The sequence below is a fragment of the Myxocyprinus asiaticus genome, unplaced genomic scaffold, assembly GCF_019703515.2.
Source record: "Myxocyprinus asiaticus isolate MX2 ecotype Aquarium Trade unplaced genomic scaffold, UBuf_Myxa_2 HiC_scaffold_53, whole genome shotgun sequence".
Taxonomy (NCBI): Eukaryota; Metazoa; Chordata; class Actinopteri; order Cypriniformes; family Catostomidae; genus Myxocyprinus; species Myxocyprinus asiaticus.
In genome coordinates this window covers 371-71,716 of record NW_026249803.1, presented here as the reverse complement: position 1 = coordinate 71,716, position 71,346 = coordinate 371, and the positions used below count along the sequence as shown (strand labels likewise).

The 71,346-nt window shown below is 40.0% G+C and overlaps 3 protein-coding genes and 1 pseudogene across 3 annotated transcripts; 2 read left to right on the top strand and 2 right to left on the bottom strand.

Annotated features, from left to right (window-relative positions):
- Nucleotides 1-6,839: 6,839 nt before the first annotated feature.
- Nucleotides 6,840-15,336, bottom strand: LOC127439460 (G-protein-signaling modulator 2-like; annotated as a pseudogene).
- A 1,972-nt stretch (nt 15,337-17,308) lies between these two features.
- On the top strand, nt 17,309-27,588 carry LOC127439458 (alpha-2-macroglobulin-like protein 1). Its single transcript, XM_051695670.1, has 34 exons — nt 17,309-17,388; nt 18,540-18,720; nt 18,817-18,973; nt 19,079-19,131; nt 19,254-19,274; nt 19,378-19,543; nt 19,624-19,708; nt 19,785-19,899; nt 20,742-20,862; nt 20,972-21,081; nt 21,155-21,325; nt 21,409-21,642; nt 21,726-21,938; nt 22,051-22,200; nt 22,480-22,659; nt 22,777-22,840; nt 23,634-23,769; nt 23,861-24,086; nt 24,172-24,295; nt 24,370-24,491; nt 24,569-24,620; nt 24,739-24,822; nt 24,917-25,093; nt 25,220-25,295; nt 25,366-25,522; nt 25,600-25,674; nt 25,754-25,916; nt 25,992-26,185; nt 26,288-26,497; nt 26,586-26,698; nt 27,019-27,113; nt 27,209-27,279; nt 27,350-27,455; nt 27,548-27,588. The coding sequence occupies exons 1-34, from the start codon at nt 17,309-17,311 to the stop codon at nt 27,586-27,588; spliced, it is 4,323 nt and encodes a 1,440-aa protein (XP_051551630.1).
- A 15,703-nt stretch (nt 27,589-43,291) lies between these two features.
- Nucleotides 43,292-51,776, bottom strand: LOC127439457 (G-protein-signaling modulator 2-like). Its single transcript, XM_051695669.1, has 9 exons — nt 51,526-51,776; nt 51,038-51,193; nt 50,529-50,639; nt 48,136-48,263; nt 47,876-47,952; nt 46,589-46,762; nt 44,662-44,833; nt 44,088-44,326; nt 43,292-43,909 (listed from the first exon to the last, which is right to left on the bottom strand). The coding sequence occupies exons 1-9, from the start codon at nt 51,774-51,776 to the stop codon at nt 43,760-43,762; spliced, it is 1,458 nt and encodes a 485-aa protein (XP_051551629.1). The 3' UTR covers nt 43,292-43,759.
- A 1,972-nt stretch (nt 51,777-53,748) lies between these two features.
- LOC127439456 (alpha-2-macroglobulin-like protein 1) lies at nt 53,749-64,027 on the top strand. The gene is made up of 34 exons (XM_051695668.1): nt 53,749-53,828; nt 54,977-55,157; nt 55,254-55,410; nt 55,516-55,568; nt 55,691-55,711; nt 55,815-55,980; nt 56,061-56,145; nt 56,221-56,335; nt 57,179-57,299; nt 57,409-57,518; nt 57,592-57,762; nt 57,846-58,079; nt 58,163-58,375; nt 58,488-58,637; nt 58,917-59,096; nt 59,214-59,277; nt 60,071-60,206; nt 60,298-60,523; nt 60,609-60,732; nt 60,807-60,928; nt 61,006-61,057; nt 61,176-61,259; nt 61,354-61,530; nt 61,657-61,732; nt 61,803-61,959; nt 62,037-62,111; nt 62,191-62,353; nt 62,429-62,622; nt 62,725-62,934; nt 63,023-63,135; nt 63,458-63,552; nt 63,648-63,718; nt 63,789-63,894; nt 63,987-64,027. The coding sequence occupies exons 1-34, from the start codon at nt 53,749-53,751 to the stop codon at nt 64,025-64,027; spliced, it is 4,323 nt and encodes a 1,440-aa protein (XP_051551628.1).
- The last annotated feature ends 7,319 nt before the right edge of the window (nt 64,028-71,346 follow it).

Genomic DNA, 71,346 nt, shown 5'->3' with positions numbered 1-71,346 from the left:
GTTTAGAATGGTGAGGGGGGTCAGTGTTGGGGTGTTCCTCCTAAATTCCACAATCATCTCCTCCGTTTTGAGCGTGTTCAGCTCAAAGTTGTTTTGACTGCACCAGAGAGCCAGCTGTTCAACCTCCCTTCTGTATGCAGACTCATGGTCATCTCGGATGAGGCCGATGACAGTGGTGTCGTCTGCAAACTTCAGGAGCTTGACAGAGGGGTCCTTGGCGATGCAGTCATTGGTGTAGAGGGAGAAGAGTAGTGGGGAGAGCACACGTCCCTGAGGGGCACCAGTGCTGATTGTACAGGTGCTGGAAGTGAGTTTCCCCTGTCTCACAAGCTGCTGCCTGTCCATCAGAAAGCTGGTAATCCACTGACAGATAGAAATGGGAGAGTTGGTGTAGTTTAGTCCGGAGAATAGCTGGGATGATGGTGTTGAAAGCTGAACTGAAGTCCACAAAAAGGATCCTTGCATATGTCCCTGGTCTGTCCAGATGTTGCAGGATATGATGCAATCCGATGTTGACTTCATCCACAGACCTGTTTGCTTGATAAGCAAATTGAAGGGGATCTAGAAAGGGTCCAGTGATGTTCTTCAGGTGGGCTAACACCAGTCTCTCAAATGATTTCATGACCACAGACGTCAGGGCGACAGGTCTGTAGTCATTAAGTCCTGTGGTTTTTGGTTTCTTTGGGACAGGAATAATGATTGAGTGTTTGAAGCAGCATGGGACTTCACACTGCTCCAGTGATCTATTGAAGATCTGTGTGAAGATGGGGGCCAGCTGGTTAGCACAGAATTGAAGACACGCTGGTGAGATGCCATCTGGGCCTGAAGCTTTCCTCGTCTTTTGTTTCCGAAAGTCGCGGCTCACATCATCTTCACAGATCTTAAGTGCAGGTTGAGTAGCAGGAGGGGGAGGAAGGGGGTTGCAGGAGGTGTTGGTGTTTGTGTGAAGTGAAGGTCAGAGTGGGTGTGGGGTGTGAGATTGGGCCTTTAAAATTTGCAGTAGAACACATTCAGGTCATCAGCCAGTTGTTGGTCCACCACAGGGTTGGGGGTAGGAGTCCTGTAATTTGTGAGTTGTTTCATGCCACTCCACACTGATGCAGGGTCGTTAGCTGAAAACTTATTTTTCAGCTTCTCAGAGTATCTTCTTTTAGCCACTCTGATTTCCTTGTTCATTGTGTTCCTGGCCTGATTGTACAAGACTTTATCCCCACCCCTGTAAGCATCCTCTTTGGTCTGACGAAGCTGCCTGAGTTCTGCTGTAAACCACGGTTTGTCGTTTTTGAACTTTAAATAAGTCCTAGTAGGAATGCACATATCCTCACAGAAACTGATATATGATGTAACAGTATCTGTGAGCTCGTCCAGGTCTGTGGCTGCAGCCTCAAAAACACTCCAATCTGTGCAATTGAAGCAGGCTTGTAGTTCCCGCTCTGCTTCATCGGTCCATCTCTTTACAGTCCTTACTACTGGCTTGGTTGATTTTAATTTCTGCCTGTAGGTTGAAAGAAGATGAACCAGACAGTGATCAGAGAGTCCCAAAGCTGCTCTAGGGACAGAGCGATATGCATCCTTAATTGTTGTGTAGCAATGATCCAGTATGTTCTTGTCTCTGGTGGGGCACGTAATATGCTGTTTGTATTTGGGCAGTTCACATGTGAGATTTGCTTTGTTAAAATCCCCAAGAATAATAATAACTGAGTCTGGGTATTGTTGTTCCATGTCTGTGATTTGATCAGCCAGCTGTTGCAGTGCCACATTCAAACACGCGTTTGGCGCGATATACACACTCACCAGAAAAAACGAGGAAAACTCCCGCGGTGAGTAGAGAGGCTTACAGTTAATAAAGAACACTTCCAAATTAGGACAGCACATCCTCTTTAACATTGTTACATCTGTACACCAACTTTCATTGATGTAAAAGCATGTTCCACCACCTCTTATTTTCCCCGTTAACTCCGCGATGCGATCGGCTCTGAACAGCTGAAAGCCCAAAACAGTTGATTTCTGCAATGATGTTACCTAAAAGATTGGCTATCATTAAATGTCAAGCCCACAAAAAGGGCAATTATTTTGTCACCAAGGGAAATAATGCAGCAGATTTAGAAGCCAAAAAGGCTTCTGGCTGTCAAGTAGCAGTATTAGCACCAATGGTTCTTATTGAACCATAACCACAATTGGATGATATAATTAAAATTCAACAGGAAGCAGGCCCATACAAGCACACTACGTGGGAACATAGGGGTGCCAAGAAAGATTCACAAGGCATATGGCCTTCAAATGAATGACAGATTGTTGCATCAACTTTGCTTCTCAATGTTCTTATTTCAGATGCACATGGTTTTGACCATTGCGCAAGGGGGGAAGTGATAAGGAAAATTAAATAACAGAGATATTGGTCTCCATTTTTGGAAGCGAAGATTAATGAGTTTCTGTCCACATGTGAAGTCTATGCTCAAAACAATGTCAGAAAAGAAATAACAACACCCATAGGTCACATACCAGTACCAGAAGGCCCATTCAAACATTTGGTTATTGATTATGTGGACATGATAAAGAGAGTGCAAGGAAAGCGCTATATGCTTGTGGTAGTATGCAGATTCAGCAGATGGCTGGAAGTAGTACCATCAGCAGATCAGGGATCAGGAACAGTAATCAAATTTCTAACAAGAGAAGTAATACCTACATTCAGAATACTGTCAGAAATTAGTTCAGACAATGGATCAGTGTTTATACAACAAACTGTAAAGAAGTTACAAGTTTGACAACAACTAAGAACAAAACAGAGACTAGGATGTGTTTATCATTCACAATCACAGGGAATGGTAGAAAGGGTAAATGGTACCCTCAAGGCAAAACTTAACAAAATATGTGAGAGCACTATGCTCAGTTGGATTGGTGCTTTGCCTCTTGCTTTAATGAGCTATCATATGCAAAATATGCATCTAACCACGCATGAAATGCTTACAGGTTGACCCATGCCTGTGCCAAACTGGAGAGGTCCTTATAAAGGACCCACGCTTGAGCAATTGCAAATGGAACTGAAAGCGGATATGCAACAACTAACTGCAATACACAACGCTATCTATCTGCATGAAAAAAGGAAGGAGCCTAGTGAAGCAGAAGTACCCTGTTCAACTGTTCCAGGTGGTCAGTTGTATCTGAGAGTATTCAGCAGAAAGTCCAGGAGAGAGGGACCCTTTAAAGTCGAGAGAGCAACACCAACAGCAGTCCAAGTGGAAGGTAGCATCACATGGTACCATCTGCATCATTGCACCAGGGTACCCAGAGTGAGAGAATGGCCTGAAGAGGAATCTGAAGGAAGCGATACTGAAGATCCAGAAACACCAGGAGAAGGGTCACATGATGCTGAAAGAAATATACAAGGTGAAGAAGGCCAAGAAGAAACTACACGTGGAGAGGGAAGTAGACTGACAGACCATCAGGAGATGGAAGATGAGTGTGATAATGTGCCTGATACTGCGGACAACATACATGCTGCAACAGACACCGAAGGTCCAAGCCACACCAACCCCAAGAACCATGAGAAGAACCAGAATTCCCAACAATCAACTTCGCAGACCTGGAATGGTTTCAAGAATGATCTCAAAGTAACACAAACCAAACAGTTGAAAAAAGTTGACAAATTATCTAGATCTAAAAGAGTCATTAGTCTGTATAATGATGAGGGAGAAATAAATCAAGAAGAAAAAGAGATGTGAAAATTTGGGATTGGTTCGACTTATCATTAGGAAAATGGGGTGCATGGTTGGCTAAAATTAGCATAATGATTGGAACAACAATCCTTGTGGGAGGAATTATATTCTTTTGTGTGTTACCATTGATCAAATCATTCTTGATCCGAGCAGCAGCGAAGCAGATGACATTGATCAATGTGAATGGTCCAATGCAATACAATGACAACTATCCTGGATGGACAGAAAGACAATTGGGAGGAAACTGATTCCTCCAATGAAGATATATATGAGGAGATGAATGATGAGCCATGCCCTGGGATGTAAGTGCTAGTCTATCCTCTCACCAGTGGTTGCCCTCTACGTTATGCATAGTAACTGGGTCGAAGATCTTTTGTCAACGGGATCTTTGCAAGAGAAGAACTTTTTAGTGTTGGGTTACTTCTACTATTTTTGACAACTTTGATATATTTACTGATTTTGATCTTTATGCTGTTATATCCAATGTACTGTTATGCTACTCTAATCAAAATGTTATGATTTTGAATGGTGTTTTCTGTTATATTCTACATAACATGAAACCACGGGCAAGTGTTGAACCATTTACATGCTCATGCTTATAACACAATATTCTCTCTCTTGAGTGTAGGGTTGAGGGAGACAGGATCTTTTACTCCTCTCTTGTTAAGCGTTGGGTGAGACGTTTGGTCCAGATGCTCCACAGGAGTGCTGTTCCATGATCTGGTCATTGATAAGAGAGATGCGTAACCTATAATTGGTCAATAGAAAGTGAAGGGACTGGATTGTGAAGTAGCACTCTTGAAATAGGCTAAGTTAGTGGGACTTTGTAGAAGTCCCAAAGGGGGAATATATGGAAGAGTTTCATTTAATCATTCAGTTAATTAATTTTTGAAAATTGAATTAATATGTATGCAATATGCAATGATCTAAAAATGACAATGTGTAATCAGTGTACAATGAATAACTGCATTATGAATGTTATTCAGTATGTTAGATATTTAATCATTCATTTATTGATTTAATTATCATTTGCTCAGTTTAATCATCAAAGTGCAAATCAATGGAAAAATACAACTTAACTTCTCTAGTTAATTGAGAAGAATTGCAGAGATGTGTGTGTCGATACTAAAAGGATGATCAAATGTTTTAATTAGAGCAGAGTCTGGCACTACCTGGTGCCTGAAAGATGCAGATAATATATGTGCATTAATTAGTGCTAGAAATGAGATGAAATGAATGTATGTGTGTAGTAACACTGGAGAGATGGGTGTGTTGAAGATCAAACAGCGCACACATTTCTCCATCTTACAGGGATGTTGTGTAACCAACGACTGTAATAAGGGAAAAATATACTAATCAAATTAATGCAGAAAGTAATGATTGTTAGTCAATATAAAATATGTAACCATATGAAGTGATTACAGTGTGTTTTATGCATATAAAATGAAATAGTCATGCTTTTGACAAGGTCAGTATGTTTGTTTTGAGAGAAATAGCTCTTTTTAAAATACAATTATTCTTTTTCTACCCATTTTACTCTCTGTGTACTTCTGCTTGCAAGTGGTTATTATATTCATCATGTATTTGTTACGAGGTTGACGGTGGACCACCTGTCAGATGTTACAGATTTGATCAAGAAGCTTGATGAATCAAAAATATTTGGAGAACTGAAGTAATTTTCTCAGCCAATATTTACATTTATGCATTTGGCAGACGCTTTTATCCAAAGCGACTTACAGTGTACTTATTACAGGGACAATACACCTGGAGCAACCTGGAGTTAAGTGCCTTGCTCTAGGACACAATGGCAGTGGCTGTGGGGATTGAACCAGCAACCTTCTGTTAAGTGCTTTAGCCCACTACACCACCACCACTCTACCTCCAAAGAGTTAAGAAATATCTAACCAGTTATGGGCATTTTGAAGTGAATGAATGCTGGTTGACATATTTTGCCGTAAATGTTACGGCTACATAATTTTGGTTAAGCAGTATTCTGATTTCTGAGGTTCCGAACAGTGAACATGTCGAGAGAGGTGATGTTTTGTGTCTTTGTTCTGATTGGTAGAGTTCAGGGACCGGTTACACAAGCAAGTTTTTAACAGTAAGTTAAAACTTAGCCTAGTTGTGGCGTAAATGGGCATTAAGTCACAATTTACGCACTACTAAATATTTGAGCGTTGCACCATTAAACTTAGGTAGGAAGTTTATATTTACTGAAGACCCCGACCAGGAGTAACGGATGGAATAAAAAAGCAGACTCATTTAATGACATCAATGAGCTCATGTTTTGGCTGACAGGCATCAATCCTTTCAACATATATAATGGTGTTGGCATTTACACTCGTTTACATTTATGAGAGAGAGAGAAAAAAACATACTTTTAAACAGCTCTTCAGCATGAAACCGATCTAACGGGTGTCAAGTGTCAACATATACGAAATATATAAGATATTAAAATGAATAAATGTTTATTTTTCCAGCCTGTTGTAGTAGTATTTATTTATCACCCCTCATTCATTTTAGATACAGTTCCTATATATTGTTATTTACACAGAGCAGATATGCTATTTATTCAATCTACTTTCATTACGTATGGTATTTTAATGGGGATTTAATTTATCACAGCTGACAGTTACGTTAACAAACAAGGTTTGAACATCAACCGTAACAAGATCAAATTGAAGTTCATGGATTTTTAACACTTCTGTGTACAAATTTTAAGGCTGCTTATTGGATAAATACAGGTAAACGTCATATTATGTGACCACGCATTACTTTACGGAGAGCTTATGACCTACTAGTTAAGTCTTGCCTTAAGAACAGGTGGTGCAGCCAAATTAAGCACTGACTAAGTTACAAACTAACTAGTTGTTACTAAGCCCTTAGTGTGAACTTTACGTCCCAACTTACATGAGACCTTACGCACAGCTGGTGCAACCCTACCCTGGAGAACTACTGATATCACAGCTTTGGAGAAAAATGTTTTTGTAAAGGAGAAGATTTTTTATGAAATCATTTTAGTTAAATAGTCTGTAAAAATCTGAGACAAATGTACAGACTCAAAACGTTTGCAATATATTTTCATGTCTGATAAGATCACTGAATAAAGTGAGCATAGTCTCATTAAATGTTTCTATAGAGGTTTTTATTTCTATAGTCATGTCAAATTCATTTTTGTTGTATTTTGACATATTGTAGTTATATTTCTTTTCTAGTTTAACCACTTCCTTGCTACCTTAATTCTGTTATTTTACAAAAATACAGTGCTCTTTGTCTCTTAAATACACATCTCGCACTAAATAAAGGGCAAACAGTGATAGCAAAAATGTTAAATAACAACTTGTAACAAAAGACTTGGTGTAATTCTTTGCAATAATCATAAAAACAAAGCAATACATCCTAAACTAAAACAACCTTAAAAAGCACAAAATGTACAAAGAGCTTAAATCTGATTAAAAAGTTAAAATGCGTTATTTACAGAACATAGAATCACTCATTATTGCTGTACATGAAATGGTATTTAAGGATAATTGTTCATTATCATTACTGAGCAGACAGAACACAGTTCTGATTCATGGTCCATGTGTACGTTTAGTGGCAGGTGGGCAGCGTGACTCTCTGCTCGTCCATCCTCTTGGCCTGTGAGCGTATGATGAGACTGAAGAAGTCTTCATCCGGGACGGTGGGTCCACGTGAGGAGGGAGGAGGAGGGGCACATCTCTGATCATCCAGACGAGACCCCTGACAGAGATGACAAAAGGGCAAAAAATGATTCAAAATTAAAGTATCACTACCTTCATGTTTTATTCTGGTCTAGCAACTACAAATTAAAACAGCCTATCCCACCCTAATACTGATTTTATAGCAAATAAATCAATATGAGGGAGGAAACTGAAAGTGCAAATTCAATGTCTCTCACCTGACACTTGACAAGCATGTCGAAGAACTGGTCATCAGGCTCGGTGGCGTCCATGCTGGCCATGACCTGACTTAAAATCATGTGTCTGCTGTTAGTGTTACTGTGTTCAGACAGGGTGCGCAGTCCGGGCAGACTGTTTCCTGTTCCCGCCCTCTGTTCGTCCAGCCTCCTGCCCTGAGCACTCGCCAACAGTCTGAAAAACGGCTCCTGCCCCGGAGACGCAGCAGACTCTGAGAATGCTGGAGAGAGTGTGAAATGTTTAAGTGAGAGTTCACCCCAAAATGTAAATTCTGTCATCATTTGATTACCCTCGTGTTGTCCCAAACCCATATGACTTTCTTCAAATAGAACACATGTGAAGATGCTTGGCAGAATGACAGCCTCGGTCACCATTCACTTTCTTTGTGTGGGATAAAGGCAATTTTGTGATCCAAGGAAGAAAAAGTCATACAGGTTTGGAACAGGACTGTGAGTAAATGACAGAAGTGTCATTTTTGGATGTTATTTTAAATGCAATGAATTAAATACAAATTAAATGAAAACATAATAATGTGACAGAAGAATAGTGGCTAACATTTCCTGATGGTTCTGGGTGGTGTGGTGGATGGGGAGGAGGAGTTAGAATTGACAGACAGATGGCTCCTCCCATCCTGTACTGCACACCGCTGGTCATCCATTCTGTTGCTCTGGAAACGACTCAGCAGGTCAAAAAGTCCTCATCTCCTAACATGTCTGTACTCCCATGCTGAGGACATGAAGGTCAAAGGTTAATTATTAAACACATTACAGACAATAGTGTGGCAGGCCAGGCGGGGCGGAGCGAGGACAGAGAGGAGCGAGGCCGAGGTGTGCAGCTGGGGCGAATGATCGCGCCCAGCTGTGAGTGATGACAGCGTGATTAGGTGGGGTACAAAGCCGGGAGCAGAGCTGCAGTCGGGAGAGAGACGCCGAGAGTGAGACAATGAAGCTGTGTGTTCATGTTGCTGTGTTTTAAGTTTAATGTGGTGTTTGGATTAAAGTTCGTTGAATGTCCATTCAGCTCCAAGCTTCCTCCTTTCCCCTCCGAACAGAGGTCCTTCACATTTATGCTGGACACTCTGACTTTATATATACTGTATATATACACTATATTGCCAAAAGTATTCGCTCACCCATCCAAATAATTGAATTCAGGTGTTCCAATCACTTCCATGGCCACAGGTGTATAAAATGAAGCACCTAGGCATGCAGACTGCTTCTACAAACATTTGTGAAAGAATGGGCCGCTCTCAGGAGCTCAGTGAATTCCAGCGTGGTACTGTGATAGGATGCCACCTGTGCAACAAGTCCAGTCATGAAATTTCCTCGCTACTAAATATTCCACAGTCAACTGTCAGTGGTATTATAACAAAGTGGAAGCGATTGGGAATGACAGCAACTCAGCCACGAAGTGGTAGGCCACGTAAAATGACAGAGCGGGGTCAGCAGATGCTGAGGCGCATAGTGCGCAGAGGTCGCCAACTTTCTGCAGAGTCAATCGCTACAGACCTCCAAAGTTCACGTGGCCTTCAGATTAGCTCAAGAACAGTGCGTAGAGAGCTTCATGGAATGGGTTTCCATGGCCGAGCAGCTGTATCCAAGCCATACATCACCAAGTGCAATGCAAACCGTCGGATGCAGTGGTGTAAAGCACGCCGCCACTGGACTCTAGAGCAGTGGAGACGCGTTCTCTGGAGTGACGAATCACACTTCTCCATCTGGCAATCTGATGGACGAGTCTGGGTTTGGCGGTTGCCAGGAGAACGGTACTTGTCTGACTGCATTGTGCCAACTGTGAAGTTTGGTGGAGGGGGGATTATGGTGTGGGGTTGTTTTTCAGGAGCTGGGCTTGGCCCCTTAGTTCCAGTGAAAGTAACCCTGCATGCTTCAGCCTACCAAGAGATTTTGGACAATTCCATGCTCCCAACTTTGTGGGAACAGTTTGGGGATGGCCCCTTCCTGTTCCAACATGACTGCGCACCAGTGCACAAAGCAAGGTCCATAAAGACATGGATGAGCGAGTTTGGTGTGGAAGAACTTGACTGGCCTGCACAGAGTCCTGACCTCAACCCGATAGAGCACCTTTGGGATGAATTAGAGCGAAGACTGCGAGCCAGGCCTTCTCGTCCAACATCAGTGTCTGACCTCACAAATGCGCTTCTGGAAGAATGGTCAAAAATTCCCATAAACACACTCCTAAACCTTGTGGAAAGCCTTCCCAGAAGAGGTGAAGCTGTTATAGCTGCAAAAGGTGGGCCGACGTCATATTAAACCATATGGATTAAGAATAGGATGTCACTTAAGTTCATACGCTTCTAAAGGCAGATGAGCGAATACTTTTGGCAATATAGTGTATATATATATATATTATACAGTATATATAAATATATATACTGGTCATATAATATCTGTTACTTATGGAGGGCCAAAAAAATCAGAATCTAGTTGTAACGTAACCATGCTGTGTTCTTTTGTGTTTGAGTAGTGGTTTCTGTGTGTGGTTTTATTACTTTGTTCTGAGGAGTTTCTTGTGTGTTGCTGGTATCCTGGAGGATTTTACTGGAGCTGCTCTGCAGTTTGTGTTTCTTGCCTCGGAAACGTTTGACAAAGGAGAGTTTGGAGGACGATTTAGCCAGTGTGGATTTGGATGGCTTGAAGAGGATGTCACTGGTCCACTTCTGGCCCTGCAGTACAGGGATTAAATGATTCCTTATGAATCCCGACACTGAGATTTACGAACATACACTTTTTCTTTATTGTCTAAAGAGGTGTTGATGATCTTTCAGAAATTTCAGGACTTTTCCCCCTTGATCTTTCCAGTCATTTGTGAGAACTGGAAACAGATTTATTTGAAAAAGTAAATTCCATCCAGGAACCGTTTGATTCATGTGAACCGTTTTGACCTAAAAGGTGATTCAGACAAATCAGAAATCAATGTGGCTTGCAAGTTTTACTCTACTCAAGAGCAGTAGCTGATACAATATTTTTAGTCTCAGGGAAAACTAGAAAATTACTTTTCAATGACTGAAAATCACAATTTTAAAATTCCCTGATATTTCCAAGTTTTCCATGACTGTGGGAACCATGACTTTGCTTTGTTCCAAAACCTAGTGAGATACCATTTAGGCAACACTTTTGGAAATAAAAAAAGAAAAGATATTGAACATATAGCTCCTTTCACACATGAAACTTGGTAGATTGCAGTAAAATTGTTGGATTGTCTTTACTAGTAAATGTATAAACTCTGCTATTCACACATGCAATGGTTTCAATCTTTTTTCCGTTCCGCGACATTCACGCAGAAGCACCAAAATGCCATTAAACTCTGAGATATAGTTAGTTATTTTATCAGTCAACAAATTTCTTCATCCGCATTGGATGTAGAGAAGTGCTTTAAGGCTGGATTACACTAGACCACTTCTAAAATATGAATAGAATCTAAAAATACTTGACGTACATCAGCACGTCCTGAACTTGTGCGTACTCAAATCGTTAATCTTACAACTCTGTTCACACACAGTATCAAAACTGAACTTTTCAGGTAATGTTACAACTTCTCATGCAGGGATATAGCCAATGCAAAATGTCCCGGCATTTTTGAAAGGGTCGTGTTTACATTTCTGGAAAAGATTGTATGTGTGAAAGCGATGTATGATACAATACCAACAGTGAGGCAGCCCTAGGTTTCAGCACAGATCTTTTAAATACTGTATAGCTTGTCAATCAGATAGATGGGTACACTTTTGATAAAAAACAAAAAGCACCGGCAGGAGCTCAATATATGCGCCCACACTCACATTGATCTTGTCTGGTGTAAGTTTTAGCAGCTCCAGATTCTCCATACTGTGCCGCCGGCTCATGCTGGGCCTGGCACCTGGAAAGCAACAATTTCTATTTTGATACCGACACAGCCAATCAGTTGAAAAGCTTAAACAAACGCAATGGCCACACACTGTCCCCAACACTTTATTCTTTTGATTAACCCTCCAGAAGAGCCTGAGGTAGTATGGCATAATGGCTAAAAGGAGTTCGTGCTGTACAGCTTTGAGTGCTATACCGTGCAGTTTGTAGTTGATCTCCTTGTTCTCAGAAAGGACAGAATTGTTTGTGCTATAACTGAGGCCAAGCACCATCTGAAGGTCTGAGACATTCATGCGAGCAGGGAGCTCACCGCTACGATCTCCTGTCTGTATACAAGATGTTTCAGAGCAGAGATTAGGACACTTACAAAAAACACATCAATACACCACTTTGCCTTTTATTGTATTTGCTTACAGTTAACTACACAAATCAATAAACACAAAATTTACAAAACATTAGTTATTATATTCTAAAACACATTCCCTTACAGATTGCATCAGTCAGGTTCCGGAAGTAAAAAATAAACATTAATTTTTTTCCATAGATGAATTGATTTTCAATGATAACTTTAAAAGACAGACCTACCATGAGCTCAGAGGTTTTCACTGACCACGTTTACATGCACTTAAGAAAGCGGTTATTCCTGGATTTTTGCGTTCTGAAATGTCACGTGAACGAGAATGCCGATTTATTTACGCCGTTTAAGGAATTATGAGAAAGCGGTTTAACACACCTAGGTTTCTACTGGAGAAAGCTGCTTATGCGGCCATGTAAACACATAAGTGGCATTCTAACAGGTTTTTGAAGTGTGTGCATGTGCGTGGAAAAGACAGAATAACACACGTCATAGGATAGAGCCCAACAATAAGTCAACAAAACATTTCTGGGAGTACAGTGGGAAAAGCACATACATTATACGATACCGATTTATAAACACCACTGTAAAATATCGACGGTCCCTTACGTTCACGTATATACGCTGGTACATTGAGGGAATCCCAGAGTTTCACATGAAAGGGAAACCTCACTATTGAAGCGCAATTCCGCTGCAGGTCACCATAGAAAGGTAAGGAAACAAACACAGCAACAAAGAATAAAATAGTGAAGTCTTCCTCGGTTACCATGTTTGTTATTTACACAAGCGTCACAGGGAAATTACGTTGCTCTGGAAAAAGCTGCTTACTGACCATGCCACATGTATATGGGAGTAAAGCGTACACCGCTTATATACCGCATATACAGTGCTTATACAGGAACGCTACTTTCTCGCGATACCGTTGTCGTAAGTAAACATAGTAAACGTAGTCACTGATGGTACAGTATGCTTCTGTTGAAGCCATCCACCTGCATTATTTCATTATTTTGTTTATAGCAGAAGTCCTGTGGAACAACTACAATACCCATGGTCCAGCAGAGAAATCTTCACCAATCAGAGAACCGTGGCCAACATAGCCCAGGAAATTAGCCCAGGAGCCACCACCCACTCCCATGATGCCATGTGAATGATGCAATTTCGGTCTCCCTTTACCCTTAAACTACTTATAGATTTGTACATATCACAATATTTTGCAATAAACTTAAAATATATTGTTTCTATACTTATAATCAACAACCTAAAATCAACAGTTTTATATACAGTGACAAGAAAAAGTATGTGAACCCTTTGGTCTTGGCTGGATGGCCACTTCTAGGGAGAGTATCCATAGTACTAAACTGTCTTCATTTATAGACAATTTGTCTATCTGTGGACAGATGAATATCTATGCTCTCCTAGATAAATTTGTAACATTTTCCAGCTTTATGCAAAGCAAGAATTCTTGATGGTAGGTCTTCTGAGATCTCTTTTTTGTGAGACATGGTCCATGGCAGCAGATGCATCTTGTGAATAACAAACTCAAAATGTTTGAGTGCTTTTTATAAGTCAAAGCTCTAACCAATACCTCCAATCTCGTTTTATTAATTGGATGCCAGGTTTGCCAACTCCTGACTCTAATTAGCTTTTGTTGATGTCATTAGCCTAGGGGTTACACTGTGATTGTTTGATATATTCAATATGTACAAGAACAATACAGTAGTTTTATTAGTTAAAACTAATAGTTAACTTAGATTATTTATACATAAAGTAATTCCAAAGGGTTCACATACTTTTTCTTGCCACTGTATTTCCATAATTTTTTTATTTAATTACATAATTTACAATGCTTAACAGGACTGTAGTTCCTGCCCTCATGACAGACAGTGAGTACACAGTCTTGTACCTTTGTCTTTTTGTCAATTACATTTTGCCTCAAAACAAATTTTGTAAGGTTGTGATTTACCTCTGAGCTGGTTGGTTTGGTTTATGGCTTACAACTCTTCTATGGAGGATTTTATGAAAAGCCTATGCAAAAAAATGAATTGGAAAAATACTTCCAGAACCAAGATGGCTGAAAAAGTGATGTTCTATTTCAGTTACAAAGAATTTACAGCAGTTTTACCACATAATGACTTTGATATTCTGAATTAGCGAAAATACTTTAATTTCCAAAGTAACAAAAGTACAAGGTACTTCCAAGTGTCTAATAAATGTGTTAATCTGTAGGTGGTCATTCCTCTTTTGAGATTTCCAAATGCTTCTCAGCAAAGTGCATAGCCAGGTCATGATTCCCTAGTGCTGTATGTGCATTTTTAAAACTCCAGCAGGCCCTGCCTTTACCAATCCTACAGTAAACATAAACTCCATAAATTAATATGAAATTACTACACCTAATGTGTTTTTGTGTAGTCACACATAATGTTACTACTTATAGTAGTAGTAGTAGTAGTAGTAGTAGTAGTAGTGAGAAGCTGATATATAGGCCTGGCTGATTAATTGAACAATAACTGGCAATTTTGAGATTATTGACATTGGCAACTGTGCCTGATTGTCCATTTGATATAATCTTATTAAAGATTATTCAGTTGTATTTTACATACAGTATATCTGCAATATATTGGCCACCGGCCACCCTGCTCTCTAGATTTCTGTATCAGACCTTAATAAAACCATATCGGTCAACCACTAACTTACTACTACCGCTACATGATTCCCTGTGACAGCACACCTGTCATTGAGATTCTGAGCGATGATGAGATGTTTGAGATGGTAGTCGATGGCTCTCTCATAGTCCTGCAGCAATGTGTATGTGTTACCCAGACTGTAGCAGGCCTGAGCCTCCACCGCCAAATCCTTTAGCTGCCGCGCCAACAGCAGAGCGTTCCTGCACCCATTATACATCAAAACCACTGTCAGAGCTAAGCCAGAAACAAAACAAAACCCATAATAACAAATACTGGTTGATGAAAAAAAGACATTCGGGTTGGAGTAAAATGTAATTTTCTAGTCTCTAATGGCCCATTAGAGGAAGGTGCCCCGTTCTGTGCCTGACAAGCTGATGAGGTCTTAAACCACTGCCCCCCTAACCAACCCTCATGAGCTGAAGATTAAAGGTTGCTAAATATTACTAAATACAGTTCAGAACATTATAAAGTGTTGCTTATTTTACTGTAGATTATTAACCATTACTAAGAATGAGTTTGAACAGGTGGTCACCTGTAATGTTCTGTAGCCTTCTCAAACTCTCCAAGGAATATGCAGGCGTTTCCAAGATTGCAGTAGGCTCTCCTCTCTGCCGCGCGGTCACCGAACTCTTTAGCGATAAGCAGACGATGGAAGTAAAATTGTTCATCAATTGTTGATGTCAATTGTTTGATCAGTGCTCTACCAGGTTTGGCTGTGTTGTAAAGCTTTAAGGCATGGTCGCATTCACCACAGCGAAAGTCCGCCCAGCGAAATACAGTCATCTCAAAAGTAACAGTCAGTATCTGGTGTGGTCACCAGCTGCATTAAGTACTGCAGTGCATTTCCTCCTCATGCACTGCGCCAGATTTGCCAGTTCTTGCTGAGATGTTACCCCACACTTCCACCAAGGCACTTGCAAGTTCCCGGACACTTCTGGGGGGAATGGCCCTAGCCTTCACCCTCCGATTCAATAGGTCCCAGACGTGCTCAATGGGATTGAGATCTGGGCTCTTCGCTGGCCATGGCAGAACACTGACATTCCTGTCTTGCAGGAAATCACACACAGAACGAGCAGTATGGCTGGTGGCTTTGTCATGCTGGAGGGTCATGTCAGGATGAGTCTGCAGGAAGGATACCACAAGTTGAACTCAGAAACTGAAAGCAGGTTCATCACAGTAGAGATGCATTCAAGTCATTTTCTAATAACTTTATAGATTGGACAAAATAAAATAAAATAAAATAAAAATTGTGGCACATCATTAACCCTGACCCATTTCTATGTTACTGTATACTTCCCTACAAAGCCAAATCTGCAGCAATTGTAAACCGAGTTAAATGGCTTTCAGATTTCCCTTCCCAATATGGCTGGCGAGTGGACTGACCTTTTTTGAAAGGGACTTTTGACAATGTGTAGTTACTGAATTTTCCTTGTGAGTGTGTGTGTGTGTGTATAAAACACCTATACTCTGAAATAAACCAATCTGAAAAATCGAAAATTGGAGAGCACAGCAAAGCAAACTTGCTGTATTTTTTTCTCAGAATACACTTTTTATAGTTCTGTTTAATCAAAAGCTACGTAAATATTTTGTTCTTAACACTTGACAGCCCCCTGCATCCAGAAAAATAAGATGCCACCTGCACCCAAGAACAGAAGAAGACTTTAGCCCCCCTGTTGCAGGGGCTAAAGGCCCTCATAAAACACATTGTGTGTCAGTTTCTACAAGCCAGATAAGACCCTTTCAATGAGCATTTATCTGGTTAATGAGGACCTGAATACGGCGCTGTTTGAGATGAAAGCTAGGACGGGATTTCATCGCTGCTTTAACTTCCAGGTCCATCATCAGAACAGCCACAATTAATATTTGCTTTTCTCTCTATGCTTTGCGACAGTTGTAATCTGTCACAATATTTGGAGTGTAGAAAATATTTAGCCTACATTTCTTGTCAAGCCTGTCATATTTGTAACTTTGTTCTCGTTTTGCAGTGGTCTTCAGATTTGTAACCATGGATGACAATTCTGTGACTCTTGATCAAAGGTTGGTTCCTACTCTTCACTCTCTCTTCCTTCATCTCTTTTATACCAACACAACTGGTAAAAGTAGGATTACTGGCAATGTTTATGTTTCTGAAATGTTTAATGGTGGTAAATGTTTCCTCAACAAAGAGGATATTGCAGCTTTCTCATGAATTAAACCCAGAAGCTCAACTAGGCATGTACACGCTGATGGCTTTTATTGGAGACCAGATTTTTAAATGGGCTTTTGAGGTGAAAAAGTATGGTAAGTCATTGTACGATGTACAGCAACATTTTAAAGATTGTTTTTCAGCAGGAGTTGAGTTTAGATTTTTCTAACCCAGTTTTACCCAAGTTTCACATCACTGTGAAAGTGCCGCAGACACAGTGTTGGCAAAAGGAACAACATCTATACTAAAAATACATTTCGTATAGGTTCTATAGATTCAGAAGGGGCAAACCTCTGATGTCATTGAGCCCAGCTGTTACCTGTTATTGTAAATTAATTAAGTCGCTGGCTAGATCTCTTCTTTAAATGACGCAGTTTCGCTTGTTCGGAGAAGGCAGTTTGTTGTTGATGTGTTTTAACAGTAAGTGAATTTAGCCGAGTGATTATTCGAATTACAAATTCAGTTGCATTAGTTGAGCAGACGAATAATTGGTGTTGCAGGTCCTTCTCATCATCTCATTGTGACGTTGAACGGGTTTGGTAAATTTCCTGTGGATGATTGACATTCATCATGGCTGTCAAGGAGATTTGTGTTTGGAAATGGCTCATTTTAGGCCTTTTCTTCTGTGTAAATGGCGCAACAGCAGGACCGTAAGTCATCTTAAAGGTTTAAATGTTTTTTTGGAGAGTCTGGATTTATTCCAGTGAATCGGTTCGTTCGGCCATGTAAATGAACAATGAAGTGAGTCACTTGAACTGACGAGCTCGGGGTTTTAAACGGCAATAGAAGCGCTGTTATTTATGGTTTTGGTAACATGTATTTTACTAGTATATATTTTTTTTTTTTTTGCCAGTTTTGTTGCCTGAATTGAGACATTTGGCTACGTGATGGCACAATGAAGCTTTCTGAAAGAACTGGGCTTGAGAGTTCGTTACTTGAAGCTTCTGTTCAATTAAAAAAAAAAAAAGCCTAATAACTAAAGTCTCCCTGTGCCGTTACATTTTGTTCTACAATTTTTATACAATATCTTCAAATGGTGCAAATATTTTGGCCTAGTAAGACTACTGCATTTCAATTTGATAACAAATTTCCATCAGAATTAATTTGAGGGAACAAAAGGGGGCACTATTGTATCCGTTTTTCTTTGTGTTCTTGGCTGGGAGTCTATGGCAGCCCAATAAACTGTTTGGAAAATGGATAACATTTAGCACACAGAGGTGGGCTTAAATGGCCCCCAGACAATCTGGGGCTTGGCACCACCAGCTCAAATGCACTTGTCTCTAGGCCAAACGGTTCAAAAGAGACTATTCTTTTTTTTTTTTTTTTTTCTAATTACAGTGATTCAAATGGACTACTCGTATTAATGCGTCACCTTGTGCCTGCATCTTGGATTGGTTTTTGTTTCCTCTAACAACTGCTCATTTAAACTTTGCCTGATTTGCACAAAATGGCTCTAATCAAGACTGAGCCACACAGAATGAACAATTTCAAATTCTGATTTGACTTGAGAAGTTCTAAAACATTTAATGAGGTGGCCATGAAAAAATGCTACACTACAAATGTGGAAGTCTTAAATGGGGCTAAATTGAGAAATATCGTGTGTATGGGCTTCTGTTCACCTAAGCAATATTACTGTGCTTAATACTGTATGAATCAAAAGAACGATTTAAAACTCTTAGCCTATGTTGGAAGTGAATTCTTTGTGCACACTTTGCAATCTTGTGGAGTTTTTGCACTGCAGCCTCAACTTGTGTGGTTTTCATATTGTTTCTGAAACTTATCTCTCATTGTCTCCCAACAGATTTTTCATAGTAACGTTTCCTGTAGTGATTGAGTCCGGCTCTCAGCCCAAACTTTGTGTTAGTCTTTACAAGCCAAATGAGACCCTTTCAATGAGGATTTATCTGGTTAATGAGGACCTGAATACGGTGCTGTTTGAGATTAAAACTAAGATTGGATTTCATCACTGCCTTAACTTCCAGGTCCGTCATCAATGGCCACAACTAATATTTGCTTGTCTCTCGAGCTATGCTTTGTGACGGTTGTAATTACACCCCCCACCCCTTTATTTCTCTAAGGCTCCACTGGTTGTGGGAGAATCAGTGCAAAAAATAAAGACCATAATTCAGGGGAGGTCTTTTAACGTGGCTGAGGAGAGAAAAGTCCTTTTGAAAAGTTTCGGCAATTTGACGTTCATCCAAACGGATAAACCCATCTATAATCCAGGACAGACAGGTGAGCTGTGAATGATTGACGCTTCAATATTTGGAGTGTAGAAAATATTTAGCCTGCATTTCTTGTCAAGCCTGTCATATTTGTAACTTTGTTCTCATTTTGCAGTGTTCTTCAGAGTTGTAACCATGGATGACAATTTTGTGCCTCTTGATCAAATGGTTGGTTCTTACTTCTCTCTCTTATACCAACACACCACACATGCAATACTTCTGGAGCACATGTGTACAGAGTTGAATTGTGATGCTAAAATGTTTAATGGTGGTACTCTTCTTCTTTACAGTACAGTATGGTTGTGGTGGAGGTAAGGTTCACCTGTACATGGTTTGGACAAAACACTGTGCTTCTGATAAAATTTTGGGTGCTTTTATCAAGCATTTTGTTGAGCTTTTTCTGATTTTTAATAGGACAGTAAGAATAACAGGATTGGTCAGTGGACAAATGTTTCTTCCTCAAAGTGGATATTGCAGCTTTCTCATGAATTAAACCCAGAAGCTCAACTAGGCATGTACACGCTGATGGCTTTTATTGGAGACCAGATTTTTAAATGGCCTTTTGAGGTGAAAAAGTATGGTAAGTCATTGTACGATGTACAGCAACATTTTTATAGATTGTTTTTCAGCAGGAGTTGAGTTTAGATTTTTCTAACCCAGTTTTACCCAAGTTTGACATCACTGTGAAAGTGCCACAGACACAGAGTGTTGGTGAAGTTGAGCTTAAGATTGAGGTTTGTGGAAGGTAAGTTGACCCCCCGCCCCCCCATTTGGAATGACTAGGCTAATTGTTTTAATTTGTTGCTTGTATAATTTCCCAGGTACACATATGAACAACCTGTTCCTGGTAAAGCATGGGTTCAGGTGTGCCGTAATCCTTTTCAGCTCAGAACAGAAATTGGGATGATTCCTCTGTGCTCTGATAAAACTGGTTTGGTGAGTCCCTACCCTTGATATTTAGGGGCCCAAGCACTGAAAGTGCTGGAACCTTATTGTGTTTGTACTGATCTTCATATTTCTAAAAGTGTCTTGGCGTCAGAGACCGTTGTAGAGATCCCCAAACTTGGCAGGATGGTCCCAAATCCAAACCCCCAACTTAAGCGTGCACACTCCCATCTGACTTGCCTGGTTAGCGCTATAGGCTTTTACATTGCAGAGATATTAGCAACAACCGTAAGGGCTATAACCTACTTTTTCAAACCCCTCCTAGGCTGTTTGCCTGTTCCCACAATTTTAATTTACATCTACAGACCCTCCTGACAAAGTTATCAAAAATTAGTCTCTAAACCCTTCAAAGTGTTCCCTTTACTCTGCTGTGTGTAGTGTCGTCATTTATGCGCACACTGACACATAATATCTAGCCTAAGCCATTCATTGAGAATCAGAAATGTACAAACGACCAATTTGCCAGATGTATTCCAATAGTTGGATGCACAACATTCTGATGACCTAATAGCCTGTGTTGGCTGTAGACCTTATTCACAGTAGTGGTATATTAGATTTTTGATGAGAATGAACAAGGCTGAGAGACTTGCAGTCTCTTCAACTGCATGCGTTGTATGAAGCCATATAAAGGTTTTAGATCGCATCTAATATTCACAACTCGAGGAGGGAATCAAGGCAAAAAAAACACACAACCCATTGAATATACCAAGTCTGTCCCATGTTTTCATTTTGTCAAAAACAAGATGAAAAGCTACTGTGAACAAGGTCCATGTGTGCTTGGCCCCTGATTGCCACTTGCGGTGGCTATATTTTTGACTTCCCACTGTTCTTAGATGAATGAGACCGGTTGTGCCTCCATTATCTTCAGTACATCTGCCTTCCTGAGCTCCAGATTTGAGAGCTCTCTGCAAGATTCACTCCTAGTAAATGCAAGTGTAACTGAAGAAGGAACGGGTAAGCTTTTGACAAATTTCTAAAGTACAGTCTGCCTTGTATGTTGTATAGTGTCATGTATGGTTTTTAATGTTAACCAGCAGATCATGATTGTGTTCCAACTCTCTAGATATAGTCCAGACAAAATCTGAAACTATATTCTTAACGTATGAAATTGGAAGGGTCATATTTATGGAGATCCCTAATATCTTTACACGTGGATCAGTTCTAGAGGGAAAGGCAAGTACAAATTTCATACTAGCTCAGTGTATTGAATGGAAGTTTCTTAAATATTTAAATTCCAACTACACAGGTCAGAGTTACCAGTTTCAGTGGGATGCCAATTCCAGGCAAAGCTGTATATATCTTGGGACATTGGAGCTGGCCCCCAATAGAGCTCAAGAGCCTCAAAACGGACCGCAATGGACTGGCATCCTTCTCCATCAGTACTACCAGTTTTCCCAACAATGATGTTTTTCTGACGGTAGAATTTGAGTTTGTCTGTGTATTGAATTCTTGAAGTGGGGTGGTTTTTATTTTTTTAATAAGTGCTGATTGTTCTTTCAGGCTAGCGTTACTCCAGATAATGTTAATGGCTACAAAGAGGCATACTTCACTTCAGCAGAGAAAACTGTTCAGCTTTTTCAAAATTCTGCTTCCACTGCTCCAACAATGAGTACACTTACTATAGTGGAGCTGAAGCAACCATTGAAGTGTGGTGTGTCATTTCCAGTCACCTTAAAATATTCTTTTGTTGGAGAGACCTTTGACGGTGTCTACAGCACAGACATTGTCTACATGGTTTGTATAAAGACCACAGTCCTCGGAGTAGTTCTATTATTGGCTGTGCTGTTTGGTTATTGGCAATGTTGTCTTTGTCACAGGTCTTGTCCAAAGGAGTGATTGTTAAACATGGATACGAGACTATTCAAGTGACTGCTTCTAATGCAGTGTTGAGTGGCACGGTGTCTTTCATGCTCTCTGTAGGACCAAATCTCGCTCCAGTAGTGCAAATTCTGGCATACTGCGTTCTACCTAGTGAAAGTGTAGTTGCTGATGGCAAACATGTTGACACCGAAAACTGTTTAAGAACCCAGGTATGGTGGGTAAAGCTTGTTTGGGGTCTTTTGGCACCTTTACAGTATATCGCCATCCTCTAAAATGGAGCTTGCAGCAAGATCTGTCACTTAAACCCTGGTTTTGTTGCAGGTGTCTGTGCTGTTCTCCCCTGATAAAGCGGTTCCAGGAGAGAAGAACACCATAAAACTCTCTGCTGAACCTGGTTCGGTTTGTTGCCTTAGTGCTGTGGATCAGAGTGTATTAATTTTGGAGCCAGGGAGACGTTTGACTGCTGAAGCGGTGTGTGCTCTATATTCAATTACACTTACTGTTGTGGTCCCCTACCTTTTCTACACCATGGTAAAATGCACCTTCTCTTTAAATGACTTGTTTGCATTTCTGGGAACTAACTGGACTTGTCTCTAAATTTGTGATCCAATCCAGTGTGTTGTACAGAGTTTATGGTCTTTTGATTTGCATATCAGTTGTAAACGGTCTACACACTTCCATTGTGTAGTTGATGCTTCTGCCAAAAACATTGACAGCAACTGGAATGCCCACTTTGTATCCCAATCGTAGATCTTCAATTTGCTGCCAGTCCAGACACTCTCTGGTTACCCTTTTGACGTAGAGGATGAACCAGAATGTCCGCCTATTGTACCCTGGCTGCCTATTATACCTGTTCTTGCTTCTGCACGCCGGAGCATTTTGCCTATTCCAAGACCCCAGGGCAATACCCAGGCTTATTACACCTTAAAGGTAACCAAGTACTTGGCCAGTTTAATAGTATATTGAAAGCTTTCATTACTCATTTGGTGCCAGTAACCTTTACTTTCTAGTGTGCTTTAATTGTACTGTGTTTTTACTGTTTGACAGAATATGGGGCTGAAGATTGTAACCAATTTGGCTGCTCTAAAACCACAGTGCAACCTTGAGGAAGGTATGATTTAAGCACTAATAAAGCTAAATCGGCCACTGCCAGTTTGAAGTGTCACTGAGCCTTTTGAAGTGTAGACTGGATGTTTAGCTGCAGTCTAAGTTTTGGCCTTTTCATTGGCCTTTGGGATGTGTAAGAATCAATCCCATTTTGGGTGACTGTCACTGCCCCCCTCACCACAGGCAACGGTGTGGCTGCACTGCCTGTAGTTGTGCAACTGTCAACGTCTTTTAGTAGTTGCCATACAAGGGTGTAGATTTCTTTGACATTTGGGGGGTTGCAGTGTGAATTCTTTTCATCATGGTATAAATGTTGGGGGGGGGGGGGTGGCACACACACGTTAGCATCCATTGATCGTGCCTAGCTACGACTAATTTAAGTATGCATTATTACCATAGTCCAGGATAGAGGAAGCATTATGTATAGGCAGATTTTCAGTAGGTCGCTTGTGGTTTTACAGCTCAAATGCTAGGCTACACAAGTTTTTATTTTGACACTAAACCTCATCTGATGTGGCCCTGGAGTCTTTTGCGGTTTACTCATGACTGTCTATTGCAGTGAATCTGAATCCTTGTCCTGAGGTACCCCCAGAACTGCAATTTTTGGATGTCCGTTAACGCATTGCTTCAGCTGTTAAGTAGAGCCAGTCTCTATGGGAGACCCCCAAAATGTTGTGCAGAGGCACTCCAGGTCCACGATTGAGAACCACTGTTGCATGGCATCAAATGTGCATTTGGGTTTGCAAAAATGTATGTAGAAGGTTTTAATGGCTTGGCTTTTTGTTCCTTGCTTTTAGTGACGTTTCGTCCTGGTGTCATGGCAATTGCTGCTGCTGAACCACCAAGACGGACTGTAGGCTCAGCTAATTCACCTAAAGTGACCATACGGAAAGTGTTTCCACAGACGTGGCTATGGCAACTTAATGATGTGGGGTTAGTGAAGTGTCCTGTAACTTCAGTAATCTGTCTGCTGTTGATTGGTTTGGCTTGGTGCCTTCATTTTATCTCTTCTCCCCCTACAAAGGGCTTCTGGAACAGCTCTGGTTAATGTCAAGGTTCCTGACACCATTACCACTTGGGTGATGGAGGTTTTCTGCCTGTCCCCCAAAGGTCTGGGTCTGGCTCTCCCTGCTCAGCTGACTGTTTTCCAGCCCTTCTTCCTGGAGCTCTCTCTACCTTACTCGATCATCCGTGGTGAGAGCTTTGAGCTGAAGGCCACTGTCTTCAACTATTTGTCCAAGTGCATCATGGTGAGATCTCCAAGAAAATGTCTAATAATTTGACTTATTAATTTTTTTTTGTTCAAATATGAAACTCCATTTCCTTCCATGACAGGTCACAGCAACTCCAGCAGCTTCCTCAAACTACACTCTTCAAGCCAACTCTCCTCTATATTCCTCCTGTCTCTGTGCGAATGGGCGGAAGACCTTTAAATGGACACTTGTTCCCCTTGTTGTTGGTTTGTTTCAACTCCACTTGCATGAGGTGTTGTGTATGAGAAGTGGCATTTCTTTTAAATGTATTCTATTGCAGGAGTGCTGAATGTGACTATTAGCGCACAGGCCGTGAAGTCTCCAGCTCGGTGTGGCAATGAGCCTGTGACTGTGCCACAGAGAGGACGCATTGATGTAGTCACTCGAAGTCTACTTGTACAGGTCGGCACATTTAGTAAAGCTTCTGGAATGTCTTCAATATTTATCAACTTGTATTACATGTATGTATTTTCTTGTAGGCTGAAGGTGTTGAAAGGACAAAAACCTACAGTTGGTTGCTGTGTCCACAGGGTTTGTCTGCACCCCCACCTCCCCATTAATTGATTTGCCAATTTCCTGTTGCTGTCACTTTAGATTTTAAGGTTGCCTTGATCCTCCTGAGATGGGTCTCTAATTCTGTGTTTGATAGAAAGCAGTGTCTTGGAACAGGTGACTCTGACTGTACCTGCAAATGTAATAAGTGGATCCACCAGATGTTCGGTTTCAGTTGTTGGTAAAGTTTTTCAAAGAGCGGCTGTGTAACTGTTGGAATAAAGGACTTTCCACTGGATGCAGAGCTTTCAGGTTGACTTGCATCTCTCTTGTAGGGGACATATTGGGCCGTGCATTAAAGAATCTTGATGGACTGGTACAGCAGCCATCTGGCTGTGGAGAACAGAACGCTGCTATATTTTGTCCCATTATTTATGTTCTTGGCTACCTGGCGTCTATGGAACAGCTTACCACTGTCAGCAGAGAGACGGCCCTTAACTTCCTAAGGATTGGTAAGTGGAGTGTGATTGGAAGACCACCTTAAATTCAAATTCTGAGAATATTGTGGTTCCTGTAAGAACATCTGTTCGATTTTGGGGTTTATATAATTTCCCCATGTTAATTGTCAAACAAAACAGGATACCAGAGAGAACTGAACTACAAACATCCCGATGGTTCATACAGTGCATTCGGTACTGGACTAGGGAATACATGGTATGTAGAATCCTTTTGCAGATGCCTCTGGTAAATTTTAGGAAAACTAATTTCTTAAAATCCCTTCCAGGTTGACGTCATTTGTTCTGAGGTGTTTTGGCAAAGCACAGATGTACATATATATTGATCCAGATGTCATTCGTAATGCAACAAACTGGTTAGTAAGTAAACAAGGTCCAGATGGTTGTTTTGCGGAAGAAGGATTTCTTTACCACAACGAAATGAAGGTATGATTTTATTTTTGTCCAAGAATATCCAAGTCTGGTGATCAAGGAAATGAAATTGCTTCCCCAATGCGTTACAGGGTGGTGTAGATGATGATGTAACAATGACCGCTTACATTATGATAACTTTGCTTGAACTGCAAACTCCAGTCTCTGTAAGTACATCTGCAGGTATCAACTTGATAATGCATGCTTCTCTGCACATCATTTTTCGAATGCATTGTTTTGTTACAGGATCCAGTAGTTGACAGGGGTTTGTCCTGCTTGAGGCCGGTCATTGGGAATGTAATGAACACTTACACCACTGCTCTGCTTGCCTACACTTTCAGCCTTGCTGGAGAGACAAACACTCGACAGACTCTCTTAACAAAGTTGGACAGTGTTGCCATTACAAGTGGTAAGGAACACCTGTAATCTTGACCATTTTATAAGCTCCTCAAATGTTTTTTGTAAGCAAGGTGTTGTCATGCAGGAGGTCTTCACTGGTCTCAGATGGTGTCTGGCACCAAAACGACTGGTTCTTTGGCAGTGGAGATCAGCTCGTATGTGCTGCTAGCTGTTCTCACTGTAAATCCACTCTCTGCAGTAGACCTGGGCTATGCTAACCAGATTGTACACTGGCTTGTGCAGCAGCAGAATCCCTATGGCGGGTTCTCCTCCACACAGGTTTCTCGACCTATTTAATTTTAAAATGCTGTTTAATACTGTTGGTTGCCTGTGTTTTCTACATGTAATTGACACGTTCGAATGATCACAATGTGGTGTTAGGACACAGTGGTGGCCCTTCAGGCTCTGTCTGTGTACGCCAGAGTGTTCCACTCCAGTGGTTCCAGCACAGTGACTGTCTCGTCAGTGGCAGAAACTTACCAATTTGTTGTGAATAAGACTAACAAGCTACTGTATCAGGAGAAGCCACTGAAAAACATTCCAGGCAAATATACTATTGACGTGAAGGGCTCTGCTTGTGTGTCTGTGCAGGTCAGTACTGCATGTTGGCTTCTGTCATTTCTACTCATTCAGTGGCTAACTATTTATATATTAACATTTAATGAATACCCCCATACAGATCGCCTTGTTCTACAACATCCCAGCACCTGTTCAGAACACCAACTCATTGAGTGTTGAAGCTAAGGTCACTGGTGACTGCCTTGCAAAACTGATGCTGAGCTTCACTGTCAAGTAAGAACCAGTTTTAGACCTGCATTATAATGCCAGCTCATTATGATTTTGGTCTTATCAATTGGCAAATTTCTCCCTGTATTGCAAACTTGGGCTACTTGCAGTTTAAATTATGGATGGAAGACTTGGACTCTTAGGTTGCAGTGGACTACTTGCACTGAGCCTCATGACGTACTTCCTTTTAGAAATGGTGCGGCCCACTAGTTTCCGGTTGAATGTTTTAAATGCGCTGTAGTTGCCTAGTTCCCAAGACGGCGTGTGTGTGTGTGTGCTCTGCACCATGAGCATAGCAAATGTTAGTGTAATGTTCTTTCTTGCAGATACAGTGGGACACGAGCAAGTACCAACATGGTAATGGTGGATATTAAACTCCTATCGGGGTTCACAGCAGACCCCTCAACGGTTGGTTTGAATTGACTTAACCTTTTTAAGGCAAAGACGGTCACAGTCAACACTTACAGCAAGTTGTTAATGACTAATCTTAGACTTCCTCCTTTTAGTTTACCCCACCCAATTCATTTGTGCCAATCGTGGAGCGTGTTGATTATGACGATGATCATGTCCTAGTGTATTTGAGAGCGGTAAGAGTGGCACTTTTAAATGGCTGTGAATACATGTGGGTGTGTGCTCATGTTTGTCTATATCTTGCAGGTTCCGAAAGATATTCCCCTGAGCTTCAGTGTACAACTAACAAGAGCTTTCCAAGTGAAGAATGTCAGGCCAGCTGTGATCAAAGTCTATGACTACTATGAACCAAGTAGGCTATGGCTTGATCAAAGAACATGATTTCTATCAATGATTCCTTGTATACTGCATACCACTAAACTTGTCTAATCCTTTTTCTCTAAGGTAACCAGTCTGAGACTACTTACTCCTCCCCCTGTGCATGAGACTTCCAGTTGCTTTTGAATTCAATAAAATATTTATGAATTTGTGTTGTAGCACCATGTCTCTTGTTTTAAAGGCCAACAAGCATTCTCAAGCTGTCATATGTTGTACTTGGAGCTTTTAATTGGGTGGGGGGCGGGGGCACAATTCGGAGTTGACATCCGGCATATTGCATTTTATGTAATGGTTTAAGACCATTTGCTTAATCCGTGCAAGCAATCTATTAATGCTCCAATGCACTTCCATTTCTGTACTTGAAGGAATTAAGATGTCTGTTTGATAAAGCAGTGCAAGAATTAAGGCCAAAGAAAATCTACTTGGGTAGATTTTAATCTTGTTTGGCGTGTGGGTGTCACCTGACAAACCCACACAAAAGATTGAACATCTGAGTGTATGTAGACCACGTCATTATCTTAATTTTGTTACTTATCTGCATTGAACTAAGCCTCCCTTTCCTGTCAAACCATTGATTTCTACTGCAGAATTTGTTCTCCCCAATAATTTGCGCCTCAGCTACTGCTACAATTCCCTCATTGAATTGTGTAAACCAAATGGTAAAAATATTAATCTATACATTAAACAATAGTTTCTCCTTCATGTGCATTTAAGTTTAATAAGATCCCAAGTCTTTATGTATTTACTGCATATACATTAAAATTATTCTGTCCTTTAAACTTTCACACAAGAAACTGAAGATGACTTGTGAAACCAAGTAACCGTTCTCAAAGTCTTGCATCAAGGAAAGACCAGATGCAAGCCACCTGAAAACAAAGGACTAAAAATTGTTTTGTGCCAACTCCTTTTTGGTTCCCAGTCAAAAATGACCAGCCCACTCTCATACTGCATATGTTCAAGATGTTGCATTAGAACTTATCAATTTTAGTAGCCAAATAACTTTACATTTTTAAAAATGTAATTTCATTGATGGGATTAATTGAACAGAGCTTAAACTGGGCCAGTAGGTGGGTACTCCCTGCAGAAATAAAGTAAAATAACAACCACTAAATGGGAGTTTTAAAGCCTAGAATCTGGACTTTACAATGCATATAGCTGATCGTACCAATTATTAAATAATGCTTTTTAATTTGACAGAACTGTTTCATTCTCCATTTCCAAATTGTACATGGAAGAGTGTAGGCTACATGGAAAGACACTGCACAAAAGGGCACTTAATGCACGATGTGTGCTAGTAAGGAATCCTTTGTCTGAGGAACTTGCAAACATCCAAATCTGTGCTCATCTAAAGGATTAGGGTGGTCCTGAACAGTTAATAGTCATGTGTTTTGTAGTCTAATGAATCCATTCTTTTCCATTGGCTGGTCATTTTTGACCGGGAAGACAACAGGCATAACGAAGTAAAAGCCAATAAAATGTAAGGCAAATTTCAGCCCTTTGTAAAAACCTAAAATGACCAAGATATTCAAGATCTGAGAAATCTCCTGGCATTTTTAGGATGTTCAGCATTCAAAATTAACAAGTCATTGCAATACTTGAATACTGAATTGGTCTTCAATTTGTACATTACACTGAATTGTGCTCTGTCTTGTGTTGCTTGAATGTATTTACCCTTTACAATACACAGTGGCTATATGTGTTGATTCTTGTTAGCAAATGACTGAACATAGTGTGACAACGGAGAACCAAAGCATACAGTTTTAGATTTTAACACTTGTTTAACAATTACGCCATCCAGGACAGCCCGGAAGTGGTTGCCGATGACAACGGAGAACCAAAGCATACAGTTTTAGATTTTAACACTTGTTTAACAATTACGCCATCCAGGACAGCCCGGAAGTGGTGGCCGATGACCAACTTCAAATGCCCACATATCAAACAATCTGACTTTTGCCTTTACAAAATCAGGAAAATGAAACCTTTCCTGTCTCAATATGATACACCGCAATAGTAAACCATTGCAGCAGTGCGCCTGGTCTTCCATCAGCCAAAGGCGGCTCACGTCACACCACCGATTTCTCTCCCCTGGCTGACTGCATCAAATTCAAGACTTTGAGTCTGGCCTTCAGGACAGCCAAAGGAACAGCACCCTCTTCAAAATCAGTGTAATAGTTATGGATTTTGTTATTTTTTTATTTCTATTTTATATTCAAATTGCCATAATTAAGTTTCATTTATTTTTCTCTGTTAGTTTTAGTTTTCTCAGTGTTTTGTAGTTTCAGTTTAGTTAGTAAAGCTGAGCTTTTACTGGTATAATGTAAAAAGTCTAATATTTCAATTCTCAGGGCAGTTTTTTGCTACCTCTATCTTGTGGTATTTTCGTGTTTAATGTGAATTGTAAATGTTGCAAATTGTATAATATAGGGTGAATATGGTTAAAGTGACAACAGACATTTAAGCTTGATCCACATTGTATCCATATGAATTTCCTCAAATCATTATAAATCATTACTAAACTAATCTTTGGGGAGTAAATAATCAAAGGTATAGTTCACCCAAAAATGAAAATTCTCTCATCATTTACTCACTCTCATGCCATCCCAGATGTGTATGACTTTCTTCTGCTGAACACGAAGATTTTTAGAAGAATATTTCAGCTCTGTAGGTCCAGACAATGCAAGTCAATGGGGCCAAAACTTTAAAGCTCCAAAAAGCACATAAAGGCAGCATAAAAGTAATCCATAAGACTCCAGTGGTTTAATCCATGTCTTCAGTTGTGATATAATAGTTATGGGTGAGAAACAGTTCAATATTTAAGTCCTGTTTTACTGTAAATCTTGACATCAGCTGTAATAGTAAGTGTAATCGAACTTGAAATAATGATCAGACCTGTAGACTGCAATTGCAAGGTGTGCAATGAAAAAGGAGCAATATTTTGGTCTGTTTTCACCCAAAACAGATTAGATCACTTCAGAAGACATTGATTAAACCATATATGGATAACTTTTATGCTGCCTTGATGTGCTTTTTGGAGCATCAGATTTTTGGATTTACAGAGCTGAAATATTCTTCTAAAAATCTTCATTTGTGTTCAACAGACGAAAGAAAGTCATACACATCTGGAATGGCATGAGGGTGACTAAATGATGAGAGAATTTTCATTTTAGGGTCAACTATCCCTTTATCTTTTTGAGGTTTTAAATTGATGATTTTAATTTAGGATGTGTGGCAGAGCTCATTTCATGACCACAGTTAGGAAAAGCAATGGTAAAGAAAATGACAGAAATTTGAGGTAAATCTTGTTAAGGTTATAAAAAGGTAAACGTTAACTTAATGTTATGATGTGAAAGTGTATATGAAAATATACAAATTCACTCCAAATAGATGTAGATATTTTCTAGAGAATCATTTTCCCTCTGTCCCACTTTACCCGTACTGCTTAAAAAAAACAAAACAAAAATCCGGGATTTGGTCAAAAGAGGGTCTTCAAAGGTTCTAGGTCCGTGTAACTCTTTACAGTTCATTTTTCAGACCACAACAATCCAAACACAAAAATAGAAAAATGATTTGAAACTTTCATTATTCATTTTCCGGTCACTTCATGAATGGATAATTTAGTTTTTCCTCTCCTTTTCTTCAATTTTACTTTTTTCTAAATTGCCAATTAGGAAATTATTTTTTAAATAAGTTACATCACCAATATTCTATTTTGTGTGTGTGTGTGTGTGTCTTGCAAAATGCGTTGTGGGCTGTACCAAACCTATTGCACGCGTACGTGCCACCATTGGCACGCAGAGGGGGTGATTATATTGGAACAAGGGCAAGAGGGAGAGACACTAGAGTAGATAAACCATTCGCACGACCCACAGAGTGGCAAGCACATCTGTACACTTAGTGGGCCACACAAGCATAAAAGTTACGGCTTTGCGTCGTTCGATCCCCGCAGTTGAGTGGATGATTGGGGTTCGATTTCTCATCTTTTCTTATGTATTAAGGCATTTATAAGGAGCTCACAATTTACGAGGTCAATTTCTCCTTGAATGAAATTCATTTCCAACCGGAAGAAAACTGTGGCTCATAACTGGCCGAGTACCAGCTGCTATTGCTTTGAACAGCTCTGAATTTTGCGCTCCTCCTTCTACTCTGACTCGGAAACGAATTGCATTAATCAATTCTATTGGATCTATTCTTGTGCATTATTAAAAAATAAAAAATAAAATTTAACAAATGTATTCCCATTACATTAAATTAATTAATTACCAAACTGCCACTCGTAGCCTGTTTGGCCAGTCCAGCCAGCCGCCATTGCCTTAAAGAGTCCCGAATTTCACGCTTATCATTCCAAAATAAATCCATTCGTTTATTCTTATTGATCTATTCTTATATATTAACACCTTTACAAGAAGATTCATTTTCAGAATTCGGAGCTCTTCACTTGTCCAGCCTCCATGAAGCAGTTTTCTTCTCCTTAGTAGGAGAAATGAATTGGCAAGTAAGCTACAAAGATCTTAATACATAATACATTTTCAATAACCCTCAATTTAAAAGGAAATTCATAGCAATCCAGGAGATTACCACGTTTTTTGTGAGAATGCTTTTTAAATAGACTTGGAGAGAAAAAAAATCTTCGGAGAGACAGGTGGACGGAATCATGTGATCCGTCACTCGCTATTGCCCATTGTCAATAATACCCCAATGCGTGCCATAGGTTTCCTTCTGAACGTCCATGCAAGTCTGTTCCTCCAAACTACACCCCCGTGATAATGGTATAGCCCACAGCAATTTGCAAGTCGCAAAAATTTAAAAAGAAAAAACTGGTGATAAGTAATTTATTTAAAAATTCATTTCTAAAGTCACAATTTATAAAAAAAGAAAAAATTTAAGAAAAGGAGAGGGAAAAGTCATCCATTCATGAAGTAGAGCCTAACTGTGCAACTTAATATCAGCTGGGTTAGTAAATTGATGGTCTATAAAAAGGCTTTTCGTTACCAAGGTGTCACACAAGAAACATCTCATGATGGGTAAAAGCAAAGAGCTCTCCCAAGACCTTTGCAACCTTATTGTTGCGAAACATATAGATAGAATCAGATACAGACGTATTTCAAAACTTCTGAATCTTCCAGTAAGCACCATTGGGGCCATTATCCGCAAGTGGAAGCAACATCACTCCGTCGTCAACCGGCCACGCACAGGAGTTCCTCGCAAGATTTATGACCAGGGAGTCAGAAGAATAGTTAGAAGAGTAGCCCAAGAGCCAAGCACCAAGTGGAAAGAGCTCCAGAAACACTTGGAGGCAGCAGGTACCATCGTCACAGAGAAAACAATAGGCAATGCACTCCACCGCCATGGCCTCTATGCACGCTCACCCTGCAAGACTCCGTTACTAAAGAAAAGGCATGTCAAAGCTCATTTAAAGTTTGCTACAACTCATTTGGACAAGCCTATGAAATACTGGGAGAGTGTAGTCTGGTGAGATGAGAGCAAAATTGAACTTTTTGGCTGTCATATTACACACTGTGTTTGGAGAAGAAATGGCACTGCACATCACCCTAAAAACACTATACCAACAGTGAAGTTTGGAGGTGGAAGCATCATGGTGTGGGGCTGTTTTTCACCGCATGGTACTTTACTGGCAGACTTCATATAATTGAAGGAACGACGAATGGAGCCCTCTACCGGGAGATTCTTGAGAAGAATCTGCTGCCATCCACCAGGATGATGAAGATGAGATGCTGGTGGACCTTCCAGCAGGACAACGATCCAAAGCATACAGCAAAGGAAACTCTCAATTGGTTTCAGAGAAAAAAATCAAGGTGTTAAAATGGCCCAGTCAATCACCTGATTTGAATCCAATTGAACATTTGTGGAAAGAGCTAAAGATCAAGGTTCACAAAAGGGCCCCCCGGAATCTTCAAGATTTAAAGACAATATGTTTAGAAGAATGGGCCAAAATCACACCTGAATACTGCGGCCGATTAATTTCTTCATATAGGAAGCATCTTGAAGCTGTCATTACAAACAAGGGCTTCTCCACTGAGTATTAAATACATTTCAGTTAGCGTGTTCAATACTTTTTTCCTGTGTCGTTCCTCTTTATTACACATAACTTCATTTATGGACTTTAATGTTTGGATTTCTTTATATGTGTGGATTTCTTGAGTTAATACCAAAGTCTGGTGAAAATTGCATGTGAATAGCCTCATTAAAAATATATTTACTGAAAAAAATGTTGATGCGTTCAATAGTTATTCTCCGCTGTCAGAATGCGTTCCCCCATGCACAAACCTAAGCCCAATCCTACCCTACCATACCCTACCTACCCTAACTATAACCCCGTACCCTATCGGGGCTAGGGGGAAACTGATTCCGACGGGAATCACAATTCGATACAACACCTTCACCATGCGTTGTACCCAAGGGCGTATCACTCTTTAAAAAAATAATTCTTTAAAAAGGTGATTTTTGTCCCCCGCACTTTTCCAAGCTAATCCCATACCAAGTCCAAATGGTGGATTTGTATACAGGATTCTTTGCTTTTGTTGTTTGGGCTGATTGAACGACAATCACAGTTGAGTTTCATGAGTCAAAACAATGCTTAATTAATAGGCCATCAGTCAGACAGTCTAATCAACGCGGCTCAGTTCATTTCTACAAAGTTGCTTTCAACAATGCTCATTTATCCATGTTTTTTATCGACACTGATGTTGATCTAAATTAATAATCTAGAGATGAGGAACGTACAAATGAGAGTTATTTATCGGCATATCGTTCAGAATGCACTGCAGAAGAAAAACAAAAAACAAAGGACAATCCTTCTTTTAAGCACACATTGTTAGTGGAGTTTATATCAGTGCCTGAGTCTTCATTAAGTTATGCTTTTCACATTATCTTTGCGAGGTAATAGTATGATCGGTTGTTTTTGCCAATTTAAGCAGATTACTAGATCTGTGTATTGCACATGTATTTTATGTTGGTGTGCAGTCGTCAGACTGTAGGAAATAAGATAGATCTGCTGTGTTCTTAGACACATTTCTTTAACACATTTTACTGAAGTCAATAGATATGTAGACACGCTTTTTATACATTAAAATATACAGACTCATAATTATTATAAGATCATTTTTGTTGTCTTTTGAAAAAAGTCATGCTCAGCAGCTCACAAACTGTAGGGAAACGATAGATTTTCTTTGTTCTTATAATGCTTAAAACCTCTACTAAATGCTCTTTATAGGTCTGTAGACATATACATTTTAAAGGATAAAATGTTGTCTTTTATATGTTGAATGAATGTTAGGAATGAAAGCCTGTCTCTTGTGAAAATTTAGAAAGGTATTTTCTTCGTAAACACAGAGAAAACTAAAAATGTTCCGAGATATTGGCTTTGCAGGTTTACTAATGAGAAGTATATATGTAATTTACAGGAAAGAAATCTATTTAGGCCTATTATCGACTTTCCATCAATATATGAGGTAGAAGAAATCCGACCATTAGAGGCAGAGAGGGCACTTAAAAGATATCCTGGTTGTATGATAGTGGAGTTAGTACCAATGATAAAGAATATGGATGGGTAAATGTAATACAGTATAAATTGACAATAGGAAAAAGAATAAAAACGTTGAGACAACACAGCTGTATCCCATAAAACTAAATGTGCATGAAAGCAAAAAGTTAACTCTTAGCTGGCTGGACAAAATTTAGCCTTGGGCTGCTCTTTTCATGCCATGAAGGAAGCGTGATAAGAAGAACAGGATTAACCAAACTGAGAAAGAGCAGCTGTTGTTATTGTTGGACGTGTGGCAGATCAAAACTCCCAAACCAGACTGTAGCATAGAAGTTTATTTGACTTCATACAGGGAATTTATACATTCAAGTGGTATAACTGTGCTTAGAGTTAAAGTTCATATCACCGTGAGAAGTAAGAATATTGAAATTATAAAGAACTTTAAAGTGATTGAATTTCATTTGGGAAATCACATTATCTGGACAAACAATAAAGCTTTGAGTCCAGTGTGTCACTTTAAACTAAAGTCAACTAAGTAATTGGATTTTAAACAGGTTGTATTGAAGATAAGTGTTGTTACATTACGATAAGGTATAATCATCAGAATCAGAATCAGAATCAGCTTTATTGCCAAGTATGCTTACACATACAAGGAATTTGTCTTAGTGTCAGGAGCTTCCAGTGTAAAACAATACAAAATACAATACAAAAACAGCAGCAAGACATAGATAATAATAAAAAATAAAAACAATTTATACACATACGTACATACACACACAGACACACACATACACATATGTAGTGCAATATAATACAAATCTGTTATCTATTATGTACAGTGCAAATACAAATCTGTTATGTACAGTGCAAATGTTTTTTTTTTGTTTTTTTTTTCAGAGAAATGAAATGGCAGAAGAGGTTGGATGTGTTGGATAAATATAATAAAGACTAAACTGTGTATTGCACATAGTTATTGCTCAATGGGTCAATTTAACTGTTAATGAGATGGTTAGCCTGAGGGAAAAAACTGTTCCTGTGCCTGACAGTTCTAGTGCTCATAGCTCTTAAGCGTCGGCCAGAAGGCAACAGCTCAAAAAGGTAGTGGGCAGGGTGAGTGGTGTCCAGAGTGATTTTTCCAGCCTTTTTCCTCACTCTGGAAGTGTATCGTTTTTGAAGAGGGGGCAGGGGGCAACCAATAATCCTCTCAGCAGTTCGAATTGTCCTTTATATTTTTCTGATGTCTGATTTCATAGCTGAACCAAACCAGACATTATTGAAGTGCAGAGGACAGACTCAATGACTGCTGAGTAGAACTGTATCAGCAGCACCTGTGGCAGGTTGAACTTCCTCAGCTGGCGAAGGAAGTACAACCTCTGCTGGGCCTTTTTCACAATGGAGTCTCCCACTTCAGGTCCTGTGAGATGGTAGTGCCCAAGAACCTGAATGACTCCACTGCTGCCACAGTGCTGTTTAGAATGGTGAGGGGGGTCAGTGTTGGGGTGTTCCTCCTAAATTCCACAATCATCTCCTCCGTTTTGAGCGTGTTCAGCTCAAAGTTGTTTTGACTGCACCAGAGAGCCAGCTGTTCAACCTCCCTTCTGTATGCAGACTCATGGTCATCTCGGATGAGGCCGATGACAGTGGTGTCGTCTGCAAACTTCAGGAGCTTGACAGAGGGGTCCTTGGCGATGCAGTCATTGGTGTAGAGGGAGAAGAGTAGTGGGGAGAGCACACGTCCCTGAGGGGCACCAGTGCTGATTGTACAGGTGCTGGAAGTGAGTTTCCCCTGTCTCACAAGCTGCTGCCTGTCCATCAGAAAGCTGGTAATCCACTGACAGATAGAAATGGGAGAGTTGGTGTAGTTTAGTCCGGAGAATAGCTGGGATGATGGTGTTGAAAGCTGAACTGAAGTCCACAAAAAGGATCCTTGCATATGTCCCTGGTCTGTCCAGATGTTGCAGGATATGATGCAATCCGATGTTGACTTCATCCACAGACCTGTTTGCTTGATAAGCAAATTGAAGGGGATCTAGAAAGGGTCCAGTGATGTTCTTCAGGTGGGCTAACACCAGTCTCTCAAATGATTTCATGACCACAGACGTCAGGGCGACAGGTCTGTAGTCATTAAGTCCTGTGGTTTTTGGTTTCTTTGGGACAGGAATAATGATTGAGTGTTTGAAGCAGCATGGGACTTCACACTGCTCCAGTGATCTATTGAAGATCTGTGTGAAGATGGGGGCCAGCTGGTTAGCACAGAATTGAAGACACGCTGGTGAGATGCCATCTGGGCCTGAAGCTTTCCTCGTCTTTTGTTTCCGAAAGTCGCGGCTCACATCATCTTCACAGATCTTAAGTGCAGGTTGAGTAGCAGGAGGGGGAGGAAGGGGGTTGCAGGAGGTGTTGGTGTTTGTGTGAAGTGAAGGTCAGAGTGGGTGTGGGGTGTGAGATTGGGCCTTTAAAATTTGCAGTAGAACACATTCAGGTCATCAGCCAGTTGTTGGTCCACCACAGGGTTGGGGGTAGGAGTCCTGTAATTTGTGAGTTGTTTCATGCCACTCCACACTGATGCAGGGTCGTTAGCTGAAAACTTATTTTTCAGCTTCTCAGAGTATCTTCTTTTAGCCACTCTGATTTCCTTGTTCATTGTGTTCCTGGCCTGATTGTACAAGACTTTATCCCCACCCCTGTAAGCATCCTCTTTGGTCTGACGAAGCTGCCTGAGTTCTGCTGTAAACCACGGTTTGTCGTTTTTGAACTTTAAATAAGTCCTAGTAGGAATGCACATATCCTCACAGAAACTGATATATGATGTAACAGTATCTGTGAGCTCGTCCAGGTCTGTGGCTGCAGCCTCAAAAACACTCCAATCTGTGCAATTGAAGCAGGCTTGTAGTTCCCGCTCTGCTTCATCGGTCCATCTCTTTACAGTCCTTACTACTGGCTTGGTTGATTTTAATTTCTGCCTGTAGGTTGAAAGAAGATGAACCAGACAGTGATCAGAGAGTCCCAAAGCTGCTCTAGGGACAGAGCGATATGCATCCTTAATTGTTGTGTAGCAATGATCCAGTATGTTCTTGTCTCTGGTGGGGCACGTAATATGCTGTTTGTATTTGGGCAGTTCACATGTGAGATTTGCTTTGTTAAAATCCCCAAGAATAATAATAACTGAGTCTGGGTATTGTTGTTCCATGTCTGTGATTTGATCAGCCAGCTGTTGCAGTGCCACATTCAAACACGCGTTTGGCGCGATATACACACTCACCAGAAAAAACGAGGAAAACTCCCGCGGTGAGTAGAGAGGCTTACAGTTAATAAAGAACACTTCCAAATTAGGACAGCACATCCTCTTTAACATTGTTACATCTGTACACCAACTTTCATTGATGTAAAAGCATGTTCCACCACCTCTTATTTTCCCCGTTAACTCCGCGATGCGATCGGCTCTGAACAGCTGAAAGCCCAAAACAGTTGATTTCTGCAATGATGTTACCTAAAAGATTGGCTATCATTAAATGTCAAGCCCACAAAAAGGGCAATTATTTTGTCACCAAGGGAAATAATGCAGCAGATTTAGAAGCCAAAAAGGCTTCTGGCTGTCAAGTAGCAGTATTAGCACCAATGGTTCTTATTGAACCATAACCACAATTGGATGATATAATTAAAATTCAACAGGAAGCAGGCCCATACAAGCACACTACGTGGGAACATAGGGGTGCCAAGAAAGATTCACAAGGCATATGGCCTTCAAATGAATGACAGATTGTTGCATCAACTTTGCTTCTCAATGTTCTTATTTCAGATGCACATGGTTTTGACCATTGCGCAAGGGGGAAGTGATAAGGAAAATTAAATAACAGAGATATTGGTCTCCATTTTTGGAAGCGAAGATTAATGAGTTTCTGTCCACATGTGAAGTCTATGCTCAAAACAATGTCAGAAAAGAAATAACAACACCCATAGGTCACATACCAGTACCAGAAGGCCCATTCAAACATTTGGTTATTGATTATGTGGACATGATAAAGAGAGTGCAAGGAAAGCGCTATATGCTTGTGGTAGTATGCAGATTCAGCAGATGGCTGGAAGCAGTACCATCAGCAGATCAGGGATCAGGAACAGTAATCAAATTTCTAACAAGAGAAGTAATACCTACATTCAGAATACTGTCAGAAATTAGTTCAGACAATGGATCAGTGTTTATACAACAAACTGTAAAGAAGTTACAAGTTTGACAACAACTAAGAACAAAACAGAGACTAGGATGTGTTTATCATTCACAATCACAGGGAATGGTAGAAAGGGTAAATGGTACCCTCAAGGCAAAACTTAACAAAATATGTGAGAGCACTATGCTCAGTTGGATTGGTGCTTTGCCTCTTGCTTTAATGAGCTATCATATGCAAAATATGCATCTAACCACGCATGAAATGCTTACAGGTTGACCCATGCCTGTGCCAAACTGGAGAGGTCCTTATAAAGGACCCACGCTTGAGCAATTGCAAATGGAACTGAAAGCGGATATGCAACAACTAACTGCAATACACAACGCTATCTATCTGCATGAAAAAAGGAAGGAGCCTAGTGAAGCAGAAGTACCCTGTTCAACTGTTCCAGGTGGTCAGTTGTATCTGAGAGTATTCAGCAGAAAGTCCAGGAGAGAGGGACCCTTTAAAGTCGAGAGAGCAACACCAACAGCAGTCCAAGTGGAAGGTAGCATCACATGGTACCATCTGCATCATTGCACCAGGGTACCCAGAGTGAGAGAATGGCCTGAAGAGGAATCTGAAGGAAGCGATACTGAAGATCCAGAAACACCAGGAGAAGGGTCACATGATGCTGAAAGAAATATACAAGGTGAAGAAGGCCAAGAAGAAACTACACGTGGAGAGGGAAGTAGACTGACAGACCATCAGGAGATGGAAGATGAGTGTGATAATGTGCCTGATACTGCGGACAACATACATGCTGCAACAGACACCGAAGGTCCAAGCCACACCAACCCCAAGAACCATGAGAAGAACCAGAATTCCCAACAATCAACTTCGCAGACCTGGAATGGTTTCAAGAATGATCTCAAAGTAACACAAACCAAACAGTTGAAAAAAGTTGACAAATTATCTAGATCTAAAAGAGTCATTAGTCTGTATAATGATGAGGGAGAAATAAATCAAGAAGAAAAAGAGATGTGAAAATTTGGGATTGGTTCGACTTATCATTAGGAAAATGGGGTGCATGGTTGGCTAAAATTAGCATAATGATTGGAACAACAATCCTTGTGGGAGGAATTATATTCTTTTGTGTGTTACCATTGATCAAATCATTCTTGATCCGAGCAGCAGCGAAGCAGATGACATTGATCAATGTGAATGGTCCAATGCAATACAATGACAACTATCCTGGATGGACAGAAAGACAATTGGGAGGAAACTGATTCCTCCAATGAAGATATATATGAGGAGATGAATGATGAGCCATGCCCTGGGATGTAAGTGCTAGTCTATCCTCTCACCAGTGGTTGCCCTCTACGTTATGCATAGTAACTGGGTCGAAGATCTTTTGTCAACGGGATCTTTGCAAGAGAAGAACTTTTTAGTGTTGGGTTACTTCTACTATTTTTGACAACTTTGATATATTTACTGATTTTGATCTTTATGCTGTTATATCCAATGTACTGTTATGCTACTCTAATCAAAATGTTATGATTTTGAATGGTGTTTTCTGTTATATTCTACATAACATGAAACCACGGGCAAGTGTTGAACCATTTACATGCTCATGCTTATAACACAATATTCTCTCTCTTGAGTGTAGGGTTGAGGGAGACAGGATCTTTTACTCCTCTCTTGTTAAGCGTTGGGTGAGACGTTTGGTCCAGATGCTCCACAGGAGTGCTGTTCCATGATCTGGTCATTGATAAGAGAGATGCGTAACCTATAATTGGTCAATAGAAAGTGAAGGGACTGGATTGTGAAGTAGCACTCTTGAAATAGGCTAAGTTAGTGGGACTTTGTAGAAGTCCCAAAGGGGGGAATATATGGAAGAGTTTCATTTAATCATTCAGTTAATTAATTTTTGAAAATTGAATTAATATGTATGCAATATGCAATGATCTAAAAATGACAATGTGTAATCAGTGTACAATGAATAACTGCATTATGAATGTTATTCAGTATGTTAGATATTTAATCATTCATTTATTGATTTAATTATCATTTGCTCAGTTTAATCATCAAAGTGCAAATCAATGGAAAAATACAACTTAACTTCTCTAGTTAATTGAGAAGAATTGCAGAGATGTGTGTGTCGATACTAAAAGGATGATCAAATGTTTTAATTAGAGCAGAGTCTGGCACTACCTGGTGCCTGAAAGATGCAGATAATATATGTGCATTAATTAGTGCTAGAAATGAGATGAAATGAATGTATGTGTGTAGTAACACTGGAGAGATGGGTGTGTTGAAGATCAAACAGCGCACACATTTCTCCATCTTACAGGGATGTTGTGTAACCAACGACTGTAATAAGGGAAAAATATACTAATCAAATTAATGCAGAAAGTAATGATTGTTAGTCAATATAAAATATGTAACCATATGAAGTGATTACAGTGTGTTTTATGCATATAAAATGAAATAGTCATGCTTTTGACAAGGTCAGTATGTTTGTTTTGAGAGAAATAGCTCTTTTTAAAATACAATTATTCTTTTTCTACCCATTTTACTCTCTGTGTACTTCTGCTTGCAAGTGGTTATTATATTCATCATGTATTTGTTACGAGGTTGACGGTGGACCACCTGTCAGATGTTACAGATTTGATCAAGAAGCTTGATGAATCAAAAATATTTGGAGAACTGAAGTAATTTTCTCAGCCAATATTTACATTTATGCATTTGGCAGACGCTTTTATCCAAAGCGACTTACAGTGTACTTATTACAGGGACAATACACCTGGAGCAACCTGGAGTTAAGTGCCTTGCTCTAGGACACAATGGCAGTGGCTGTGGGGATTGAACCAGCAACCTTCTGTTAAGTGCTTTAGCCCACTACACCACCACCACTCTACCTCCAAAGAGTTAAGAAATATCTAACCAGTTATGGGCATTTTGAAGTGAATGAATGCTGGTTGACATATTTTGCCGTAAATGTTACGGCTACATAATTTTGGTTAAGCAGTATTCTGATTTCTGAGGTTCCGAACAGTGAACATGTCGAGAGAGGTGATGTTTTGTGTCTTTGTTCTGATTGGTAGAGTTCAGGGACCGGTTACACAAGCAAGTTTTTAACAGTAAGTTAAAACTTAGCCTAGTTGTGGCGTAAATGGGCATTAAGTCACAATTTACGCACTACTAAATATTTGAGCGTTGCACCATTAAACTTAGGTAGGAAGTTTATATTTACTGAAGACCCCGACCAGGAGTAACGGATGGAATAAAAAAGCAGACTCATTTAATGACATCAATGAGCTCATGTTTTGGCTGACAGGCATCAATCCTTTCAACATATATAATGGTGTTGGCATTTACACTCGTTTACATTTATGAGAGAGAGAGAAAAAAAACATACTTTTAAACAGCTCTTCAGCATGAAACCGATCTAACGGGTGTCAAGTGTCAACATATACGAAATATATAAGATATTAAAATGAATAAATGTTTATTTTTCCAGCCTGTTGTAGTAGTATTTATTTATCACCCCTCATTCATTTTAGATACAGTTCCTATATATTGTTATTTACACAGAGCAGATATGCTATTTATTCAATCTACTTTCATTACGTATGGTATTTTAATGGGGATTTAATTTATCACAGCTGACAGTTACGTTAACAAACAAGGTTTGAACATCAACCGTAACAAGATCAAATTGAAGTTCATGGATTTTTAACACTTCTGTGTACAAATTTTAAGGCTGCTTATTGGATAAATACAGGTAAACGTCAATATTATGTGACCACGCATTACTTTACGGAGAGCTTATGACCTACTAGTTAAGTCTTGCCTTAAGAACAGGTGGTGCAGCCAAATTAAGCACTGACTAAGTTACAAACTAACTAGTTGTTACTAAGCCCTTAGTGTGAACTTTACGTCCCAACTTACATGAGACCTTACGCACAGCTGGTGCAACCCTACCCTGGAGAACTACTGATATCACAGCTTTGGAGAAAAATGTTTTTGTAAAGGAGAAGATTTTTTATGAAATCATTTTAGTTAAATAGTCTGTAAAAATCTGAGACAAATGTACAGACTCAAAACGTTTGCAATATATTTTCATGTCTGATAAGATCACTGAATAAAGTGAGCATAGTCTCATTAAATGTTTCTATAGAGGTTTTTATTTCTATAGTCATGTCAAATTCATTTTTGTTGTATTTTGACATATTGTAGTTATATTTCTTTTCTAGTTTAACCACTTCCTTGCTACCTTAATTCTGTTATTTTACAAAAATACAGTGCTCTTTGTCTCTTAAATACACATCTCGCACTAAATAAAGGGCAAACAGTGATAGCAAAAATGTTAAATAACAACTTGTAACAAAAGACTTGGTGTAATTCTTTGCAATAATCATAAAAACAAAGCAATACATCCTAAACTAAAACAACCTTAAAAAGCACAAAATGTACAAAGAGCTTAAATCTGATTAAAAAGTTAAAATGCGTTATTTACAGAACATAGAATCACTCATTATTGCTGTACATGAAATGGTATTTAAGGATAATTGTTCATTATCATTACTGAGCAGACAGAACACAGTTCTGATTCATGGTCCATGTGTACGTTTAGTGGCAGGTGGGCAGCGTGACTCTCTGCTCGTCCATCCTCTTGGCCTGTGAGCGTATGATGAGACTGAAGAAGTCTTCATCCGGGACGGTGGGTCCACGTGAGGAGGGAGGAGGAGGGGCACATCTCTGATCATCCAGACGAGACCCCTGACAGAGATGACAAAAGGGCAAAAAATGATTCAAAATTAAAGTATCACTACCTTCATGTTTTATTCTGGTCTAGCAACTACAAATTAAAACAGCCTATCCCACCCTAATACTGATTTTATAGCAAATAAATCAATATGAGGGAGGAAACTGAAAGTGCAAATTCAATGTCTCTCACCTGACACTTGACAAGCATGTCGAAGAACTGGTCATCAGGCTCGGTGGCGTCCATGCTGGCCATGACCTGACTTAAAATCATGTGTCTGCTGTTAGTGTTACTGTGTTCAGACAGGGTGCGCAGTCCGGGCAGACTGTTTCCTGTTCCCGCCCTCTGTTCGTCCAGCCTCCTGCCCTGAGCACTCGCCAACAGTCTGAAAAACGGCTCCTGCCCCGGAGACGCAGCAGACTCTGAGAATGCTGGAGAGAGTGTGAAATGTTTAAGTGAGAGTTCACCCCAAAATGTAAATTCTGTCATCATTTGATTACCCTCGTGTTGTCCCAAACCCATATGACTTTCTTCAAATAGAACACATGTGAAGATGCTTGGCAGAATGACAGCCTCGGTCACCATTCACTTTCTTTGTGTGGGATAAAGGCAATTTTGTGATCCAAGGAAGAAAAAGTCATACAGGTTTGGAACAGGACTGTGAGTAAATGACAGAAGTGTCATTTTTGGATGTTATTTTAAATGCAATGAATTAAATACAAATTAAATGAAAACATAATAATGTGACAGAAGAATAGTGGCTAACATTTCCTGATGGTTCTGGGTGGTGTGGTGGATGGGGAGGAGGAGTTAGAATTGACAGACAGATGGCTCCTCCCATCCTGTACTGCACACCGCTGGTCATCCATTCTGTTGCTCTGGAAACGACTCAGCAGGTCAAAAAAGTCCTCATCTCCTAACATGTCTGTACTCCCATGCTGAGGACATGAAGGTCAAAGGTTAATTATTAAACACATTACAGACAATAGTGTGGCAGGCCAGGCGGGGCGGAGCGAGGACAGAGAGGAGCGAGGCCGAGGTGTGCAGCTGGGGCGAATGATCGCGCCCAGCTGTGAGTGATGACAGCGTGATTAGGTGGGGTACAAAGCCGGGAGCAGAGCTGCAGTCGGGAGAGAGACGCCGAGAGTGAGACAATGAAGCTGTGTGTTCATGTTGCTGTGTTTTAAGTTTAATGTGGTGTTTGGATTAAAGTTCGTTGAATGTCCATTCAGCTCCAAGCTTCCTCCTTTCCCCTCCGAACAGAGGTCCTTCACATTTATGCTGGACACTCTGACTTTATATATACTGTATATATACACTATATTGCCAAAAGTATTCGCTCACCCATCCAAATAATTGAATTCAGGTGTTCCAATCACTTCCATGGCCACAGGTGTATAAAATGAAGCACCTAGGCATGCAGACTGCTTCTACAAACATTTGTGAAAGAATGGGCCGCTCTCAGGAGCTCAGTGAATTCCAGCGTGGTACTGTGATAGGATGCCACCTGTGCAACAAGTCCAGTCATGAAATTTCCTCGCTACTAAATATTCCACAGTCAACCGTCAGTGGTATTATAACAAAGTGGAAGCGATTGGGAATGACAGCAACTCAGCCACGAAGTGGTAGGCCACGTAAAATAACAGAGCGGGGTCAGCAGATGCTGAGGCGCATAGTGCGCAGAGGTCGCCAACTTTCTGCAGAGTCAATCGCTACAGACCTCCAAAGTTCACGTGGCCTTCAGATTAGCTCAAGAACAGTGCGTAGAGAGCTTCATGGAATGGGTTTCCATGGCCGAGCAGCTGTATCCAAGCCATACATCACCAAGTGCAATGCAAAGCGTCGGATGCAGTGGTGTAAAGCACGTTCTCTGGAGTGACGAATCACGCTTCTCCATCTGGCAATCTGATGGACGAGTCTGGGTTTGGCGGTTGCCAGGAGAACGGTACTTGTCTGACTGCATTGTGCCAACTGTGAAGTTTGGTGGAGGGGGGATTATGGTGTGGGGTTGTTTTTCAGGAGCTGGGCTTGGCCCCTTAGTTCCAGTGAAAGTAACCCTGCATGCTTCAGTCTACCAAGAGATTTTGGACAACTCCATGCTCCCAACTTTGTGGGAACAGTTTGGGGATGGCCCCTTCCTGTTCCAACATGACTGCGCACCAGTGCACAAAGCAAGGTCCATAAAGACATGGATGAGCGAGTTTGGTGTGGAAGAACTTGACTGGCCTGCACAGAGTCCTGACCTCAACCCGATAGAGCACCTTTGGGATGAATTAGAGCGAAGACTGCGAGCCAGGCCTTCTCGTCCAACATCAGTGTCTGACCTCACAAATGTGCTTCTGGAAGAATGGTCAAAAATTCCCATAAACACACTCCTAAACCTTGTGGAAAGCCTTCCCAGAAGAGGTGAAGCTGTTATAGCTGCAAAGGGTGGGCCGACGTCATATTAAACCCTATGGATTAAGAATAGGATGTCACTTAAGTTCATACGCTTCTAAAGGCAGATGAGCGAATACTTTTGGCAATATAGTGTATATATATATATATATATTATACAGTATATATAAATATATATACTGGTCATATAATATCTGTTACTTATGGAGGGCCAAAAAAATCAGAATCTAGTTGTAACGTAACCATGCTGTGTTCTTTTGTGTTTGAGTAGTGGTTTCTGTGTGTGGTTTTATTACTTTGTTCTGAGGAGTTTCTTGTTTGTTGCTGGTATCCTGGAGGATTTTACTGGAGCTGCTCTGCAGTTTGTGTTTCTTGCCTCGGAAACGTTTGACAAAGGAGACTTTGGAGGACGATTTAGCCAGTGTGGATTTGGATGGCTTGAAGAGGATGTCACTGGTCCACTTCTGGCCCTGCAGTACAGGGATTAAATGATTCCTTATGAATCCCGACACTGAGATTTACGAACATACACTTTTTCTTTATTGTCTAAAGAGGTGTTGATGATCTTTCAGAAATTTCAGGACTTTTCCCCCTTGATCTTTCCAGTCATTTGTGAGAACAGGAAACAGATTTATTTGAAAAAGTAAATTCCATCCAGGAACCGTTTGATTCATGTGAACCGTTTTGACCTAAAAGGTGATTCAGACAAATCAGAAATCAATGTGGCTTGCAAGTTTTACTCTACTCAAGAGCAGTAGCTGATACAATATTTTTAGTCTCAGGGAAAACTAGAAAATTACTTTTCAATGACTGAAAATCACAATTTTAAAATTCCCTGATATTTCCAAGTTTTCCATGACTGTGGGAACCATGACTTTGCTTTGTTCCAAAACCTAGTGAGATACCATTTAGGCAACACTTTTGGAAATAAAAAAAGAAAAGATATTGAACATATAGCTCCTTTCACACATGAAACTTGGTAGATTGCAGTAAAATTGTTGGATTGTCTTTACTAGTAAATGTATAAACTCTGCTATTCACACATGCAATGGTTTCAATCTTTTTTCCGTTCCGCGACATTCACGCAGAAGCACCAAAATGCCATTAAACTCTGAGATATAGTTAGTTATTTTATCAGTCAACAAATTTCTTCATCCGCATTGGATGTAGAGAAGTGCTTTAAGGCTGGATTACACTAGACCACTTCTAAAATATGAATAGAATCTAAAAATACTTGACGTACATCAGCACGTCCTGAACTTGTGCGTACTCAAATCGTTAATCTTACAACTCTGTTCACACACAGTATCAAAACTGAACTTTTCAGGTAATGTTACAACTTCTCATGCAGGGATATAGCCAATGCAAAATGTCCCGGCATTTTTGAAAGGGTCGTGTTTACATTTCTGGAAAAGATTGTATGTGTGAAAGCGATGTATGATACAATACCAACAGTGAGGCAGCCCTAGGTTTCAGCACAGATCTTTTAAATACTGTATAGCTTGTCAATCAGATAGATGGGTACACTTTTGATAAAAAACAAAAAGCACCGGCAGGAGCTCAATATATGCGCCCACACTCACATTGATCTTGTCTGGTGTAAGTTTTAGCAGCTCCAGATTCTCCATACTGTGCCGCCGGCTCATGCTGGGCCTGGCACCTGGAAAGCAACAATTTCTATTTTGATACCGACACAGCCAATCAGTTGAAAAGCTTAAACAAACGCAATGGCCACACACTGTCCCCAACACTTTATTCTTTTGATTAACCCTCCAGAAGAGCCTGAGGTAGTATGGCATAATGGCTAAAAGGAGTTCGTGCTGTACAGCTTTGAGTGCTATACCGTGCAGTTTGTAGTTGATCTCCTTGTTCTCAGAAAGGACAGAATTGTTTGTGCTATAACTGAGGCCAAGCACCATCTGAAGGTCTGAGACATTCATGCGAGCAGGGAGCTCACCGCTACGATCTCCTGTCTGTATACAAGATGTTTCAGAGCAGAGATTAGGACACTTACAAAAAACACATCAATACACCACTTTGCCTTTTATTGTATTTGCTTACAGTTAACTACACAAATCAATAAACACAAAATTTACAAAACATTAGTTATTATATTCTAAAACACATTCCCTTACAGATTGCATCAGTCAGGTTCCGGAAGTAAAAAATAAACATTAATTTTTTTCCATAGATGAATTGATTTTCAATGATAACTTTAAAAGACAGACCTACCATGAGCTCAGAGGTTTTCACTGACCACGTTTACATGCACTTAAGAAAGCGGTTATTCCTGGATTTTTGCGTTCTGAAATGTCACGTGAACGAGAATGCCGATTTATTTACGCCGTTTAAGGAATTATGAGAAAGCGGTTTAACACACCTAGGTTTCTACTGGAGAAAGCTGCTTATGCGGCCATGTAAACACATAAGTGGCATTCTAACAGGTTTTTGAAGTGTGTGCATGTGCGTGGAAAAGACAGAATAACACACGTCATAGGATAGAGCCCAACAATAAGTCAACAAAACATTTCTGGGAGTACAGTGGGAAAAGCACATACATTATACGATACCGATTTATAAACACCACTGTAAAATATCGACGGTCCCTTACGTTCACGTATATACGCTGGTACATTGAGGGAATCCCAGAGTTTCACATGAAAGGGAAACCTCACTATTGAAGCGCAATTCCGCTGCAGGTCACCATAGAAAGGTAAGGAAACAAACACAGCAACAAAGAATAAAATAGTGAAGTCTTCCTCGGTTACCATGTTTGTTATTTACACAAGCGTCACAGGGAAATTACGTTGCTCTGGAAAAAGCTGCTTACTGACCATGCCACATGTATATGGGAGTAAAGCGTACACCGCTTATATACCGCATATACAGTGCTTATACAGGAACGCTACTTTCTCGCGATACCGTTGTCGTAAGTAAACATAGTAAACGTAGTCACTGATGGTACAGTATGCTTCTGTTGAAGCCATCCACCTGCATTATTTCATTATTTTGTTTATAGCAGAAGTCCTGTGGAACAACTACAATACCCATGGTCCAGCAGAGAAATCTTCACCAATCAGAGAACCGTGGCCAACATAGCCCAGGAAATTAGCCCAGGAGCCACCACCCACTCCCATGATGCCATGTGAATGATGCAATTTCGGTCTCCCTTTACCCTTAAACTACTTATAGATTTGTACATATCACAATATTTTGCAATAAACTTAAAATATATTGTTTCTATACTTATAATCAACAACCTAAAATCAACAGTTTTATATACAGTGACAAGAAAAAGTATGTGAACCCTTTGGTCTTGGCTGGATGGCCACTTCTAGGGAGAGTATCCATAGTACTAAACTGTCTTCATTTATAGACAATTTGTCTATCTGTGGACAGATGAATATCTATGCTCTCCTAGATAAATTTGTAACATTTTCCAGCTTTATGCAAAGCAAGAATTCTTGATGGTAGGTCTTCTGAGATCTCTTTTTTGTGAGACATGGTCCATGGCAGCAGATGCATCTTGTGAATAACAAACTCAAAATGTTTGAGTGCTTTTTATAAGTCAAAGCTCTAACCAATACCTCCAATCTCGTTTTATTAATTGGATGCCAGGTTTGCCAACTCCTGACTCTAATTAGCTTTTGTTGATGTCATTAGCCTAGGGGTTACACTGTGATTGTTTGATATATTCAATATGTACAAGAACAATACAGTAGTTTTATTAGTTAAAACTAATAGTTAACTTAGATTATTTATACATAAAGTAATTCCAAAGGGTTCACATACTTTTTCTTGCCACTGTATTTCCATAATTTTTTTATTTAATTACATAATTTACAATGCTTAACAGGACTGTAGTTCCTGCCCTCATGACAGACAGTGAGTACACAGTCTTGTACCTTTGTCTTTTTGTCAATTACATTTTGCCTCAAAACAAATTTTGTAAGGTTGTGATTTACCTCTGAGCTGGTTGGTTTGGTTTATGGCTTACAACTCTTCTATGGAGGATTTTATGAAAAGCCTATGCAAAAAAATGAATTGGAAAAATACTTCCAGAACCAAGATGGCTGAAAAAGTGATGTTCTATTTCAGTTACAAAGAATTTACAGCAGTTTTACCACATAATGACTTTGATATTCTGAATTAGCGAAAATACTTTAATTTCCAAAGTAACAAAAGTACAAGGTACTTCCAAGTGTCTAATAAATGTGTTAATCTGTAGGTGGTCATTCCTCTTTTGAGATTTCCAAATGCTTCTCAGCAAAGTGCATAGCCAGGTCATGATTCCCTAGTGCTGTATGTGCATTTTTAAAACTCCAGCAGGCCCTGCCTTTACCAATCCTACAGTAAACATAAACTCCATAAATTAATATGAAATTACTACACCTAATGTGTTTTTGTGTAGTCACACATAATGTTACTACTTATAGTAGTAGTAGTAGTAGTAGTAGTAGTAGTAGTAGTAGTAGTAGTAGTGAGAAGCTGATATATAGGCCTGGCTGATTAATTGAACAATAACTGGCAATTTTGAGATTATTGACATTGGCAACTGTGCCTGATTGTCCATTTGATATAATCTTATTAAAGATTATTCAGTTGTATTTTACATACAGTATATCTGCAATATATTGGCCACCGGCCACCCTGCTCTCTAGATTTCTGTATCAGACCTTAATAAAACCATATCGGTCAACCACTAACTTACTACTACCGCTACATGATTCCCTGTGACAGCACACCTGTCATTGAGATTCTGAGCGATGATGAGATGTTTGAGATGGTAGTCGATGGCTCTCTCATAGTCCTGCAGCAATGTGTATGTGTTACCCAGACTGTAGCAGGCCTGAGCCTCCACCGCCAAATCCTTTAGCTGCCGCGCCAACAGCAGAGCGTTCCTGCACCCATTATACATCAAAACCACTGTCAGAGCTAAGCCAGAAACAAAACAAAACCCATAATAACAAATACTGGTTGATGAAAAAAAGACATTCGGGTTGGAGTAAAATGTAATTTTCTAGTCTCTAATGGCCCATTAGAGGAAGGTGCCCCGTTCTGTGCCTGACAAGCTGATGAGGTCTTAAACCACTGCCCCCCTAACCAACCCTCATGAGCTGAAGATTAAAGGTTGCTAAATATTACTAAATACAGTTCAGAACATTATAAAGTGTTGCTTATTTTACTGTAGATTATTAACCATTACTAAGAATGAGTTTGAACAGGTGGTCACCTGTAATGTTCTGTAGCCTTCTCAAACTCTCCAAGGAATATGCAGGCGTTTCCAAGATTGCAGTAGGCTCTCCTCTCTGCCGCGCGGTCACCGAACTCTTTAGCGATAAGCAGACGATGGAAGTAAAATTGTTCATCAATTGTTGATGTCAATTGTTTGATCAGTGCTCTACCAGGTTTGGCTGTGTTGTAAAGCTTTAAGGCATGGTCGCATTCACCACAGCGAAAGTCCGCCCAGCGAAATACAGTCATCTCAAAAGTAACAGTCAGTATCTGGTGTGGTCACCAGCTGCATTAAGTACTGCAGTGCATTTCCTCCTCATGCACTGCGCCAGATTTGCCAGTTCTTGCTGAGATGTTACCCCACACTTCCACCAAGGCACTTGCAAGTTCCCGGACACTTCTGGGGGGAATGGCCCTAGCCTTCACCCTCCGATTCAATAGGTCCCAGACGTGCTCAATGGGATTGAGATCTGGGCTCTTCGCTGGCCATGGCAGAACACTGACATTCCTGTCTTGCAGGAAATCACACACAGAACGAGCAGTATGGCTGGTGGCTTTGTCATGCTGGAGGGTCATGTCAGGATGAGTCTGCAGGAAGGATACCACAAGTTGAACTCAGAAACTGAAAGCAGGTTCATCACAGTAGAGATGCATTCAAGTCATTTTCTAATAACTTTATAGATTGGACAAAATAAAATAAAATAAAATAAAAATTGTGGCACATCATTAACCCTGACCCATTTCTATGTTACTGTATACTTCCCTACAAAGCCAAATCTGCAGCAATTGTAAACCGAGTTAAATGGCTTTCAGATTTCCCTTCCCAATATGGCTGGCGAGTGGACTGACCTTTTTTGAAAGGGACTTTTGACAATGTGTAGTTACTGAATTTTCCTTGTGAGTGTGTGTGTGTGTGTATAAAACACCTATACTCTGAAATAAACCAATCTGAAAAATCGAAAATTGGAGAGCACAGCAAAGCAAACTTGCTGTATTTTTTTCTCAGAATACACTTTTTATAGTTCTGTTTAATCAAAAGCTACGTAAATATTTTGTTCTTAACACTTGACAGCCCCCTGCATCCAGAAAAATAAGATGCCACCTGCACCCAAGAACAGAAGAAGACTTTAGCCCCCCTGTTGCAGGGGCTAAAGGCCCTCATAAAACACATTGTGTGTCAGTTTCTACAAGCCAGATAAGACCCTTTCAATGAGCATTTATCTGGTTAATGAGGACCTGAATACGGCGCTGTTTGAGATGAAAGCTAGGACGGGATTTCATCGCTGCTTTAACTTCCAGGTCCATCATCAGAACAGCCACAATTAATATTTGCTTTTCTCTCTATGCTTTGCGACAGTTGTAATCTGTCACAATATTTGGAGTGTAGAAAATATTTAGCCTACATTTCTTGTCAAGCCTGTCATATTTGTAACTTTGTTCTCGTTTTGCAGTGGTCTTCAGATTTGTAACCATGGATGACAATTCTGTGACTCTTGATCAAAGGTTGGTTCCTACTCTTCACTCTCTCTTCCTTCATCTCTTTTATACCAACACAACTGGTAAAAGTAGGATTACTGGCAATGTTTATGTTTCTGAAATGTTTAATGGTGGTAAATGTTTCCTCAACAAAGAGGATATTGCAGCTTTCTCATGAATTAAACCCAGAAGCTCAACTAGGCATGTACACGCTGATGGCTTTTATTGGAGACCAGATTTTTAAATGGGCTTTTGAGGTGAAAAAGTATGGTAAGTCATTGTACGATGTACAGCAACATTTTAAAGATTGTTTTTCAGCAGGAGTTGAGTTTAGATTTTTCTAACCCAGTTTTACCCAAGTTTCACATCACTGTGAAAGTGCCGCAGACACAGTGTTGGCAAAAGGAACAACATCTATACTAAAAATACATTTCGTATAGGTTCTATAGATTCAGAAGGGGCAAACCTCTGATGTCATTGAGCCCAGCTGTTACCTGTTATTGTAAATTAATTAAGTCGCTGGCTAGATCTCTTCTTTAAATGACGCAGTTTCGCTTGTTCGGAGAAGGCAGTTTGTTGTTGATGTGTTTTAACAGTAAGTGAATTTAGCCGAGTGATTATTCGAATTACAAATTCAGTTGCATTAGTTGAGCAGACGAATAATTGGTGTTGCAGGTCCTTCTCATCATCTCATTGTGACGTTGAACGGGTTTGGTAAATTTCCTGTGGATGATTGACATTCATCATGGCTGTCAAGGAGATTTGTGTTTGGAAATGGCTCATTTTAGGCCTTTTCTTCTGTGTAAATGGCGCAACAGCAGGACCGTAAGTCATCTTAAAGGTTTAAATGTTTTTTGGAGAGTCTGGATTTATTCCAGTGAATCGGTTCGTTCGGCCATGTAAATGAACAATGAAGTGAGTCACTTGAACTGACGAGCTCGGGGTTTTAAACGGCAATAGAAGCGCTGTTATTTATGGTTTTGGTAACATGTATTTTACTAGTATATATTTTTTTTTTTTTGCCAGTTTTGTTGCCTGAATTGAGACATTTGGCTACGTGATGGCACAATGAAGCTTTCTGAAAGAACTGGGCTTGAGAGTTCGTTACTTGAAGCTTCTGTTCAATTAAAAAAAAAAAAAGCCTAATAACTAAAGTCTCCCTGTGCCGTTACATTTTGTTCTACAATTTTTATACAATATCTTCAAATGGTGCAAATATTTTGGCCTAGTAAGACTACTGCATTTCAATTTGATAACAAATTTCCATCAGAATTAATTTGAGGGAACAAAAGGGGGCACTATTGTATCCGTTTTTCTTTGTGTTCTTGGCTGGGAGTCTATGGCAGCCCAATAAACTGTTTGGAAAATGGATAACATTTAGCACACAGAGGTGGGCTTAAATGGCCCCCAGACAATCTGGGGCTTGGCACCACCCGCTCAAATGCACTTGTCTCTAGGCCAAACGGTTCAAAAGAGACTATTCTTTTTTTTTTTTTTTTTCTAATTACAGTGATTCAAATGGACTACTCGTATTAATGCGTCACCTTGTGCCTGCATCTTGGATTGGTTTTTGTTTCCTCTAACAACTGCTCATTTAAACTTTGCCTGATTTGCACAAAATGGCTCTAATCAAGACTGAGCCACACAGAATGAACAATTTCAAATTCTGATTTGACTTGAGAAGTTCTAAAACATTTAATGAGGTGGCCATGAAAAAATGCTACACTACAAATGTGGAAGTCTTAAATGGGGCTAAATTGAGAAATATCGTGTGTATGGGCTTCTGTTCACCTAAGCAATATTACTGTGCTTAATACTGTATGAATCAAAAGAACGATTTAAAACTCTTAGCCTATGTTGGAAGTGAATTCTTTGTGCACACTTTGCAATCTTGTGGAGTTTTTGCACTGCAGCCTCAACTTGTGTGGTTTTCATATTGTTTCTGAAACTTATCTCTCATTGTCTCCCAACAGATTTTTCATAGTAACGTTTCCTGTAGTGATTGAGTCCGGCTCTCAGCCCAAACTTTGTGTTAGTCTTTACAAGCCAAATGAGACCCTTTCAATGAGGATTTATCTGGTTAATGAGGACCTGAATACGGTGCTGTTTGAGATTAAAACTAAGATTGGATTTCATCACTGCCTTAACTTCCAGGTCCGTCATCAATGGCCACAACTAATATTTGCTTGTCTCTCGAGCTATGCTTTGTGACGGTTGTAATTACACCCCCCACCCCTTTATTTCTCTAAGGCTCCACTGGTTGTGGGAGAATCAGTGCAAAAAATAAAGACCATAATTCAGGGGAGGTCTTTTAACGTGGCTGAGGAGAGAAAAGTCCTTTTGAAAAGTTTCGGCAATTTGACGTTCATCCAAACGGATAAACCCATCTATAATCCAGGACAGACAGGTGAGCTGTGAATGATTGACGCTTCAATATTTGGAGTGTAGAAAATATTTAGCCTGCATTTCTTGTCAAGCCTGTCATATTTGTAACTTTGTTCTCATTTTGCAGTGTTCTTCAGAGTTGTAACCATGGATGACAATTTTGTGCCTCTTGATCAAATGGTTGGTTCTTACTTCTCTCTCTTATACCAACACACCACACATGCAATACTTCTGGAGCACATGTGTACAGAGTTGAATTGTGATGCTAAAATGTTTAATGGTGGTACTCTTCTTCTTTACAGTACAGTATGGTTGTGGTGGAGGTAAGGTTCACCTGTACATGGTTTGGACAAAACACTGTGCTTCTGATAAAATTTTGGGTGCTTTTATCAAGCATTTTGTTGAGCTTTTTCTGATTTTTAATAGGACAGTAAGAATAACAGGATTGGTCAGTGGACAAATGTTTCTTCCTCAAAGTGGATATTGCAGCTTTCTCATGAATTAAACCCAGAAGCTCAACTAGGCATGTACACGCTGATGGCTTTTATTGGAGACCAGATTTTTAAATGGCCTTTTGAGGTGAAAAAGTATGGTAAGTCATTGTACGATGTACAGCAACATTTTTATAGATTGTTTTTCAGCAGGAGTTGAGTTTAGATTTTTCTAACCCAGTTTTACCCAAGTTTGACATCACTGTGAAAGTGCCACAGACACAGAGTGTTGGTGAAGTTGAGCTTAAGATTGAGGTTTGTGGAAGGTAAGTTGACCCCCCGCCCCCCATTTGGAATGACTAGGCTAATTGTTTTAATTTGTTGCTTGTATAATTTCCCAGGTACACATATGAACAACCTGTTCCTGGTAAAGCATGGGTTCAGGTGTGCCGTAATCCTTTTCAGCTCAGAACAGAAATTGGGATGATTCCTCTGTGCTCTGATAAAACTGGTTTGGTGAGTCCCTACCCTTGATATTTAGGGGCCCAAGCACTGAAAGTGCTGGAACCTTATTGTGTTTGTACTGATCTTCATATTTCTAAAAGTGTCTTGGCGTCAGAGACCGTTGTAGAGATCCCCAAACTTGGCAGGATGGTCCCAAATCCAAACCCCCAACTTAAGCGTGCACACTCCCATCTGACTTGCCTGGTTAGCGCTATAGGCTTTTACATTGCAGAGATATTAGCAACAACCGTAAGGGCTATAACCTACTTTTTCAAACCCCTCCTAGGCTGTTTGCCTGTTCCCACAATTTTAATTTACATCTACAGACCCTCCTGACAAAGTTATCAAAAATTAGTCTCTAAACCCTTCAAAGTGTTCCCTTTACTCTGCTGTGTGTAGTGTCGTCATTTATGCGCACACTGACACATAATATCTAGCCTAAGCCATTCATTGAGAATCAGAAATGTACAAACGACCAATTTGCCAGATGTATTCCAATAGTTGGATGCACAACATTCTGATGACCTAATAGCCTGTGTTGGCTGTAGACCTTATTCACAGTAGTGGTATATTAGATTTTTGATGAGAATGAACAAGGCTGAGAGACTTGCAGTCTCTTCAACTGCATGCGTTGTATGAAGCCATATAAAGGTTTTAGATCGCATCTAATATTCACAACTCGAGGAGGGAATCAAGGCAAAAAAAAACACACAACCCATTGAATATACCAAGTCTGTCCCATGTTTTCATTTTGTCAAAAACAAGATGAAAAGCTACTGTGAACAAGGTCCATGTGTGCTTGGCCCCTGATTGCCACTTGCGGTGGCTATATTTTTGACTTCCCACTGTTCTTAGATGAATGAGACCGGTTGTGCCTCCATTATCTTCAGTACATCTGCCTTCCTGAGCTCCAGATTTGAGAGCTCTCTGCAAGATTCACTCCTAGTAAATGCAAGTGTAACTGAAGAAGGAACGGGTAAGCTTTTGACAAATTTCTAAAGTACAGTCTGCCTTGTATGTTGTATAGTGTCATGTATGGTTTTTAATGTTAACCAGCAGATCATGATTGTGTTCCAACTCTCTAGATATAGTCCAGACAAAATCTGAAACTATATTCTTAACGTATGAAATTGGAAGGGTCATATTTATGGAGATCCCTAATATCTTTACACGTGGATCAGTTCTAGAGGGAAAGGCAAGTACAAATTTCATACTAGCTCAGTGTATTGAATGGAAGTTTCTTAAATATTTAAATTCCAACTACACAGGTCAGAGTTACCAGTTTCAGTGGGATGCCAATTCCAGGCAAAGCTGTATATATCTTGGGACATTGGAGCTGGCCCCCAATAGAGCTCAAGAGCCTCAAAACGGACCGCAATGGACTGGCATCCTTCTCCATCAGTACTACCAGTTTTCCCAACAATGATGTTTTTCTGACGGTAGAATTTGAGTTTGTCTGTGTATTGAATTCTTGAAGTGGGGTGGTTTTTATTTTTTTAATAAGTGCTGATTGTTCTTTCAGGCTAGCGTTACTCCAGATAATGTTAATGGCTACAAAGAGGCATACTTCACTTCAGCAGAGAAAACTGTTCAGCTTTTTCAAAATTCTGCTTCCACTGCTCCAACAATGAGTACACTTACTATAGTGGAGCTGAAGCAACCATTGAAGTGTGGTGTGTCATTTCCAGTCACCTTAAAATATTCTTTTGTTGGAGAGACCTTTGACGGTGTCTACAGCACAGACATTGTCTACATGGTTTGTATAAAGACCACAGTCCTCGGAGTAGTTCTATTATTGGCTGTGCTGTTTGGTTATTGGCAATGTTGTCTTTGTCACAGGTCTTGTCCAAAGGAGTGATTGTTAAACATGGATACGAGACTATTCAAGTGACTGCTTCTAATGCAGTGTTGAGTGGCACGGTGTCTTTCATGCTCTCTGTAGGACCAAATCTCGCTCCAGTAGTGCAAATTCTGGCATACTGCGTTCTACCTAGTGAAAGTGTAGTTGCTGATGGCAAACATGTTGACACCGAAAACTGTTTAAGAACCCAGGTATGGTGGGTAAAGCTTGTTTGGGGTCTTTTGGCACCTTTACAGTATATCGCCATCCTCTAAAATGGAGCTTGCAGCAAGATCTGTCACTTAAACCCTGGTTTTGTTGCAGGTGTCTGTGCTGTTCTCCCCTGATAAAGCGGTTCCAGGAGAGAAGAACACCATAAAACTCTCTGCTGAACCTGGTTCGGTTTGTTGCCTTAGTGCTGTGGATCAGAGTGTATTAATTTTGGAGCCAGGGAGACGTTTGACTGCTGAAGCGGTGTGTGCTCTATATTCAATTACACTTACTGTTGTGGTCCCCTACCTTTTCTACACCATGGTAAAATGCACCTTCTCTTTAAATGACTTGTTTGCATTTCTGGGAACTAACTGGACTTGTCTCTAAATTTGTGATCCAATCCAGTGTGTTGTACAGAGTTTATGGTCTTTTGATTTGCATATCAGTTGTAAACGGTCTACACACTTCCATTGTGTAGTTGATGCTTCTGCCAAAAACATTGACAGCAACTGGAATGCCCACTTTGTATCCCAATCGTAGATCTTCAATTTGCTGCCAGTCCAGACACTCTCTGGTTACCCTTTTGACGTAGAGGATGAACCAGAATGTCCGCCTATTGTACCCTGGCTGCCTATTATACCTGTTCTTGCTTCTGCACGCCGGAGCATTTTGCCTATTCCAAGACCCCAGGGCAATACCCAGGCTTATTACACCTTAAAGGTAACCAAGTACTTGGCCAGTTTAATAGTATATTGAAAGCTTTCATTACTCATTTGGTGCCAGTAACCTTTACTTTCTAGTGTGCTTTAATTGTACTGTGTTTTTACTGTTTGACAGAATATGGGGCTGAAGATTGTAACCAATTTGGCTGCTCTAAAACCACAGTGCAACCTTGAGGAAGGTATGATTTAAGCACTAATAAAGCTAAATCGGCCACTGCCAGTTTGAAGTGTCACTGAGCCTTTTGAAGTGTAGACTGGATGTTTAGCTGCAGTCTAAGTTTTGGCCTTTTCATTGGCCTTTGGGATGTGTAAGAATCAATCCCATTTTGGGTGACTGTCACTGCCCCCCTCACCACAGGCAACGGTGTGGCTGCACTGCCTGTAGTTGTGCAACTGTCAACGTCTTTTAGTAGTTGCCATACAAGGGTGTAGATTTCTTTGACATTTGGGGGGTTGCAGTGTGAATTCTTTTCATCATGGTATAAATGTTGGGGGGGGGGGGGTGGCACACACACGTTAGCATCCATTGATCGTGCCTAGCTACGACTAATTTAAGTATGCATTATTACCATAGTCCAGGATAGAGGAAGCATTATGTATAGGCAGATTTTCAGTAGGTCGCTTGTGGTTTTACAGCTCAAATGCTAGGCTACACAAGTTTTTATTTTGACACTAAACCTCATCTGATGTGGCCCTGGAGTCTTTTGCGGTTTACTCATGACTGTCTATTGCAGTGAATCTGAATCCTTGTCCTGAGGTACCCCCAGAACTGCAATTTTTGGATGTCCGTTAACGCATTGCTTCAGCTGTTAAGTAGAGCCAGTCTCTATGGGAGACCCCCAAAATGTTGTGCAGAGGCACTCCAGGTCCACGATTGAGAACCACTGTTGCATGGCATCAAATGTGCATTTGGGTTTGCAAAAATGTATGTAGAAGGTTTTAATGGCTTGGCTTTTTGTTCCTTGCTTTTAGTGACGTTTCGTCCTGGTGTCATGGCAATTGCTGCTGCTGAACCACCAAGACGGACTGTAGGCTCAGCTAATTCACCTAAAGTGACCATACGGAAAGTGTTTCCACAGACGTGGCTATGGCAACTTAATGATGTGGGGTTAGTGAAGTGTCCTGTAACTTCAGTAATCTGTCTGCTGTTGATTGGTTTGGCTTGGTGCCTTCATTTTATCTCTTCTCCCCCTACAAAGGGCTTCTGGAACAGCTCTGGTTAATGTCAAGGTTCCTGACACCATTACCACTTGGGTGATGGAGGTTTTCTGCCTGTCCCCCAAAGGTCTGGGTCTGGCTCTCCCTGCTCAGCTGACTGTTTTCCAGCCCTTCTTCCTGGAGCTCTCTCTACCTTACTCGATCATCCGTGGTGAGAGCTTTGAGCTGAAGGCCACTGTCTTCAACTATTTGTCCAAGTGCATCATGGTGAGATCTCCAAGAAAATGTCTAATAATTTGACTTATTAATTTTTTTTTGTTCAAATATGAAACTCCATTTCCTTCCATGACAGGTCACAGCAACTCCAGCAGCTTCCTCAAACTACACTCTTCAAGCCAACTCTCCTCTATATTCCTCCTGTCTCTGTGCGAATGGGCGGAAGACCTTTAAATGGACACTTGTTCCCCTTGTTGTTGGTTTGTTTCAACTCCACTTGCATGAGGTGTTGTGTATGAGAAGTGGCATTTCTTTTAAATGTATTCTATTGCAGGAGTGCTGAATGTGACTATTAGCGCACAGGCCGTGAAGTCTCCAGCTCGGTGTGGCAATGAGCCTGTGACTGTGCCACAGAGAGGACGCATTGATGTAGTCACTCGAAGTCTACTTGTACAGGTCGGCACATTTAGTAAAGCTTCTGGAATGTCTTCAATATTTATCAACTTGTATTACATGTATGTATTTTCTTGTAGGCTGAAGGTGTTGAAAGGACAAAAACCTACAGTTGGTTGCTGTGTCCACAGGGTTTGTCTGCACCCCCACCTCCCCATTAATTGATTTGCCAATTTCCTGTTGCTGTCACTTTAGATTTTAAGGTTGCCTTGATCCTCCTGAGATGGGTCTCTAATTCTGTGTTTGATAGAAAGCAGTGTCTTGGAACAGGTGACTCTGACTGTACCTGCAAATGTAATAAGTGGATCCACCAGATGTTCGGTTTCAGTTGTTGGTAAAGTTTTTCAAAGAGCGGCTGTGTAACTGTTGGAATAAAGGACTTTCCACTGGATGCAGAGCTTTCAGGTTGACTTGCATCTCTCTTGTAGGGGACATATTGGGCCGTGCATTAAAGAATCTTGATGGACTGGTACAGCAGCCATCTGGCTGTGGAGAACAGAACGCTGCTATATTTTGTCCCATTATTTATGTTCTTGGCTACCTGGCGTCTATGGAACAGCTTACCACTGTCAGCAGAGAGACGGCCCTTAACTTCCTAAGGATTGGTAAGTGGAGTGTGATTGGAAGACCACCTTAAATTCAAATTCTGAGAATATTGTGGTTCCTGTAAGAACATCTGTTCGATTTTGGGGTTTATATAATTTCCCCATGTTAATTGTCAAACAAAACAGGATACCAGAGAGAACTGAACTACAAACATCCCGATGGTTCATACAGTGCATTCGGTACTGGACTAGGGAATACATGGTATGTAGAATCCTTTTGCAGATGCCTCTGGTAAATTTTAGGAAAACTAATTTCTTAAAATCCCTTCCAGGTTGACGTCATTTGTTCTGAGGTGTTTTGGCAAAGCACAGATGTACATATATATTGATCCAGATGTCATTCGTAATGCAACAAACTGGTTAGTAAGTAAACAAGGTCCAGATGGTTGTTTTGCGGAAGAAGGATTTCTTTACCACAACGAAATGAAGGTATGATTTTATTTTTGTCCAAGAATATCCAAGTCTGGTGATCAAGGAAATGAAATTGCTTCCCCAATGCGTTACAGGGTGGTGTAGATGATGATGTAACAATGACCGCTTACATTATGATAACTTTGCTTGAACTGCAAACTCCAGTCTCTGTAAGTACATCTGCAGGTATCAACTTGATAATGCATGCTTCTCTGCACATCATTTTTCGAATGCATTGTTTTGTTACAGGATCCAGTAGTTGACAGGGGTTTGTCCTGCTTGAGGCCGGTCATTGGGAATGTAATGAACACTTACACCACTGCTCTGCTTGCCTACACTTTCAGCCTTGCTGGAGAGACAAACACTCGACAGACTCTCTTAACAAAGTTGGACAGTGTTGCCATTACAAGTGGTAAGGAACACCTGTAATCTTGACCATTTTATAAGCTCCTCAAATGTTTTTTGTAAGCAAGGTGTTGTCATGCAGGAGGTCTTCACTGGTCTCAGATGGTGTCTGGCACCAAAACGACTGGTTCTTTGGCAGTGGAGATCAGCTCGTATGTGCTGCTAGCTGTTCTCACTGTAAATCCACTCTCTGCAGTAGACCTGGGCTATGCTAACCAGATTGTACACTGGCTTGTGCAGCAGCAGAATCCCTATGGCGGGTTCTCCTCCACACAGGTTTCTCGACCTATTTAATTTTAAAATGCTGTTTAATACTGTTGGTTGCCTGTGTTTTCTACATGTAATTGACACGTTCGAATGATCACAATGTGGTGTTAGGACACAGTGGTGGCCCTTCAGGCTCTGTCTGTGTACGCCAGAGTGTTCCACTCCAGTGGTTCCAGCACAGTGACTGTCTCGTCAGTGGCAGAAACTTACCAATTTGTTGTGAATAAGACTAACAAGCTACTGTATCAGGAGAAGCCACTGAAAAACATTCCAGGCAAATATACTATTGACGTGAAGGGCTCTGCTTGTGTGTCTGTGCAGGTCAGTACTGCATGTTGGCTTCTGTCATTTCTACTCATTCAGTGGCTAACTATTTATATATTAACATTTAATGAATACCCCCATACAGATCGCCTTGTTCTACAACATCCCAGCACCTGTTCAGAACACCAACTCATTGAGTGTTGAAGCTAAGGTCACTGGTGACTGCCTTGCAAAACTGATGCTGAGCTTCACTGTCAAGTAAGAACCAGTTTTAGACCTGCATTATAATGCCAGCTCATTATGATTTTGGTCTTATCAATTGGCAAATTTCTCCCTGTATTGCAAACTTGGGCTACTTGCAGTTTAAATTATGGATGGAAGACTTGGACTCTTAGGTTGCAGTGGACTACTTGCACTGAGCCTCATGACGTACTTCCTTTTAGAAATGGTGCGGCCCACTAGTTTCCGGTTGAATGTTTTAAATGCGCTGTAGTTGCCTAGTTCCCAAGACGGCGTGTGTGTGTGTGTGTGCTCTGCACCATGAGCATAGCAAATGTTAGTGTAATGTTCTTTCTTGCAGATACAGTGGGACACGAGCAAGTACCAACATGGTAATGGTGGATATTAAACTCCTATCGGGGTTCACAGCAGACCCCTCAACGGTTGGTTTGAATTGACTTAACCTTTTTAAGGCAAAGACGGTCACAGTCAACACTTACAGCAAGTTGTTAATGACTAATCTTAGACTTCCTCCTTTTAGTTTACCCCACCCAATTCATTTGTGCCAATCGTGGAGCGTGTTGATTATGACGATGATCATGTCCTAGTGTATTTGAGAGCGGTAAGAGTGGCACTTTTAAATGGCTGTGAATACATGTGGGTGTGTGCTCATGTTTGTCTATATCTTGCAGGTTCCGAAAGATATTCCCCTGAGCTTCAGTGTACAACTAACAAGAGCTTTCCAAGTGAAGAATGTCAGGCCAGCTGTGATCAAAGTCTATGACTACTATGAACCAAGTAGGCTATGGCTTGATCAAAGAACATGATTTCTATCAATGATTCCTTGTATACTGCATACCACTAAACTTGTCTAATCCTTTTTCTCTAAGGTAACCAGTCTGAGACTACTTACTCCTCCCCCTGTGCATGAGACTTCCAGTTGCTTTTGAATTCAATAAAATATTTATGAATTTGTGTTGTAGCACCATGTCTCTTGTTTTAAAGGCCAACAAGCATTCTCAAGCTGTCATATGTTGTACTTGGAGCTTTTAATTGGGTGGGGGGCGGGGGCACAATTCGGAGTTGACATCCGGCATATTGCATTTTATGTAATGGTTTAAGACCATTTGCTTAATCCGTGCAAGCAATCTATTAATGCTCCAATGCACTTCCATTTCTGTACTTGAAGGAATTAAGATGTCTGTTTGATAAAGCAGTGCAAGAATTAAGGCCAAAGAAAATCTACTTGGGTAGATTTTAATCTTGTTTGGCGTGTGGGTGTCACCTGACAAACCCACACAAAAGATTGAACATCTGAGTGTATGTAGACCACGTCATTATCTTAATTTTGTTACTTATCTGCATTGAACTAAGCCTCCCTTTCCTGTCAAACCATTGATTTCTACTGCAGAATTTGTTCTCCCCAATAATTTGCGCCTCAGCTACTGCTACAATTCCCTCATTGAATTGTGTAAACCAAATGGTAAAAATATTAATCTATACATTAAACAATAGTTTCTCCTTCATGTGCATTTAAGTTTAATAAGATCCCAAGTCTTTATGTATTTACTGCATATACATTAAAATTATTCTGTCCTTTAAACTTTCACACAAGAAACTGAAGATGACTTGTGAAACCAAGTAACCGTTCTCAAAGTCTTGCATCAAGGAAAGACCAGATGCAAGCCACCTGAAAACAAAGGACTAAAAATTGTTTTGTGCCAACTCCTTTTTGGTTCCCAGTCAAAAATGACCAGCCCACTCTCATACTGCATATGTTCAAGATGTTGCATTAGAACTTATCAATTTTAGTAGCCAAATAACTTTACATTTTTAAAAATGTAATTTCATTGATGGGATTAATTGAACAGAGCTTAAACTGGGCCAGTAGGTGGGTACTCCCTGCAGAAATAAAGTAAAATAACAACCACTAAATGGGAGTTTTAAAGCCTAGAATCTGGACTTTACAATGCATATAGCTGATCGTACCAATTATTAAATAATGCTTTTTAATTTGACAGAACTGTTTCATTCTCCATTTCCAAATTGTACATGGAAGAGTGTAGGCTACATGGAAAGACACTGCACAAAAGGGCACTTAATGCACGATGTGTGCTAGTAAGGAATCCTTTGTCTGAGGAACTTGCAAACATCCAAATCTGTGCTCATCTAAAGGATTAGGGTGGTCCTGAACAGTTAATAGTCATGTGTTTTGTAGTCTAATGAATCCATTCTTTTCCATTGGCTGGTCATTTTTGACCGGGAAGACAACAGGCATAACGAAGTAAAAGCCAATAAAATGTAAGGCAAATTTCAGCCCTTTGTAAAAACCTAAAATGACCAAGATATTCAAGATCTGAGAAATCTCCTGGCATTTTTAGGATGTTCAGCATTCAAAATTAACAAGTCATTGCAATACTTGAATACTGAATTGGTCTTCAATTTGTACATTACACTGAATTGTGCTCTGTCTTGTGTTGCTTGAATGTATTTACCCTTTACAATACACAGTGGCTATATGTGTTGATTCTTGTTAGCAAATGACTGAACATAGTGTGACAACGGAGAACCAAAGCATACAGTTTTAGATTTTAACACTTGTTTAACAATTACGCCATCCAGGACAGCCCGGAAGTGGTTGCCGATGACAACGGAGAACCAAAGCATACAGTTTTAGATTTTAACACTTGTTTAACAATTACGCCATCCAGGACAGCCCGGAAGTGGTGGCCGATGACCAACTTCAAATGCCCACATATCAAACAATCTGACTTTTGCCTTTACAAAATCAGGAAAATGAAACCTTTCCTGTCTCAATATGATACACCGCAATAGTAAACCATTGCAGCAGTGCGCCTGGTCTTCCATCAGCCAAAGAAGGCTCACGTCACACCACCGATTTCTCTCCCCTGGCTGACTGCATCAAATTCAAGACTTTGAGTCTGGCCTTCAGGACAGCCAAAGGAACAGCACCCTCTTCAAAATCAGTGTAATAGTTATGGATTTTGTTATTTTTTTATTTCTATTTTATATTCAAATTGCCATAATTAAGTTTCATTTATTTTTCTCTGTTAGTTTTAGTTTTCTCAGTGTTTTGTAGTTTCAGTTTAGTTAGTAAAGCTGAGCTTTTACTGGTATAATGTAAAAAGTCTAATATTTCAATTCTCAGGGCAGTTTTTTGCTACCTCTATCTTGTGGTATTTTCGTGTTTAATGTGAATTGTAAATGTTGCAAATTGTATAATATAGGGTGAATATGGTTAAAGTGACAACAGACATTTAAGCTTGATCCACATTGTATCCATATGAATTTCCTCAAATCATTATAAATCATTACTAAACTAATCTTTGGGGAGTAAATAATCAAAGGTATAGTTCACCCAAAAATGAAAATTCTCTCATCATTTACTCACTCTCATGCCATCCCAGATGTGTATGACTTTCTTCTGCTGAACACGAAGATTTTTAGAAGAATATTTCAGCTCTGTAGGTCCAGACAATGCAAGTCAATGGGGCCAAAACTTTAAAGCTCCAAAAAGCACATAAAGGCAGCATAAAAGTAATCCATAAGACTCCAGTGGTTTAATCCATGTCTTCAGTTGTGATATAATAGTTATGGGTGAGAAACAGTTCAATATTTAAGTCCTGTTTTACTGTAAATCTTGACATCAGCTGTAATAGTAAGTGTAATCGAACTTGAAATAATGATCAGACCTGTAGACTGCAATTGCAAGGTGTGCAATGAAAAAGGAGCAATATTTTGGTCTGTTTTCACCCAAAACAGATTAGATCACTTCAGAAGACATTGATTAAACCATATATGGATAACTTTTATGCTGCCTTGATGTGCTTTTTGGAGCATCAGATTTTTGGATTTACAGAGCTGAAATATTCTTCTAAAAATCTTCATTTGTGTTCAACAGACGAAAGAAAGTCATACACATCTGGAATGGCATGAGGGTGACTAAATGATGAGAGAATTTTCATTTTAGGGTCAACTATCCCTTTATCTTTTTGAGGTTTTAAATTGATGATTTTAATTTAGGATGTGTGGCAGAGCTCATTTCATGACCACAGTTAGGAAAAGCAATGGTAAAGAAAATGACAGAAATTTGAGGTAAATCTTGTTAAGGTTATAAAAAGGTAAACGTTAACTTAATGTTATGATGTGAAAGTGTATATGAAAATATACAAATTCACTCCAAATAGATGTAGATATTTTCTAGAGAATCATTTTCCCTCTGTCCCACTTTACCCGTACTGCTTAAAAAAAACAAACAAAAAATCCGGGATTTGGTCAAAAGAGGGTCTTCAAAGGTTCTAGGTCCGTGTAACTCTTTACAGTTCATTTTTCAGACCACAACAATCCAAACACAAAAATAGAAAAATGATTTGAAACTTTCATTATTCATTTTCCGGTCACTTCATGAATGGATAATTTAGTTTTTCCTCTCCTTTTCTTCAATTTTACTTTTTTCTAAATTGCCAATTAGGAAATTATTTTTTAAATAAGTTACATCACCAATATTCTATTTTGTGTGTGTGTGTGTGTGTCTTGCAAAATGCGTTGTGGGCTGTACCAAACCTATTGCACGCGTACGTGCCACCATTGGCACGCAGAGGGGGTGATTATATTGGAACAAGGGCAAGAGGGAGAGACACTAGAGTAGATAAACCATTCGCACGACCCACAGAGTGGCAAGCACATCTGTACACTTAGTGGGCCACACAAGCATAAAAGTTACGGCTTTGCGTCGTTCGATCCCCGCAGTTGAGTGGATGATTGGGGTTCGATTTCTCATCTTTTCTTATGTATTAAGGCATTTATAAGGAGCTCACAATTTACGAGGTCAATTTCTCCTTGAATGAAATTCATTTCCAACCGGAAGAAAACTGTGGCTCATAACTGGCCGAGTACCAGCTGCTATTGCTTTGAACAGCTCTGAATTTTGCGCTCCTCCTTCTACTCTGACTCGGAAACGAATTGCATTAATCAATTCTATTGGATCTATTCTTGTGCATTATTAAAAAATAAAAAATAAAATTTAACAAATGTATTCCCATTACATTAAATTAATTAATTACCAAACTGCCACTCGTAGCCTGTTTGGCCAGTCCAGCCAGCCGCCATTGCCTTAAAGAGTCCCGAATTTCACGCTTATCATTCCAAAATAAATCCATTCGTTTATTCTTATTGATCTATTCTTATATATTAACACCTTTACAAGAAGATTCATTTTCAGAATTCGGAGCTCTTCACTTGTCCAGCCTCCATGAAGCAGTTTTCTTCTCCTTAGTAGGAGAAATGAATTGGCAAGTAAGCTACAAAGATCTTAATACATAATACATTTTCAATAACCCTCAATTTAAAAGGAAATTCATAGCAATCCAGGAGATTACCACGTTTTTTGTGAGAATGCTTTTTAAATAGACTTGGAGAGAAAAAAATCTTCGGAGAGACAGGTGGACGGAATCATGTGATCCGTCACTCGCTATTGCCCATTGTCAATAATACCCCAATGCGTGCCATAGGTTTCCTTCTGAACGTCCATGCAAGTCTGTTCCTCCAAACTACACCCCCGTGATAATGGTATAGCCCACAGCAATTTGCAAGTCGCAAAAATTTAAAAAGAAAAAACTGGTGATAAGTAATTTATTTAAAAATTCATTTCTAAAGTCACAATTTATAAAAAAAGAAAAAATTTAAGAAAAGGAGAGGGAAAAGTCATCCATTCATGAAGTAGAGCCTAACTGTGCAACTTAATATCAGCTGGGTTAGTAAATTGATGGTCTATAAAAAGGCTTTTCGTTACCAAGGTGTCACACAAGAAACATCTCATGATGGGTAAAAGCAAAGAGCTCTCCCAAGACCTTTGCAACCTTATTGTTGCGAAACATATAGATAGAATCAGATACAGACGTATTTCAAAACTTCTGAATCTTCCAGTAAGCACCATTGGGGCCATTATCCGCAAGTGGAAGCAACATCACTCCGTCGTCAACCGGCCACGCACAGGAGTTCCTCGCAAGATTTATGACCAGGGAGTCAGAAGAATAGTTAGAAGAGTAGCCCAAGAGCCAAGCACCAAGTGGAAAGAGCTCCAGAAACACTTGGAGGCAGCAGGTACCATCGTCACAGAGAAAACAATAGGCAATGCACTCCACCGCCATGGCCTCTATGCACGCTCACCCTGCAAGACTCCGTTACTAAAGAAAAGGCATGTCAAAGCTCATTTAAAGTTTGCTACAACTCATTTGGACAAGCCTATGAAATACTGGGAGAGTGTAGTCTGGTGAGATGAGAGCAAAATTGAACTTTTTGGCTGTCATATTACACACTGTGTTTGGAGAAGAAATGGCACTGCACATCACCCTAAAAACACTATACCAACAGTGAAGTTTGGAGGTGGAAGCATCATGGTGTGGGGCTGTTTTTCACCGCATGGTACTTTACTGGCAGACTTCATATAATTGAAGGAACGACGAATGGAGCCCTCTACCGGGAGATTCTTGAGAAGAATCTGCTGCCATCCACCAGGATGATGAAGATGAGATGCTGGTGGACCTTCCAGCAGGACAACGATCCAAAGCATACAGCAAAGGAAACTCTCAATTGGTTTCAGAGAAAAAAATCAAGGTGTTAAAATGGCCCAGTCAATCACCTGATTTGAATCCAATTGAACATTTGTGGAAAGAGCTAAAGATCAAGGTTCACAAAAGGGCCCCCGGAATCTTCAAGATTTAAAGACAATATGTTTAGAAGAATGGGCCAAAATCACACCTGAATACTGCGGCCGATTAATTTCTTCATATAGGAAGCATCTTGAAGCTGTCATTACAAACAAGGGCTTCTCCACTGAGTATTAAATACATTTCAGTTAGCGTGTTCAATACTTTTTTCCTGTGTCGTTCCTCTTTATTACACATAACTTCATTTATGGACTTTAATGTTTGGATTTCTTTATATGTGTGGATTTCTTGAGTTAATACCAAAGTCTGGTGAAAATTGCATGTGAATAGCCTCATTAAAAATATATTTACTGAAAAAAATGTTGATGCGTTCAATAGTTATTCTCCGCTGTCAGAATGCGTTCCCCCATGCACAAACCTAAGCCCAATCCTACCCTACCATACCCTACCTACCCTAACTATAACCCCGTACCCTATCGGGGCTAGGGGGAAACTGATTCCGACGGGAATCACAATTCGATACAACACCTTCACCATGCGTTGTACCCAAGGGCGTATCACTCTTTAAAAAAATAATTCTTTAAAAAGGTGATTTTTGTCCCCCGCACTTTTCCAAGCTAATCCCATACCAAGTCCAAATGGTGGATTTGTATACAGGATTCTTTGCTTTTGTTGTTTGGGCTGATTGAACGACAATCACAGTTGAGTTTCATGAGTCAAAACAATGCTTAATTAATAGGCCATCAGTCAGACAGTCTAATCAACGCGGCTCAGTTCATTTCTACAAAGTTGCTTTCAACAATGCTCATTTATCCATGTTTTTTATCGACACTGATGTTGATCTAAATTAATAATCTAGAGATGAGGAACGTACAAATGAGAGTTATTTATCGGCATATCGTTCAGAATGCACTGCAGAAGAAAAACAAAAAACAAAGGACAATCCTTCTTTTAAGCACACATTGTTAGTGGAGTTTATATCAGTGCCTGAGTCTTCATTAAGTTATGCTTTTCACATTATCTTTGCGAGGTAATAGTATGATCGGTTGTTTTTGCCAATTTAAGCAGATTACTAGATCTGTGTATTGCACATGTATTTTATGTTGGTGTGCAGTCGTCAGACTGTAGGAAATAAGATAGATCTGCTGTGTTCTTAGACACATTTCTTTAACACATTTTACTGAAGTCAATAGATATGTAGACACGCTTTTTATACATTAAAATATACAGACTCATAATTATTATAAGATCATTTTTGTTGTCTTTTGAAAAAAGTCATGCTCAGCAGCTCACAAACTGTAGGGAAACGATAGATTTTCTTTGTTCTTATAATGCTTAAAACCTCTACTAAATGCTCTTTATAGGTCTGTAGACATATACATTTTAAAGGATAAAATGTTGTCTTTTATATGTTGAATGAATGTTAGGAATGAAAGCCTGTCTCTTGTGAAAATTTAGAAAGGTATTTTCTTCGTAAACACAGAGAAAACTAAAAATGTTCCGAGATATTGGCTTTGCAGGTTTACTAATGAGAAGTATATATGTAATTTACAGGAAAGAA

What these genes read in the sequence shown, in the direction of transcription:
- LOC127439458 (XM_051695670.1), top strand. Translation starts at nt 17,309, where the DNA reads ATGGCTGTCAAGGAGATTTGTGTTTGGAAATGGCTCATTTTAGGCCTT. An exon ending in ACTTGTTCCCCTTGTTGTTG is followed by an intron (nt 24,296 to 24,369) that starts GTTTGTTTCAAC and finishes ATTCTATTGCAG; the next exon opens with GAGTGCTGAATGTGACTATT. An exon ending in CCTTAACTTCCTAAGGATTG is followed by an intron (nt 25,094 to 25,219) that starts GTAAGTGGAGTG and finishes CAAACAAAACAG; the next exon opens with GATACCAGAGAGAACTGAAC.
- LOC127439457 (XM_051695669.1), bottom strand. Translation starts at nt 51,776, where the DNA reads ATGACTGTATTTCGCTGGGCGGACTTTCGCTGTGGTGAATGCGACCAT. An exon ending in GATCAACTACAAACTGCACG is followed by an intron (nt 47,953 to 48,135) that starts GTATAGCACTCA and finishes GTTGCTTTCCAG; the next exon opens with GTGCCAGGCCCAGCATGAGC. An exon ending in AAGAAACTCCTCAGAACAAA is followed by an intron (nt 44,834 to 46,588) that starts GTAATAAAACCA and finishes TCATGTCCTCAG; the next exon opens with CATGGGAGTACAGACATGTT.
- LOC127439456 (XM_051695668.1), top strand. Translation starts at nt 53,749, where the DNA reads ATGGCTGTCAAGGAGATTTGTGTTTGGAAATGGCTCATTTTAGGCCTT. An exon ending in AAAACTGTTTAAGAACCCAG is followed by an intron (nt 58,376 to 58,487) that starts GTATGGTGGGTA and finishes GTTTTGTTGCAG; the next exon opens with GTGTCTGTGCTGTTCTCCCC. An exon ending in CAGTGTTGCCATTACAAGTG is followed by an intron (nt 62,354 to 62,428) that starts GTAAGGAACACC and finishes GTTGTCATGCAG; the next exon opens with GAGGTCTTCACTGGTCTCAG.